This window comes from Papaver somniferum, chromosome 3, assembly GCF_003573695.1.
Source record: "Papaver somniferum cultivar HN1 chromosome 3, ASM357369v1, whole genome shotgun sequence".
Taxonomy (NCBI): domain Eukaryota; kingdom Viridiplantae; phylum Streptophyta; class Magnoliopsida; order Ranunculales; family Papaveraceae; genus Papaver; species Papaver somniferum.
In genome coordinates, this window is record NC_039360.1 from 9,239,468 (window position 1) to 9,311,556 (window position 72,089).

Below are 72,089 nucleotides of genomic sequence, written 5' to 3' on the forward strand. Positions count from 1 at the left end.
TCGTGAAGGCTCTTCCACCAATACTCATAGCCGTTCCGTATCCCAACTATCGGGGAATTATCTTCGCGCCCTGAAAGAGTGCTATCTGCGGAGTTAGGGGGAGACGTCGATGACTTTCTACGTCCCCAATCCCGCGGAGAAGGAATGGTATACTCCTGAGAATTTCAATAACTCCTTCGGTGATTACGTCAATAGTAGGAACCGCAAGCCGTGGAGTGTCAGCCTTCGGAATCTCGCTGCTCCTCGGGGCGAGATTCGTCTGTTAAATGAGGTCAGCGATGCCAAGCTGAAATATGTTCCTGGCACGGAGGGGTCTAGTCATCGGAAACTCTTCCCAGCGCGCGATAGGATCAAGCGCGATCATGACTATGAGTGGCACGCCACTGTTATCGAAATAGTTGGTCCGTGGGCTTACGGTTGGATTCCTGGTCCCCGCGGTTGGCGGCCTACCGAGAGTAGTAAGCCACGCGAGTCTCCTCCATCTCGTTATGGATAATTCTGTCCCTGGCGTTTGAACTTTGCGGGTATGAATTTTCCTTATGCCCTTGACGTCGTAGAGGGAGACGATGAGGAAGGTTCTGGTGTTATACTTCCACCGAAGAATACCTCAACTGCTCAGGTACGCGGATTCTAGCTGCGCTTCTCCTTTTTTAGAAATTCATCTGACGGGAAAAATAATTCTTTTTGTGGTGTTGTTTTTCAGGTGTTGAAGAAGAAAAAGATTAAGCCGAAGCAGTCTTCTACTATTGTGATGGGCGAGGCTGAGGCCTAAGAAGAAGTTACTAGTCCAGTGAACGAAGAGTTTGCTGAGGATGAGGAGATTACAGATGGGGAGGAACGTACGGGTACTTCCCCTATCAATGTCGAAGAAAAGGTCTTCGTTGGTCATGTTGGTGATGAAGGAAGGAACAAAGCCGTGGTGGCTGATGGCGTTGTTATTGGGGACATTTCTGTCCCTGCTGGTGATGTCGCGGATACCCTTCCCGCCTCTCAAGAATTTTCTTTTGATCGGATGTACTCCACGGGGGAGTTCTTTGACGATGCCCTCGATTTTCCCGAGGACTTCTCTTTACTTTCCCCCAATGATAATTGGGATGTTCTTGGTGGTGATGGTAATGGAGACGCCGCTGTTGAAGATGGTGGCGCGGAGGAGCAAGCTGCGCATGTATGTGCGGAGGAGCATGTCGACACTTGTGCTGAGGGGGCCGTGTCAGAGAAGGGGAAATCGGTCATTGATGCGCCTGCTGATAATCTTCCACAGTCGCCGACGTCTGAGGGCGAGGACGCCATCATGGATTGGTTCAAGGAAAAGAATCTTCTATTTGTCCGTCATCCCGCCCCTGTTGTTGCTGGGGAAAAGGAATCTACTGCGTATACCCGTCGCATGATGGAGATGTCTTCTAAGGCGCGGGTGTCTGAAGCCTGGGGAAAAAATTTGAGTGTTCCCGAAGCTACCCTTGTGCCGGAGCCTCCTACTTCCGTTGCAGATATGATGGCCATCGCCGACGGGTATCAATATGGCTTTCCGCAACAGCGTGTCTTGGAGGTAAATTTTCGTACATACTTTTTCGTGACAATCGAATGCTTCGGTGAAATAATGTTTGTCGTCTTGATGTGTAGATGATGAGGAGTGAGCACTGTAACCACGTGATGTATCAATTCTTCAAAGCGAAATCTCTGAAGTTTGAGGCTAAGCTTCGTCACAGAGAAAAGGAATTATCTGCGGCTGAGGTCGAAATAGAAGAACTGAGAAAAAGCCTCAAGGAGAAAGAGAAGCTGGGTGAAGCAGAGGCCGGTCTTCGTTCCGAGCTTGTTGATGTTCGCGCTGAGTTAGAGCAAACTCGCAGCCAAGTTTCAACTTTCACAGGTTTGGTTCTTTTTCCCTCGCAGTATGTCGTCATTCCTCTATTTCTTGGTTGTTCTGTCTGAGTCTCCCCACCCTATCTCCAGTGGGTGGCGTCCCCGAGCTGATATGGCTTCGAAACGAAAGAGCTCGGCAAAAATCTCGTATTAGAGATCTGGTTGAGAAAATTAAGAATGAAGCCAAGAAATGGGATGCTCGGGCTGAGGTATGGCGCGCGAGGCATGTTCAGATGGTCGACATGCAAAATCTGTACAACCATGATCGTGTTTTATTTAATGGCACACTTTTGTGGACACGTGATAATCTGCGGGAAGCCCGTGAGCGTACTTCCTTGCTGGAGTCTAGGATTCAGCTGCTGGAAGAAGAATTACAGAAGGCTCGATCCATTCCTCTTTCAGGGGTTAAGGATAATATGCTCTGTCTTGTCAGAGAAAGAGATGATGCCCGTTCCGAAGCCCATGCTCTAAGCAAGGCCCTTGCCGCATCCCGCGTTGAAGTAGCTCGTCAGGCTGAGTCTGAGAGGAATCTCGAAGTGTGTATGTACAGACTTAGCAAAGGGGTCTCAGAGATAAATAAAGAGGTCGACCATCTTCGTCACACGGACTCGATGAAGCAGGTAGAATTAGATGCCTGTCAATTTACTCTCACCAACCTTCAACTAGACTATAAGAAATTATCCGCGGAATATGACCATCTTGATGAAGCGCGAGATGCGGTTGTTAATGAGTATGAAGAGGCTTCGGCTTGTGTCGAAGGTATAATCCTATTTCATCGAGTGTGACCGTGTTTTTTTTTTGCGCTAACTCCGTGGTGTTGTCTTTTTCAGAGCTTGAGGGACACCTTCGCGTCACAAATGAAAAACTTGAAAAGGCTCAATCTTCCTTAGCGCAGCAGGAAGAACAGACCAAGCATTTCAAGAATTTAGCGGCAACCCGCGAGGAGGCCGTTGGTGCTGCTTCTAGAGAAATGAATCAGCTATCTTCGTTATTATCCCAAGCCCAACAGCGGACAACAGTTATTAAGCACAAGGCTCGTTGTCAATTGGCTGAGGAGACGAACAAGATGCTGGAGAGGATAGAACTTGGTCTAAAGAACGAGCATGGTCTCGTGAAGAACTATCCTCGTCGTCCGGTTCCCTCTGCCTTGCCTGACTCCTCGGGACCCTCTTCTGGTGGGAGCGTCCCTTCAAGTCTTCGGAATAATCCTGCCGATGGGGCAGCAATCTAGGCAGAGACCGCAGTATTTTGTAGGGGCCGCGGCATCATTATCCTTCCCCTTTTGTAATCATGTAACAAGAATATTTTTTGTTGATATCCTGTAAAAGGAATATTTTTTGATGTGTATTCTTGAATTGACCTTTCACTTTTTGTAAGCATCCTTTTATGAAATGGATCCTTTTCTTGATATACCTGCAATGTTGGTTTGTTTTATTTTAAGCATTTGTGAAAAAACAAAACAAAAGTTTTTAAGTGTTTGAGTGCGATACTGAAGGAAGGTACCTCCGTGATCGCCTTGAGACCTGTCACCCCGCTGGCGAATCCTGGGCCAGAGGATTCCCAGACGGTGGGGGCCGGGGCAACGTTCTAGGATATGGGATTAAAATATTTACACACCCATTCCGTCGACCCGTTGCCTTAAGATTGGTTGGGTATCTCTTTCTGCTGGGTGTCTTCCCCCTGGTCTTACACTTATGGACACTGATGGGGGAGCCCTGAGAGATTGCAGATTAACTACTTTCCCCAATATTGTCGATAGATTCCGCTGACTTGATAATTTGAAAGCTTGTTTGATTGATAAGTTGAGGCCTGCAATTCCTCTTCCAGAGATAGAAACATGTGGAGCGGTCAGGCTCCCTTCTTCTTCTGGTACACTCCAAGCAGATTCAAGTCTGCGTTGCTCCTATGGGAAGTATGGTTTGAGCCACTTAGCATTCCAAGGATGCCTGAGGACCTCGCCTTTTAGATTACGAAGGTAGTAGGAACCGTTACCCGCAACGTCGTGTATTACAAAAGGTCCTCCCCACGTGGGTGCCAATTTTCCCCATTTATTTTCTTGCTGATACCGTGGGATTGTTCTCAACACATACTGCCCCTCTACAAAATTCCACAGCTTTACCTTTTTGTTGTACTCCCTTGCTAGTCTTCGTTGATAATTTTCCATCTTTTGTAAAGCGACTTCCCTTCTTCCTTCCAAGTCGTCCAACCTTTCTAACATCATATCTGTTGTGAGGTTTTTCTCCCAAGCTTCGGTCTTCGTGGTTGGCATGAGGATTTCCGTAGGTATGACTGCTTCAGCTCCATAAGTTAGAAGAAACGGGGATTCCCCGGTGGCGGATCTTCGTGTTGTCCTGTATGCCCATAACACATTGTGCAGTTGTTCGCACCATCTTCCTTTATGCTCGTCTAATTGTTTTTTGAGTATAAGGGCGAGGGTCTTGTTGGTAGCTTCCGCTTGTACGTTGCTTTGAGGGTATATGGGGGTGGACTTGTTCTTTCTTATTTTGAAAGTATCGAAGAGCATGTCTATATTTTTTCCCTGTAATTGATTGCCATTATCAGATACGATTTCAGCGGGTATACCAAATCTGCAAATGATGTTCTGGAATATGAAAGTGAACACATCCACGTCTCTGATCCTAGCCAAGGCCTTAGCCTCCACCCATTTACTGAAGTAGTCCGTGGATACTATCAAAAATCGTCTTTTCCCTGATCCTTCGATAAAAGGCCCGACGATGTCTACGCCCCATTTTGCAAATGGCCACGGGCTATCGACGGAGTTTAACATTGTCGCCGGCGCGTGGATCTTTTTTGCGAAGCGATGACATTCTTCACATCGTCGGGACATCCTCGCGGCATCCTGTATCATTGTCGGCCAGTAATATCCTTGCGTTTTTGCTTTGTCAGCTAGTGATCTCATGCCGCTATGATTCCCCGCGTCACCATAATGGATATCATTTAAAATTCGATGCCCCTCTTTCCGGGACAAGCAACGTAGTAATGGTCCAAGGAAGGATTTCTTATACAGGACCCCATCCCGAAGATCATATCTTCCCACTTTGGAGAGTATCTTCCTAGCTTGTTTCTGATCCGCAGGTAAGCTTCATTTTTCGAGAAAGGCATGGATTGTCACTCTCCAGTCATCTTCGTTGCTGAAGTCTTCGTCTTGATTTGCTCTTGACAGGATATCCTCTTCGTCAAAGTCATTATGGATGTCTTCTCCTACCTGGTCTTCGATATTTTCTTCCACTGTATCTTGATTGGTATCAAAGGAGAATTGAGATGCAATCGAAGGCTCGTATACCCTTGCTATTTTAATAGATTCGACATTTTTATCCCTCAGCATGGAAGATATATATGCTAGGGCATCCGCGTGCCTGAGGTCCCTTCTGCATAAGTGCTGGAACTTAATGTTCGGGATCTGTGATGCCAATGTTTGGACCAAGGCCATGTAAGCTGAGAGGGTGTCATCGTACACATTATACTCGAGCCCTATTTGTCGTATGACAAGCTGCGAATCACTTGTCAGCCTTACATCAGTTACCCCCATTTCTATTATTATACGGAGGGCGTGTACGACAGCTTCGTATTCAAAAATGTTGTTGGTATGCTCTTTGAATTCCAATCTAAGTGCCTGTATAATCCTTTCTCCAGTTGGGGTGATAATGACAATGCCTATTCCTGCTCCTTCCTTATTTTTGGATCCGTCGACGAAGACTTCCCATTGTCTTTGACTCGCAGGTTCGAGGATATCCATTGGATCCTTGTTTTCTTCCTCGGCTTCTGGTATTCCCTTAATCTCTTCGTCGTTGTCAAGGGGGAGGTCTGCTAAGAAATCCGTCAGAACTTGGGACTTCCGAGAATGTTGAATTTCATGAATGATGTTGAATTGATCCAGATGGGTGTTCCATTTGGCTATTCGGCCCACTTTTCCCGTGCTTTTGAGGACTGCTTCCAATGGTGCTTTGCATGGGACCCTGACGAGGTGAGTTAGGAAGTAGGTTCTCAGTTTTTGGGTAGCCCATACCAGTGCGAGGATGAGTTGTTCAATCTTAGTATAATTTCTTTCCGCAGAATTGAGGGTCTAGATGACGTAATAGATAGGTTGTTCTATCTTCGTATTGGTTTTGACTAATACCGCGCTGACTGCGTCCTCTGTTGCTGCTATGTATAGTGCCAACACCTCGTCAGGGTCTGGCTTCTGCAGGATCGGGATTGAGGCTAGGTGTTCTTTGATTTTTTGGAATGCTTCCTCGCATTCAGCGGTCCATTCGAACCTGCTCCCTTTTTTGAGAATATTGAAGAAATGTTTGCATTTGTCTGAAGACCGTGCAATAAATCTGCCCAATGCTGTTATAGATCCATTGAGCTTCTGCACTTCCTTTAAATTCTTTGGGGACGACATCTCTACTATGGCTTGAATCTTTGCTGGGTCTACCTCGATGCCCCTTTTTGTTACCAGATACCCGAGGAACTTCCCCGAGGTGACACCGAAAGTACATTTCTCCGGGTTCACTTTCATGTGATGCTGTCTCATTGCTTCGAAGATATTCCTCAGGTCCTGGTGGTGATCTTTACGCAGCTTGCTTTTGACGAGCATGTCGTCAACGTAGACTTCTAGGGTTCCTCCAATCCATGGCTTGAAGATAGCATCGACCATCCTTTGGTATGTTGCCCCTGCGTTCCGAAGTCCGAAAGATATTCTAGTATAGCAATAAAGGCCATGTGGGGTGTAGAACGCTGTGTGTGGATGGTCTTCTTCTGCCAGGGCTACTTGGTTGTAACCAGAATATCCGTCCATGAACGACAGCTATTCGTACCCTTCAACTGCTTCAACCAGTTGATCTATGCTCGGCAGGGGATAGCTGTCCTTTGGACATGCCTTGTTTAGATTAGTAAAGTCGATGCATATTCTAACCCCTCCATTTTTCTTAGGAACAATGACCATGTTGGAGATCCAGGTAGGATACTTGACTTCCTTGATAAATCCTGCGTCTAGTAGCTTCCGAAGTTCTGTTTCTACTGCCTCATGATACTCTGGAGCTACTTTTCGTATTTTCTGCCTGAATGGGGGCGTGCCCGGTTTGATGCGTAGTTCATGTTGGATTACTTTTGGGTCAATCCCCGGCGTATCTCCTAGCTTCCAGGCGAACACATCCGCGTATTCCTTAAGTAATTTGGTTAAGGAATGCTCCCTTCCTTCGTCCATTATGGTCCCGATTTTGATCATCTTCGGGTTTTCTTCCGTTCCTATGTTGATTTCCTTTACGGGCTCCACTGGTGTGAACACAGGCTTCGGTTTCCGAGGACTGGAACGTTCTTTAATTGCTATTTAGCGTGTTTCTGTTCTTCGCTGGCTGTTGAAGTACTTGTTTCTGTGCTTAGGACATTATCATCTTTCGCCAAGCCCTTCCCTGTAGTTTCTTTGAGGAACAGGTCTATGGCCTTCTCTTTCGCGGTTTCTTGATTTTTTACTCTTCGGATTTTCCGCTGCTCTTCTTGCTCGTGGTTGATATGATCCTGAGTGGCCTGGCACTCTCGCGCAGTGATCCGATCTCCCTTGATTTCCATTACTCCCTCAGGTGTTGGAAATCTGAGATATTGGTGGTACGTTGCCGCAACTCCTTTGAGATTATGTATCCATTTTCGTCCAATAATAGCGTTGTAGGGGGAAGGGGTGTCCACCACAATGAATCGGGTTTCCACTTTCATGGGCCCTGCGTTAACCTGCAACACGATGTCTCCCGAGGGCTTCGTGGCTGCTCCATTGAATCCGTAGATGGTGTGATAAGAGGTCATTAACTGTTCATCATGGAGCTTCATCCGTTTGAATGCATCGTAAAATAGGACGTTTACGGAGCTTCCCCCGTCTATGAGGATCTTCTTGAGGTTACATCCAGCTACTGGTAGTGTTAGGACCAAGGGATCGTTATGGTCTTCCATATCTTCTTCGATATCCTCGGCGTCGAAGATGATAGGAGATTCCATCCATTCTTCGTGTTCGTCCACCACTATCCCATCGACCTTATATAATTCGCAGCGGTCTTCGAATTGCTTCCTTAACCTCTTTCCTATCTGCGCTGTAAGTGAGGGTCATGTGGCTTCAGAACATGAGATGGTGTTGATTGTTCGGTTTCCTTCCGGAAGTTGGACTGGTTTGGTTCGCTTAGATCTGTCCTCGGTAACATCCTTTCGTACGTAATGTTTGAGCTCTCCCGCATCAATTAATTTTTGGATCATTATTTTAAGGTTCTTGCACTTTTCGGTCTGGTGTCCGTTGAAACAGTGATATTCACAGTAATCTTTAGACTTCTCGGATCTCGGGGGCTGCTTTCCCTTAGACCATGGCCACTCCAAGTTTTCCCTCCCTTTGATCTCTCGCAGGATACGAGCATAGCTAGCGTTGAGTTTCGTGTAAACTTGATCTTCGAATTTTCGGTCACCTGTTCTTCGTTCATCCCTTCGTTCCTTCCTATCTTCGTGAGGTCTCTCCCCTGAGCAACTCCTTTTGGCCCCATTGGTTTGTTCCGCTGAATTAGTGCGGTGAGACCTCTGCGGATATGCCCTCGGGTTTTCCCGTTGAATTTCTTCAAGTCGAGCGTGCTTTTCAATAATTATTCGAAGATCTCCCTCTGTCTTAGGCACGCTCCCATGAATTTCAACAAATAGGGGACTCATTCGGTCTAAGCCCCATTTGTAGCAATTGATGCTTACCACTGGGTCCACGCTTCCTATGGCTTGGCAGATCTTGTGCCATATGTTAGTGTACTCCCTCGTGGTTTCCTTATAGACAATCGCTAGTGAAAAGATCTTATCCATTTCGGTTTTTACAGTCTTGTTGTACATATACGTTCTTAAGAATTTCTCTGCGAGTTGGTCGTATGAGTGGATAGAATTTGGTGGCAGATTATCGAACCATGATAACGCCGATCCCTTCAGGCTTGACGGGAAGTATATGCATAGTACGGCGTCGTTCTGACCCCATCTAGCTAAGACACGGTTCTAGTACCGAATATGTGCAGCAGGGTCGCTGGATCCATCATAGCATTCGAACGTTGGGACAGGGCATTTCAGTGGAATAGGGGTGTTGGCCAAGCGATGAGTTAAGGGCGTGGAGTTAGCTTCTCTCATGACTTCTTCTAACCTCCCCCCGCCTTGTTTATTTTTTAATTGCCTGATCTCTTCCATCATCTCATCTCGTAGTTCTTACATTGCGCGGTGGTGCCCTAAATTCTTCTGTTCATTACCGTCTGACTCTCCATCGTCATAATCCGGGTCAGATACGCTACTTCCCCTTGTCGCGTCTTCATTAGATGCTATGACGACTCTATAGTCTCGGTTTGGCTCTGGTGCTTTGGAGTTTGCTTCATCAAGTTGTTGGCTGGTCTTCGTGCTTAGAGCAAACCGCTCCTTTAAATCTTGATTTTCTCTGGCCAACAGGGCTACAACATCTGCGTAAACCTGCTGGCTCTTCTTCAGTTCCTCAAGCTCATCCATCAGTCGGTGTGATTGGTTGGACCCCTGATTGGGGGTCCCAGCGCGTGCTACTACAGCCATGGTGCCGCCCTCCTCCATGGTCTGCACTAAAGGTGGACGGGGTTCAGCTTCGGTCGCTGGCATTTCCAAATTGGGGTGGGTGCCCCTCTGCGGTGCTAGAGCCGCCGGTATGGTTTGATTTTGATCATTTGTTGGTGGCATTCCAAAAGTTAGAAGGTGCACGGGTTGGAATGTTCTGGATTCATCCACCCTTTCTCTTGGTTGGTTAAGTTGATTCATGGCGCAAGTATTGCTAGCCTCTGCAGCCTTCGGGATTACCGCAGCCGCACCGTACTTTGTCGCTGCTGCTCTGAGAGCCGCCGCTGCAACTGAATTAGCGTTCATAGGTGAAGTGATTTCCGCAGTATCTTGCCTTTGACTGGTCATTTTAGCTTTATCTCCCTTCTGCTTGCTTCGGGTGATGACCGAGGTTGTCCTGGGTGTTTCTTTTGACAAAGCTTTGGATTTTCCTGCTTCCTGCGTCTTTTCCATCACGTGTCCTTTTGTTGACAACGAAATCTCGCCGAAACTCGCCTTTTTTACTCACAATACGTCCTTTCTGCATAAGGCATTTCAGACGAAAAAAGGGAATATCCGCGTGAAGCGGGTTAGTTGACGAAATACATTCTTCCTGGAGAGGATTAATACACGCAAGTTATAATATACGGGTTAAAGTTTTACTAAAGGAGATCCTTAGTATAAAAACTACGAAAAAACCCCCCAGAAAGACGGGTTCGCATGAGATTTAAAGAAAATCGTAAATCCGCGGATTAGAACAATAAATCTTATCGAACATAAAAGGTGTGTTTTTAACATAATACAGTTAACAAATGATCTATACGGTCCGGGCTGATAAATCAGAGCAATCATATGCCAATTTAAAATGAAATCACAGGATAAGATAAATCTTTTACCGGGACGAAGTCCCTGTTTCTAGCGCCAAATTGTGAACACACAAATCACGAAGGGATCCGAATGCTCACAATCAATCATCATCATCTAAGGAGATTTGTGATGATGATATCCAAGTGTTGATTCATTGGCTCAAAACCTTCGGGTTTATCATAGCCTCATCTAACAACTCCATGCGAGGCGTTTGCGCACGGGATATAAGTACAAGCAAAGAAAAAAAAACGTATAAGTAAAGATCCATGGGGCTAAATAAATATAAAGTGCTGAAATGTAAATAAGACCATGGTTTACGTGGTTCAGCACTAAGGCCTACGTCCACGGGGTTTGTTGTTTTACTATATTCTTCACGGTTACACGAATAGTCGAATGACTTTTGGGTTTACATGTTTCTCTCTTCTAAATGATTAAATTACACTTGCAACTCTCTCTCTCTCTCCTTCCCTTCCTGATTCTTCCGATCCCCTCTCCTCTTGGTGGAGACGGGATATTTATAAGGTTAGAGTGTGGGACCCATCTCTGATGACCGTTGGAACCTTATCTTCTTGTGTCCTTGTGTCTATCACGCAGAGGTCTGCGTTTGCCCCTTGATCCCGCAGAGGCATCCACGCTCGTTCCACAGGTTGATCGACACGTACACTGCTCAGAGTGTTTAATGCGGGTAGTTGAGGAGTCTGCTCGTGTCAGACAAGTGTCTTCTGCCCCTGTCACGTCCGTGTCAGCTAACTTTCTCTCCACTGTTGATCCTAGCTTCTCTTTTGGGGATGCGATAAAATAACTCCTCGGGGTTTATTTGGTGTTTCGTAGCGCATCATGTTTTGATGTTTTGGCCTGCATGCTTTCCACGTATCTTTTTATATACACGTGTCTGATAGTGAGATATATGTGTACACAAACGCATACTGATCAACTTGGTTTAACTACTTGTGCAAGTGCTTGCATATCATACAAGTTACCATATATGTCATGTTCAGTCCAATTTTTGCAGAGATAGTCCCCGAAAATCCTCTACAAGACTACAAGCATTTATCCTTTGCATCAGCTCTTTGAGTCTGTTGTACTGGCTTCTTTTGAAGTTGCCCGTTTAATCATCAGAATTTTATCCAAGCTTGCTTTTGGTTATAACTGACAAACGGAATTCAATCGATGTTGTTACATATCAGACACTTATATGTTGGGATTGTAAAATCAGTATGGCAAAGGAAGAAGGTGAAATGGAATTGCATTCAAACATTGGCCTGTTCGCCTCATCGAATTCTCCAGCTACTAACAAGTAAGTCTCCTCGTTTGATCCCCTTTGCCTATTTATTCTAGCATAATCACACACATACATAAATTGAGGAAATTATCTTACCGGATGAGTCACGAAAATTAAACTTATTACTGAAAATAGCCATGTGAGTACCATGGTTTACAAAGCACGTTAAACTTCAATTGTAGTCATTCTCAAGTAAAGAATGTATTTGTTTAGCAATCTAATTAACTTTACTTAATTACCTGTGCAAGTGCTGATATATTATGCCATCTACCATATATGTTATATTCAGCCAATATTCGCTTAGATAGTTCCTGAGAAGTCTTGAACAAAGCAATTTTATCAATCTTTTGAACCTGTATTAGCTTCTTTTTCTCCTGCAATAATCGGACTTCTATCCAGCATGACACGGAAGGACTTGCAGTACAAGAAAAAAGTGATTACTAGGGGATTTTTTTGTTTCCCCTGAAGGCAGACATGGAACAGTTCTTGTTCTCCAACTCTAGACATTCGTATCTTTTTACTAAGAACCATATCTTTTGCTCCTACTTCACTAGGAATTAACTATTAAGTCTTGCACGATTGGTAACATTGGCGACTCATTTTTCTCATCAAGTACGAAGGTTCAAAAAGCTTAATATTCTCGACCTGCTGTAGAGTAAATCTGCATATAGCTTGGCACATCTTTCTTAAAAGCATTATTGTCATATTTTCCCAGAATTCACAATGAACCATAGTGTATAGGTTTCATATTCTTGTTTGGGCTTAGAAACTTCCTTCCCTAATGGCTAACCAAATAAGACCACCAAAATTGGACATCGACTTCCTGATGCTCTTTCTTCATCAACTTGCAGTGCTATAGCCTTATCTACTCCATCTTGGACTTAAGACATCATCAACAGTTATACTAATGATGCAGTGGCCTCTGCACTTATTCCACAGCTCTTGGTTAACCCTTCTGCAGTTCCTAATTTCACTTACTTTGAGGGCATTCTGAGGTTCAAAGGAAGGATATATGTAGGTACTACCTCCAACCTGAGGCAACATATTTTGAGTTCCATTCATTCATCTGCCATTGGTGGACATTCAGGTATTCATGGAAGTTATGTTAGAGCAAAAACCTACTTCTACTACAAAGGCTTGAAACAAGATAACTTGCTCTTAGTCAGCTAATGTGATACTTGCCAAAACTTGAGAATCATCACCCTGCTGGTCTTCTACAGCCCCTTCGAGTACCCGCTCAGGCTTGGCAGCACATTAGCATGGATTTCATTGAAGGCCTTCCTAAATCACAAAATAAAGATGTGATACTAGTGGTAGTGGATAAATTCACTAAGTATAGTCACTTTATTGGTCTTTCTCATCCATATACAGCTATCACAGTGGATCAAGAGTTCTTAAATACTATCTTTAATCTACGTGGACTCCCAGCTTCAATTGTTTCTGACAGAGACAAGGTTTTCACCAGCAAGTTTTGGCAAGATCTCTTCAGAACTTTGAGCACACATCTTTCCATGAGCACTTCTTATCATCCTCAGTCAGATGGACAATCTGAAAGAGTTAATGCTTGCTTGGAGGGTTACTTGAGATGCATGATAGGTCATAAGACAAAACATTGGTTTAACTGGCTCGTACATGCTGAATGGTGGTACAACACCAGCTTGAATATGTCTCCTTTCCAAGACCTATGTGGGTATGTGCCACCCTACTTGGCCTTCCCTATTACATCCACTACATCTGTAGCATCAGTTGAACAATATTTTAGAAAGGAGGTATGTTGTTCTGGACATTCTCAAAGAAAATTTGCATAAGGCACAAGAAAGAATGAAATGGTTTGCTGACAAGAAAAGAACAAATAGGTCATTTTTTGTTGGTGATCTAGTTTACTTAAAGTTACAGCCCTATAAACAGACTTCTATGGCCTTGCGCAAGAATTTCAAGTTATCTGCCAGGAATTATGGATCATTTGCAGTGATTCAAAGGGTGGGTCAAGTTGCTTACAAACTGCAACTTCCCCTAGCTCCAAGATTCACCATGTCTTCCATTTGTCCCAGTTAAAGAAGAATATAGGAGCTACTGCCACTACTATTCCATCATTGCCATTGGTTGATTCAGAGGGTGAGATCATACTCAAACCTATTTCCACCTTAGACTCCCGCCAAGTTTTTCGTCAAGGTAAGGCCGTTCAACAACTTTTGATTCAATGGTCTCACACCACTCCAGCAGATGCTCCCTGGGAGGATTTATCCCACGTGAGAGCATATTTTCCAAATTATCATCCTTGAGGACAAGCATATGGTGAAGGAGGGATTATTGTCATTGTCATTGTCCTGTGGTGTCCTGCAACCACCCTTGGGGTGTGTTCAGCTTTCAGTAAAATTAATTTGTCGCTCCATTTGTAGTTAATTCTGCTTTAAGTTTTAAGTGTCTGTTAAGTTTGTACGGGTGTAGTACAAACACGTGTGTGTCAGTGATGTATTAGGGTGTCTCCATCTTATCTTATATCACTTCCCCCAATATCACAGATCATAACAGTACAAAGCTGTTGCCTTTGCCTATATATGTTTATGTGGATGCTGATTCCCACTCCATCCTGTGATTTATAGAATGTTATGAAGCAAAAATCGTTTAATGTTACTAACCTTATAGTTTTTTGGCGCCCCAGTTAGAAGACAAACAGGGAGATATCCTTGACTTAAACCTAAAAATGAAGTCAGCATTATCATCCAGCCCTGATCTCCATACTTGGCCGCGTAGTAAAAACACGGAATCAGTAAGAAACAAGAAAGAGACACAATGAGCAGCCATCGACGTGATTTCAACTTCAAAGAATCAATAAGCGGAATATATCTTCCAATAAGATTCGACACATTCTGTGTTGCAATTATCAGAAGCACATACCTGAAATCATTCCCAAGAAGTACAAGAGGTTCATGAAAAATATTGAACATATAATGCGATGATCACAATTTTTAAGTTATAATTAACAACTTACCAAGTCCCCAAACTATGTTTTCTGGTGTCCTCGGATAAAAACCCAGGAAAAATTGAAAATGTCAATACAAATGTGAGAAATATTGCAATTGCGTAGTCCATGTTTTGAGCAAGCAACTGTTTGTTGTTTAGGCGAGCCATATACTCTGGATTTTCATCTGAAGCCTGCATTATTTTCCATAACCTACTTATAAGAAAATATGAAGCTAACATGAAAAAGAAAAAACAGATGGAGCACTTTTCCATCTATTAAGTACGTAGTTGTATTCCGCCAGCAGCAAGATCAGCGGAAACAGTTTTAGATCCTTCTGAGGCTGCTTTCGAACGCTAGTACTCTACAATAAGCAACTTGGGGAAGACATGTGCATAAAGATTTAGACATAAGTATCTCAATAACTTGGAGATCACGAAATACATCCCTACTTATAAGAATCTTTACGTACTAGCACCCTTACGAAGACCATTCCTTGAATTTTCGTTTGCTTTTGTAATTAACCTCAAACCGGTAGTTAGAACACCAGATGCAGCCATACCAGCCAAGAAAGACTGCAGGGGATTGAGGGAAACAAAAACGTTAGATGAATATGAAGAATGTGTATATATGTACGTCCAAGGAAGAAGGCACATTAAGGATAAGTCTCCTATCATTCCACCTTGAACAAAAGCATCACCAACTCGGAATGCACCACTAACCATACATATACCAACTTACGTTCCAATCCATCCTTTCCCAGATGTTGAACACTAAAATCCTGTGTTTATCTTTGCTTCGTTGTAGGATAAAATTAGCAATACTCCAACTGCTAAAGGTTGATAGACTATGGTAAGAACCCTTGCCGGATGGTACTTCTACGCGATGAAGGAAATGGAAAACAGAAAATTGATCATTCATTTCAAAACTAAGTAAAATGGGGAATATGTTACTAACTGCCTTAGACTAGTAGCCGAGAAGATCACAAAATTGGTTAAAAAGACCAAAATCAAGAATTCCTGGGTGAAAAAGACTTGTACATTTTGATACTGTTCCAATGGACAAAAATTAAAAAGATACTGTTCCAATGGACAAAAATATAAAAATAGCCAGGATGTAACCAGTTTCATCCTACCCATTTTCAAATGTTTTTTCTTATTTTTAATTTATATCAGGATACATCCGGTTTCATCCTTGCTATTTTTTAAGTTTAAGCCGCGATGAATCCAGTATCATCCTTGCTATTTTTTTTTGTCCATTTCAACCATTCTAATTTTTACTTGTTCATTTGAACCATGTTTTAAATTTTTTTTGGACAAATGACCCATTTTCCGTAGCCAGATTGGCAAAAATTTAACAGTAAACAAGAAACTGCGACAACAAGAACTGTACCGGGAACAAGATAGCATAGTAATCTATGATTGATACCATACTATTCCAGGAGAAAAGGCATCTAATTCCTAGAAGCCAACATACTACTGTCGCTGTAAACTTTCCCTGATCATAAAACAAGGACAACACATTATTAGAAGTTCCCTAATGACTAAACTAAGCTGTGCATGAACACGAAAAAAGAGTTAGAATGAAGATTATCAGACCTCTCCTTTTTCACATTGATTTGCCATAGAATTCTTTCCTTGATCATAATTAATTAAAACTTTAAAAGGATTAATTAAATGGGAGGATAATACCAACTACTTAAAAGAATTGCTCAACGGCTTCCTTCAGTTGTGCGGTTAGTAACCACTAATTATGCAGATTAGTAATAATCTACCATTGCATTTACAGAAAATTAAATTGTGACGGCTAGCTGAACCGAAAAAGAAAATAGTAAAAGTAAAAATTGTATTGTGAAAATAGTAAAAGAAAAAAGTGACGGCTGTGGGATTTGAACCCACGCCCTTTCGGACCAGAGCCTAAATCTGGCGCCTTAGACCACTCGGCCAAACCGTCTCTTTGTGACAGTGGTTAGTTTTTTTTTCTGAATTTATTTATGTCTTCACAGCCATTTCATAGCCGACCACCGAAATAGTCTTTCCGATTTCATACACCAGTATGGATAGTGTAACGAATCCGATGAGTTCCGTCTAACACCTCATGTTTCATTTATTTGGACACTCATGGACACCACCGACCTCGAAATTGGAGCCCACCATCTATCCTATATAAAAATCTTCACATAATTAACCTGCTCCAAGTTGATGCACTAATCATCTTTGGCATAAGCCTCAATAATTAATAAGTATATGTGGCAGTAAAATATTACTCCAGCAAGATTGTCCAAAAGATTACTTCTGCAAGACTATCTTTCATCCTGGGAGCTCCATGTCCCAAATTTTGGGGTGTTTGCATCCTTTCACGCATGAGAATAAAATAATAATCTATGATTAATTGTGATGGTTAATTTAATAAATAATTTAGATTAATATAATCAGGTGCACATGTTAATCACTTATAGTATTTTTTTTAATACAATAGTATTTTATACATGACAATGCCTTGATGATCAGGAACACGATGTCGTAGGTGGAATATCGCCATTCCCAACGTAAAAAAAAAGAAAAAAAACTTATATAATAACACAGTACATGCCAAAATATTTTTAACTGAGGTGTTCTCATCTTGTATCCTAGTATACAAAATAGGGAAGAGTAAACATTTAGTTTAATGCATTAATTTTATGATGTTTTATTGGAATGGGTGTAATTAGTTTAAAATAAACTTAGATTGCGTTTGGCACCCGTGAAACTGAGGATGGAGTGGAGTTAGGGGAAGTAGTTGGAGGGGTTGTTTATATTACGAGTGTTTGGAATAGATTTTACAGGGAGGATTCAATTTCACGGAAACTTCTTTTCCTTCGTTCAGTGGAAACAAAGTCTCCACCATACCCACGTTAGTTTCAGTTCCACACATATATAAACAAAATCTCCCTTTTTTTTCTTTTTTCTTTCCATTTTTCTCTCACCTACCTCGATAGCACCGCCATAGAAACCAAGCTCGACTATGAAAACTAAACACCCTAGCTTAATCTGAAAACCAAAAATGGATTTTTTTTAATAATTAAAATTGCAGAGGAGATCAACAGGGAAAAGATGGTTGTGCTGGTGATTCAGGTTTGTTGACGGATGATGCTCGATTCAAATCTGAAGTTAGGGTTTGAAATTTTTGTTGTTGTGAGAATTTTGGAGAAAAACTAAGTGAAGAAATTCAAGCTGTTTCAAAGATGGGTTTGTTAAGAATTAAAATTGCAGAGAAGATCAATAGGGAAGAGATGGTTGTGCTAGAGATTTAGGTTTGTCGCTGGATGGTGGTTGATTGAAATCTGCAGTTAGAGTTTGAAATTGTTGTTGTTGTGAGGATTTCAGAGAAGGATTGAACGAAGAAATTCAATCTTTGTTGTTGTTACAAAGATGAGTTTGTTAAGAACTAAAATTACAGAGAAGATCATTAAGGAAGAGATTGATGTGCTGGTGATTCAGGTTAAGAATGAGAACCTATGTTCTAGATGTCAAACACCAAAATTTGAACCGGAGGTAGTTGGAACCACATGGAAATAAAATTCTAGGTACTTGGAACTACTCAGGCAATTGAATTTCGTTGATGCGAAACGCACCCTTAGATCTTTGTTTTCCGTTACTACCCTTGAGTGCTTATAGAAAGGTGAATTTAAAATCTTATTACAATGGGATCCAGGGTCTCTTAGTAAACAAAAACTCTAACAAGTCATTAATGTTTTAGTTAATGTCTAATCCAACGACCAATTTTTAATTTCAGTTGCATTTCCCTTCGACGATCTAAATATCAAAAGAAAATTTCTATAACATAATCTGGTTATACATTCTGTTAAGTAATTAATTATTTAAGAAAAAACATGACTACTCCGAAACAAGTTATGTTAAGTAATTATGAAAGAAAAAACATGACTAATTCGAAACAAGCTAACAACCTTCTGACGATTAACAGTGATGGAAGGAACTCAGTGATCGTGATATATATATATGTGTATGTATATATATATATATATACGTAAAAAGGAACATACATTGTAGATCTGCTGTGGTTAGTGAATTCTGTTGATTATATTTTTCGAAGCTAAAAAGGTCGCTAGCTCTTTTGACGTTGTATTTGATAAAATATTTTTTTAATATATCACACTGCGATGTAATTAAGAATTTAAGAACATCATCAAATACGGTAGACTAGAAATATCAAATAGCCGGAATAAGTGGTGGGCTCTACCAAAAATATTAACCGAAATATATTGTATACAATCGAGACACAATTTCATGGATAAAAGTGAAAATAGAATCATCTTAAATAACAAACAATTATATTACCGAGAATTACTACTTTCAATGAGCAATTACAAAAATATATACATTAAACAGTTATACCATGATACAAGATAAGATGACCCCTTTTAACTGATTGAGATGCTGTGATTTGATTATTAAGGGAATTCCTGCGAAGGAAATCAATTATCAAATTTTTATTTTTAAAAGAAATAAGTGGAAGTACTTCTTTAGATTATATTATTCGGAAGTTATGAACATGCTAAACTCAAGTAAATCGAATAGATGTAAAATAAAAGTGCAAAAGTAAAATATTACAATATTATAATAATTTTAATATAAAAAAAGTATATAATTGTTGATTGCATAAGTAATTGATGTAATTGGAAAGTTAGTGTTTTGATTATGCATCCACCATTTTTTCATTAAGAGAAAATCCTTCATAAAAATGATAATTTATACTAAACGTTGTTATCATAACCAATTCTAGTAGTCATTGATCTTTTTTGATTGAATCTTGATCATCGTCACACCGAAATATTGGTTGTCTTTGAAGATATACTTAAATATATCATAGGACTCCAATTGAACCGCCCGAAGGCTACAGAAAATCGCACTTATGGAGAATATGTAAGGAATCTAGAGTACTGGTGCACACAATTCTTGTAGAATTCTAACAAACACGGAATAAACGGGATCTTAGAATATTATGATGAATAATAAATAAACCAATCATAAGCAACAATAGTAAACGAGAAATATAAATCAACTCACAGGACACAAGATTGATAGTGTTTCAACAATACATACAATGTGTATATATTGTCTGCGTCCACTTTGAGCCGCACCAACTCAAAGTCACTACGAATAAATGGTTACAACATAGAACTCATGTGAATCCCAGCAAACCCTTAGTTACACCACAACAATTACCCGAGACGACCACCTTGTCTCTTGTTCCTCACCACGAAACCCTAGCTTTTACCCCAAAAGCTATTACAATTGTAGTTCACTCACTGAATTTTTTTTGGTAAACCTTCAATAATTACAGAATATAAATACAACCACATGGCATGAGTAGCCATAAGATATCAACAGTAACATAAACACTTAAATTCTAAAACCTAAAATCACAAACAAAGTGATTTTTTTATTGAAAACATGATATACTAATTACAAAACCCAAATCACCTCGGATAATCTGATATCTTAGATCATATCTGAATAGCTAGGTTTAGTGACGAGGAAAATAGTTGAAGAAAATTTTTGGGTAATATTCTAGAAAAACGGTTAAGGAGAGAAAGTAAAGAAGAGAATGGTGGTACTAATTCATGCGTGTAAATCATCCAATTTGTTATCAAATTAAGCATGATTTGACATTTGGCATATATACCAGATGACCGTGCAACACTGGGAGAGCCAACTGAAGATTGGACCTTTTGCAAGTTTTAACTATGTTTATCGATTTCTTCAAATTTATTGGCCATTTAAAACTATTATAATCAATTATGGGTAAATTACAATTAGTTTATTGTTCAATTGAAAGATTTTGGTTCCAATTTGAAGAAATTTGGCTAGATTTGAATGAATTTGAAAATCAAGAAAGAAAAATGGTTGTTAAAAGCTTTTTACTACACTTTCAACACTTTTTGCAACTAAGCCAAACTCTTCTTTTTCTTATTATTATTTAAACTACGTCAAGTTTGAGGAAAGCTAAGTAGAAAGTTAAGTATTTTTAAGGGGGATTTTGCGTTTTCCCCTCAAAAAAGATACCTATTTTGCATTACCATCTTTTAAATCTCTAATTGGTAAAACCCCTTTAACCTGGATGTGCCCTGACTGGCCAGTTAAGATAACACGTGCAGTACGCGTGTTGTTTCACAGTAAAATAATAACAAAAAAACCAGACTTATCCAAAATCAGTCTTCTTCTTCTTCATCTTCGTCTGCATCTTCAATCAAGTTTCTCTGTATCTGTGATCTTCAGAGACACGAAACGAGACTTGGAGAAAATGACCCAAAACATTTTCATCATTCATAAATATCCAAGTTTTCATTGGTAATTACATTAAGTATTACCACATCAGGACGAACTTTTCTTCATTCAATTGATCAAATGATTTAAGAGACATCTCAATCTCACCTGATATAGGAAACTCATCAATCAAATAAACTCATCTTCACTAGAAAACCCATCTTCATCTCCTAAAATTTTTTTTTGCACTTTATCGAACAATTGTAGTGCAAAATAGGTATCTTTTTTGAGGGGGAAACTCAAAATCCCCCTATTTTTAATTATTTTTTCTCCAATTTGAAAAAAATATGGTTTAAGTTTGAAAATAATAAAAGAAAAATGAATTTAAAATAACCGCTGGAAGAGGCATACATTTTAGGCATTATTGTCATCATATAGAAAGATTCTCATCGGTCATCCAATAAGTGCTAACTTTGTGAATAATGCATGTAGCAGTGTTTTATATTTCAATTGGATGTAGCAGTGTTTTCATCCAATAAGGCCATCCATATAAAACACTGCACGCAGCAATACAACCTCCAAAATGAGGTTAAGACTTGTTTATGATCAATGATAACCTTTTAATATATAAGTAAATCTCTAAATGTATTAGTCCTAAACCGTTTCCTTTGTCACCCCCATAAAAAGTTTAAGGCATTCATCTTATTTATTTGCTTCTCTCGTTCCAAACTTCCCAACAAATTCCAAACGCAATAAGTGAACATATTTTGTTTCCTTTGTTTTTGCCTCTCATAAATTTCCAAGCTTCAAGTTGTTCTTCGATCACTTCACTTTGTACCCGTCCGACATTGGATCCATGGTAAAGTGGTTTCATAGTTTATGAGCGAAACTGAAATTAATGTATCGGCAGATGATTCATCGTTTCTAGAAAATTGTGAAAAAGTATACATAAATCAGTAGTTATTGTACATCCTCTCCTCAATAAATTATCTCTTGTAGGAATAGCATTTTGATTAGCTTCCATAAGAAAAATTGCACCTTATGAGAATAAATTTCACCCATATGCGTTTGAAAGGTGCCAAAGTTTCTGAGCTTTGATTTTATATTACTATCCAGTTATAACATGACGTGTTAAATCCATTTACTATGTTGCATTCGATCTCATCTTCTTCTGCATCTATTGGAAGAGAACCAAAAATCGTTGATTTTATATTACTAGCCAGCTTTTTTTTACTAGACAGTTATCCCTAGAGAATTCAATCCCTCAACTAGGACGATACATCCTGAAGAAGATATGAAATCTATAGGATGTACGTTCATGAAAAGAAGAAATCGATCTCGAAGAAAATGATCGCGAGAGAAGGATGAAGTATTTGGAGACCATCTAAAAAAGATAAATGAAAATAAAGAATGAAAAAAGTTTTCCGGAGTAATCACGACGGCAGAAAGGACGCCCTTACCTGGGAACATATGGAGACGGAATTCCCTCCAAGTGCTCCCTTCCAACTTTCACTACTCATTTTAATGGATCCTGATATGCGGTACAATACATCAAGGCATATGTAAGAACTCTGCTCTAGTGGAGGTGAAATAATATAGTAATAGGTGATTTCTCTCATGCGAGTCTTGAGGGCGAAGCTCTGACTTAGTTTGATTTAAAACTCCAAAGAGGTCTATAAGCGATTTCGATAAATTATCAAAAACCTTCTTGGAAACGTACATGCACAGTTTAAGTGTTGAACCAGATATTAAAAAGTTGTTCTCCCTGGAGAAAAAACATAAAGAATCTCTAAGATTATTGACAGGAAGATGGAGAAATCTATGCACTGAACCAACTATTAACAAGTTGTTCTCCCTTGCAAGAAAAACATAAAGAGTCTCTAAGATTAATATTGACAGGCGGATTCCAAAATGCTTTTGAAATGGAGAGGGTATCAAGTGCATCAAATTTTTCATTCGCAAACATGTATGGATAAAATTGTTACAATTAGTATGTATGAATCAACAATAAAGATCCTTATACCTGATTTGCTAACAAGTTTACTTGGACGATCTCAAAAATCAATATCCAAGAATCAACCTAGTATATACCATAACCATACACGAAGCGAACTCCAACAAGAACATGTCTTATAATATATATTTCAAAACACGAATTCACAAGAGTGAGTCTTGTAGGTTCTGTACAGTTTGAGTTTAAATATTGTCTAGCTTGTTTATCGTATTACTTGTTATATTTCTATTATAAATATAAGCAATACAATACGGAAAAGAAATAAAACAAGGCATCAAAATTATTGTTAACGAGGAAACTGCAATGTGTAGAAAATCCACAGGGACATAGTCCAGTTTTGAATACCGCCCTGTATTAAGTCGTTATAAACACTAACCTACTATCAAACTTCGTACTGGAATGCAGTTGAAACCGAATTGACCCTCTGAGAAATTCATCTTAATTTAGTCATGATCTTTGCTTCTCTTGGATCTCGTAGTACCATATACACTTGATTCCACAAGCTGACGTCCTTTACAGCCATAGAAGTTACTTCATCCAAAATGAAGACTTTTAACTAATCTATCTCTAACATATGTCCTATTGATTTCCTTCTAAAATATATAATATCAAGGTAATGTAAATTGGTTTTCTTATGAGGGATCTTCAAGGTAAAGAAGATATCAAGCAAACCTCAAAAATTAGGATAACTTTGATCGGTTTCTAGACCCCGAGATGATAGATAGAGAATAGCCACACAAGAAGAATAAAACACAAATAGATTACAATGGAAAATTCTGATTTTATTGCTTTAGAGTAATAACTTACAACGTTTACCTTTTAGGTTTATTTATGACTTAGGTGTTGCTTCTTCCTCTTCGTTTGTTTTTTGTTTGTATTCCTTTAGTCTTCTGCGTGTGTCATCTACAAGCACTCAAGACTATGTTAAAAGTAGTCATACACAGATTAGGAAACCCCCTTATTTTTTTAACCTTCTAAGAGTAGAACTTATACTTTTCCTTCTAAGAATAGAACTCTACTTCTATAATTACTTAGAGAGTAATCCAGTAGTGTTTTGGACCTAGGTTTAGAGTATACTAATTGGCCTATACCTAAAAACGGATCAGACCTCCCATGTTAGGAGGAATTTGGTCCCTCAAAAGCATTGAGTTAAAAAGCACAGAATTTTAGCTTGCAACCGCACTCTTGAGTACCATTTGCAAGTTTTAAACTTTTTTCCTTAAAACGCTCTCGTAACAATCATTGTTCTCTAACTTTAGTTAGTTGTGTCTTCTTGCTAAGATTCAGATATTATTTTATTACTTCACATAGATCTAAGTATTGCGCAACTTGTAATGATGGCAACTCATTTTGCTCGTCAAGTAGCTTGATTTCTGGTTCCACGCGTTGTTTTGGTGGTAACTTCTGTGGCTGTTGCAGGGTATGTTCAATCCCTTCTAACAATTGTTCCAGATCGTTCTTTTCGATTTTAGTGTTTGCACAAACCAATTCACTAGGTTTCTTTGACAACTTGTCGAATTGCGAGTAGGTTACATTCCTAACTAGCATTTACCAATTGTTTGGTTTGTTGTGCAGACATAAGTTGTAGTTTCTTCTTCTCTTTAGAATCCAAAATATGCCTTCAAACTCTTTCTCTTCATGAGAAAGTTGCATCTCTATCCCATAGGTAAGGACTACCAAATACAATATGATAAACATCCACACCTGATTTACGTATTTCTTATTGATGGTAAATCTGAAGGTGGATTGAGCATTCACTTGCATCTTTATTTCCTTCTTCAACCATCCTAACGGGTACGGCTTAGGGTGTGGTGTTGTCTTTAACTTCTGCTTCTTCACTAGTTGTTCGGATATTAAGTTTCATTATGATCCGCTATTACATAGAGTGAGAACTTGTGTTTTCTTAGCTTATGTATTCACCCAAAATGGCTATTCTTTAGTAGATTCTGAGATCGCCGATCTTGGCCTAGTGAATTTTCCTTATGTCGCAGTTAAAACCCCTTTTCGTGCCATCATCACAACTTTTTTGTCGGGATTTGGTGATCCTTCGATTACCTCATCTTCATCCCTTTTTTTATTTTTTGTTATAGATGGTTGTGGTAGTTTTCTTTCGGTCTTTCCACCATACCGGTCTCAGCTCTGGATGTAGTATCCAAAATCCTTCGTTTGAGTGTTGAAAAGCTTTGCAGTTCTTGCAGTATCGGACGTTAATGTTTGACACTACATGATAAGTTCCACCCTCTTTATGGAAAAATTTCATAATCTCACCTTCTTCGCTTCTTGATTGCTTTTCTCCAGTAGGTTGATTCTTCATCTCAATGTACATAGCTTTCTTACAAGCATCATCAATGTGGTTACTGAAAATAACACAAGTTTTATCCACATAGCAAAAGGTAATCCCCCTTTATACTTCTCAATGGTTTCTGGATATCTCATTTGTTCACATTCAGTGCCATAGCTTTCTTGCGAAATTCAGTAGTGTATTCTTGCATGTTTTTCCCTTTTACTTGCCGCAAGAACTGCCATCGTTCGCGTAATCGCTTCATATAATCAATATAATAGAACTGATTTTGGGTAGCCATTACAAACTACTTCCATGTTGTCATATGAGTATAAAAAGTTGAAATATATGCTTCCCACCATATAAGCGCATGACCATCGAGTCTAAGTCTAGCGAAACTTACCCTTTGATCCTCGTTGTTTCCCTTAGTGCTGAAATAAACCTCTATGGATTTGATTCATCCATCCAATTTTTTCGGGTTTAAATCCCCATTGTATGCATGGATCTCGATTCTTTCCTCGACTTTGAATGGTGTATTGTCATCAAAACTTGATTGTCTTTCCCTATTATGTATTGAATCAGAACCATCTGTTGATTTGGATTGTGTAGATTGTAATCCTTTTATCATCTCCGTTAAAGCAGCCAGATCATCCTTCTTTAATTTCATCTCTTCATGGTTTTCATAACTTCCTCTAATTTTTCCATAGAATTTCCTTATGGATATGAGGATGACGAAACTGAAACTCTCCTTCTTTTGTCAATATTAGGATCTAATGGTAATATCTTGTTACCCTTGGATCGAAACCCTTCCATTCATCGTTGGAAACATTGCTTAACTACCTTCTAGCTCTGATACCACTGGTCAGTTTCTAAACCTCGATATGATATATAGATAATAACCATACAAGAAGTATAAAACACAAATATTGCAATGAAAAAATTATGAATTTATTGCTTTAGAGTAAGAACTTACAACGTTTACCTTTTAGGTTTATTTCTGACATAGGTGTGGCTTCTTCCTCATCGTTTGTTTTCTATTTGTATTCCTTCCATTTTCTGCGTATATCCTCTAGAAACACTTAAGGTGCCTATTTATAGGTTTAGGACTATGTTAAAATTAGTCATACACAGATTAGGAAACGCCCTTATTTTTGTAACCTTCTAGGAATAGAACTTATACTTTTCTTTCTAAGAATAAAACTCTACTTCTAGAATTACTTGGAGAGTAATTCAGTGGTGTTTTGGACCTAGGTTTAGGATATTCTAATGGGCCTATACATAAAGACGGATCAAGCTTACTCTCTTCAAAAGGTTATACAGATGCCTAAATAACTCTACCTCACAAGATCAATCAAATCGATATGATACTTGTGGACTTACAAAGTCTGCGACGAAGATAACTTTGTAATTTCCATCAAATTTTTTTCCTGATCGATAATTATTGAATAACCATATAGAAGAAGAGACGAACTGGTGGCTCTCTAAAAGAGTCACAAACTATACCTGCAAGTGCACAGGGTCTAGTGTATAGAACAGGGCAAGCAGGGTCGAACCACAGAGACTTGGGTGTGTATTGAAGCTACAATTTAACTACTACTGATTCAAATTGAGAGTAACCAAAAGGGGGGGTTTGTGTCGATACGACAAAGATGTTGGCAGAGATTACAACAGTAAAATAAAGATGCAATAACAAAGATGTTAACATTGAGAATGGAGATACTAGGATTGTCAAATCCACCACTAACTCACACTATATATATTCAGCTAATTATACTACTCTTGTCCTTGTAACAGATAAGGGAGATGTATCAATTCTACCACTTACCTAAGGTGTTTCACCAATGGATGTCTCAATTGCAGCTAAAATATCAACCCAGAGCACTAATTGTCTATTTAAGTACAACTAGTCAAAGGATTCATCACAGTCTCTAAGGCATGAGCTGCAGCACTATCAACACAGTTTTATCCTAACTACACTGGATGCCTGACATACAATGTGAGAGTAAAGCATTGATGCACTGAAAGTGAAACTATCCTAACAATTTTAAACATTCAAGAGCAATAAAATTCACATGAATAACATAGCTGAGACTCAGGGTTTCATCTTCACCCTAGTAGAGTAAATTAGAACATAACTAACATTGGAATTCAAAAGAGGCTAACACATGACAGAGCAACATATGAAACATTTGAGAAACTGGCTAGTCCAGTTCTCTAAAGAAGTGAAGCTGGCTAACCCAGCATAACCCATTACAACACCCAAAGACCCCTATTTATACATACAATGGAAATCCCAAAAAATCCCCAATTAACAGCAAAATTAGGGTTTGTAAAAAAAATACAATTAAACCCAAAATTGGTTCACCTAACCTACTGATAACAACCCAATCAACCAACCCATGCTTCAATTAGACGTACAATCATGTTCCCCCAATTATCCCCAAATTATGAAATTAGGGTTTATAAGAAATAGAAATTAGGTTTACCTAATCACTGCAAACTCTTGATAGCTCTCACCCATGCTTCCTTACGGTCTTCTGATGCTTCCCACGCCTCCAATTGATCTATATCATCAACTAATTTCACCAATTCACTCCTAGGGTTCAGAGGTGAGAGAATAAGAGAAATTAGTTGTATGAGAGAGATTAGAACGTGATATAGGTGATGGGTCGAGTGTGTATGATGATTTGAGAAGAGATGGTGGTGGTTGTGGTGGTTGAGAAGGAGTTGGTGGCGGAGCAGGTGGTGGTCGTGGAGTTGCAGAGGAGAAGAAAGGGGGAGAAGAAGGAGAAGCCGATAGTTTTAGGGTTAGGGTGTGTTTGGGTTAGGGTATAGGTATTGGGTACTCGGGTGTTGAGCGGCTTCATCAAATTTTGATGTTCTGTGACTCTGAGCTGCGGGATGCGAAGATGGTTGGTAGATCTAACGGTGAGATGAGAGATGAATCGATGCAACCGTTGGATTTTGAAACACAACGAAGTCAACGGTGTTAGATGATGTTAGGTACTGTAGTGTAGATCGGGAGTATCTAGTTTTGATGCACAGGCCTACAAGCGATCGTTGGATTCAACTACAATCTAATCTGAAGGTTTGGAATTTATGCGCTGTGGTGTTTTGCAGAGACTTCAGATTTTGATGCTCTACGAAGGAGCGACCATTGGATGATGAGATGGATCCGATCTAACGGTTGAGAATGGAGGCGGGTATGGATATAGAAAATGGATTTGGGTAAGGGTTTTGGGCCTTGGGTATACCAAGCCCATATCTTCTTTAAGAACAATTCTTCCTTCTTGAGCCCATTCCTAGCTTTTTGGACGTGCGCTCCATTCTTTGCGGCTTCCTTGCGTAATTTCTTCCGGCTTTTCACTACTTTTCTGCTCCGCAAATCATCCAGACTTTATTTGGTACCTAAAAATGCAAAATTAATTAAGAAAAATATTTATTCTTGAAAACAAGGAAAATACAGAATATGGGATAAAATGTAGAATTAATGCACAAAAGATGAGTTAAAATGCCAACAAAAAGGAATAAATATATACAATATTTGGCACTCATCAAATACCCCCAAACCTGAATTTTACTTGTCCTCAAGTAAAACAAAACTAAGGAAATCCTACCTATACCACTGTCGCTGGTCTCTCGAATGCATTTAGCGTATGCACTAAGCCTTTTAAACCACTAAGTGTCCCTGGTGGACGAGTTGAAGTCTCGTGAAGGTTTGCTTAGAACGTACCTACAAAGTTCTAGGTCAAAATATAAGCTCAGATTCCATCAAATGTGACATGTGCAAGTCAGTTTAAGCTCACAGCAAAATGGAGATGTCAATCTAGCTATCAAAGGCACAATCCTAGCACTGATAACAAAAAAAAGACATGTGATAAGAGTGTAAAGTGTATCTACACATGTGTAAAGAAAGATCTGAAGTTATGACTACTAATCACCAAGAGATAGTTTCTCAGGCTAAGAACCAAGGTCGAAATCTAGCTAGCTGTCCGGACTTTACGAGAATTGTGAATGAGTTGGAGGTATTTCACAATTACTCGCGTTGTACATCAATGGCATACACCCTCCTTGCTTATTACAATGAAACAACAAAATGACTCTTTACATGACTCTTATTTACATTGACTACTCTCTTTTATTTTTGGAACAAGAGAGGATGGAATTGATAAATACTTGATTTATTTTATTTATTTATTTTATTTATTTTTTTATTTATTTTATTTTTTTTTGAATAAGGAAACACTTTTGATACATATACAAAAGGAAACAAAAGATTACATGACACTTTGCAAGAGGTAGCCCTTTTTGATGCACCCAGTTAAATTCGATGGTTGTCTTTCTTAATGTAACCTCCACCTTCTATCCCAACCAACCAAAGAACAAGCTAGTCAAGTTTCGTTCAGTATTCTAAAGTGATTGGCAATCGTAACTTCTTATCAAACACCTTGAAGATCGAGGCCATACATGTATTGGTAGATCGTGCGCGTGCAAATTTCTTATCACTATGTGAATTGTGCTAGAATCAGGGTGCCTAAATATCTAGACTAAGACTCCTAAAAATTACATATTTGCACAAGAGTCAACATTTCAAGGTAAATGAGCTCCATTTTTATGGTTTTTTAATTTTTTAATTTTTTATTTTGATTTTAAATTTTTTTGGAATTTTTCAATTTTTTCAAAAAGATATGGAGTTTTGTTTTCAATTATGGCATATTATCGTGGTATCTACTCTATACCCCCAAACCTAAACTAAACATTGTCCTCAATGTTTCAAAATATGGACAAAATTATAATACAACATATGAAGAGGATCATGTTGAGTAGAGAAAAAGGAAAGAGAATACCCGATTTCGGCGAAAGCAATATTAGAACTCCGTTATTCAAGGCAAGAATCCAACATATGTCAGCCGAGATCATATTGGATTAGCAAAATATATACAAAAGGAACAAAAAGGGTTTTAAGAAATTGTATCTACTGGATTATATACAAAAAATTCACCATACACTAACAATCTAAAGAGTTGAGGATCAACCCAAAAGACAAAGTGTAGCGGTTTCAACAACTTCACACATGAAAGAAAAGCACGTGAAGCTGTGTGAAACAAATGAGCTACCCCCAAACCTGGATTTTACAGAAGATATAATTTTGAAACAAAATCGCGCAGTTTGGGGGTTCATCATGCACAAGATCTAACTCAAAGTGAACTTTGCTATGGACGGGCAAACATGCAATTTCCAACTGTGGTTCCTCAAAGATATTATATTTAAATGCAAAATGGTCCAAGAGGACTTGGGAAGCACACAGTTCCAAACCTAGATTAGGCATTCTCAGAAAAATTGGTTTTACAATATTGGTACAAACCAAATCTAGGTTGGGTGGAAGGCCATCAGATTGTGACTCATGTAGGAGAATAGGTGCGTCATTATCAATCAAATCAAAATCTCCTAAATCATCTACACATGTCACATCATGCTCACAATCATCAATCAAATTAGCAAGTTCACACTCAGTCATCAACATCATCAACAATTTGTCCTCATGCATCGGCAATTCAATGGAAATATCACAATGTGACCTAGGTAGAGAATCAGACACATCACTTATATTCATGCATAATAACATTATGTCTACAGAAGATTCAACTATTCCTATGTCATGCTCATCTTCACAGAATAATTGTACGAATCCCATGTCAATATCAAAATCATATGAATTACAATGAGTATTAGAAAAAACAACATTCATGAAGGTCGAGGGCGAGAAGCCATATGTTATTGAACCAACAGGTTCCACAATATTTTCATGTTCTTCTAACATATCATCATAATCATATAATCATCATCATGGTAGCATGCATATTGGTCCTCATTAAAAGTGGTGGTGTCATTAGTCGATTCATGCTCTAAATTAGGTTCATATTCAACATCATTTACATGAATGGGACTAGACACTTCATTAGGGACAACATACATTTCCTCATGAATTTCCTCCTTTTGTAGGTGAAGCAAAATCTGATCTAAATATGCCTGAATTCGTGATGTAGATCTATCGAAGTTTTGCTCACTGAGTCTGAAAGCTTCTGTGGTGGAGTCTAAATTCATGGGAGTACAAAATTCTTCATGTTCAAATTGTGGTGATTGGTACATGTGTGCATGGTCATTAGGGTTTATAAAAGATTGATCGCAACCCTCAAAGGATTGATTATGGTCCCAATGACTACCATTCTCACAATTTATGGGCATTTCATACCTTGGATTTTCTCTAGATTGCCTAAAATATGCAAATATGACAATTCTCAACAGGGTGGTCTAAACTACCACATGCGGGACATGCATAGATTTCAGGTTGCCTAAGAAAATTAGATGTGACAGATTCCTCATGTGATTGCATTTCTAAAGCTGCGATTCGAGCTTCTAATTGATCACAGAGATGATTGTGTGAGTGAGGCACTAGCAAAATGTTCATTTTCACGTTGTGGCGAATGATGCATGTGTGAATAGTCATTAGGGTTCATGTATTGAGGCTCGGGACTTTGAAAATGTCCATAATAATTCCTATGACTATTGACATCATGGTCTATGGGAGGTTCATAACGTGAAGTATGTCCACACGCAAGTTCTCTAAGGGATTTGTTGTATTCCCCAACTGTAGAAAAAGATCTAGACATGATTGGGCTCAAAGCTAAGTAAAGAGTTTACAAAGCTCAAAATTTGGTTTTTAAAGGGTTTGGATTTTTGGGAAAAATTTGGTTTTGGTGGGATAAAAGAAAAAAAATTTGGTTGTTAATGTGGGAGCAAAATAAAATTTGGTTTTAAAATCTGGAGCAAGCAAGTAAATTTTTTTTTTTTTTTTGAACTTATCCTAGCATAAATTAGCACAACCCATAAAAAAAATAAAAACAACAATAATAATTACAAACCCATAAAAGAAAGAAAAAGAAGAAAAAGAAAAATTATTACAAGCCCAAATAAAAAATAAAGAAAAACAAACATTATTACAAGCCCACAAATTAAAAATGGAAGCCCACAGGTTGGGTTCTCTTAATGGGTTTAGGCTTACTTGCTTAAGCACAGCCCAGCTGCTCAGTTGGGTTGCAAAAGCCCAGTTGGGCCTTGGATCATCCTAAGCTTTGGCTTCAACACTCAAGGCCCAGTTGGGCTTTGGTCTTTCATCAGCTGCAGCAGCTTACAGCCCAGTCAGGCCTAGCAGCAGGAGCAGATCAGCAGCAGCAGCAACAGCACAACAGCAGGCTTTGCAGGTTCACAGGGCCACAGCAGAGCCACAGCAGAAGGCAGCAGCAGTTAGCAGGAAGGCTTCAGGCAGCAGTTCTTGGCAAGCAAGTCTCAGGAGGGGCAGTTCAGCAGCAACTCAGGGGCAGCCTCAGCAGCAAGAGGCTCTCAGGCACAGCAGCAGCTTCTCCAGCACTTGCCTTGGCAGCAGCAGCAGCAGACAGCAAGGAAGAAAAGCAGCAACACCTGTTGGCTCAAAAAGAGAAGTAAGTTTCTTGCTAGAAGCTAAGAAATTCAGCTGCACTACACAGCAGCTACTAAAACAGCAAGTTACACTAAAATGCAAGAATGCAATGCATGATGAGTATGCTAGAATGAAACAATATGCAAAAGAGTATGCAATGATGCAAATGAACTAACATGCAAAAACAGCCAAGAAAAATTCAACACAACACAACCAAGTCCCCGGCAGCGGCGCCAAAAACTTGGTGGCTCTCTAAAAGAGTCACAAACTATACCTGCAAGTGCACAGGGTCTAGTGTATAGAACAGGGCAAGCAGGGTCGAACCACAGAGACTTGGGTGTGTATTGAAGCTACAATTTAACTACTACTGATTCAAATTGAGAGTAACCAAAAGGGGGGGTTTGTGTCGATACGACAAAGATGTTGGCAGAGATTACAACAGTAAAATAAAGATGCAATAACAAAGAAGTTAACACTGAGAATGGAGATACTAGGATTGTCAAATCCACCACTAACTCACACTATATATATTCAGCTAATTATACTACTCTTGTCCTTGTAACAGATAAGGGAGATGTATCAATTCTACCACTTACCTAAGGTGTTTCACCAATGGATGTCTCAATTGCAGCTAAAATATCAACCCAAAGCACTAATTGTCTATTTAAGTACAACTAGTCAAAGGATTCATCACAGTCTCTAAGGCATGAGCTGCAGCACTATCAACACAGTTTTATCCTAACTACACTGGATGCCTGACATACAATGTGAGAGTAAAGCATTGATGCACTGAAAGTGAAACTATCCTAACAATTTTAAACATTCAAGAGCAATAAAATTCACATGAATAACATAGCTGAGACTCAGGGTTTCATCTTCACCCTAGTAGAGTAAATTAGAACATAACTAACATTGGAATTCAAAAGAGGCTAACACATGACAGAGCAACATATGAAACATTTGAGAAACTGGCTAGTCCAGTTCTCTAAAGAAGTGAAGCTGGCTAACCCAGCATAACCCATTACAACACCCAAAGACCCCTATTTATACATACAATGGAAATCCCAAAAAATCCCCAATTAACAGCAAAATTAGGGTTTGTAAAAAAATACAATTAAACCCAAAATTGGTTCACCTAACCTACTGATAACAACCCAATCAACCAACCCATGCTTCAATTAGACGTACAATCATGTTCCCCCAATTATCCCCAAATTATGAAATTAGGGTTTATAAGAAATAGAAATTAGGTTTACCTAATCACTGCAAACTCTTGATAGCTCTCACCCATGCTTCCTTACGGTCTTCTGATGCTTCCCACGCCTCCAATTGATCTATATCATCAACTAATTTCACCAACTCACTCCTAGGGTTCAGAGGTGAGAGAATAAGAGAAATTAGTTGTATGAGAGAGATTAGAACGTGATATAGGTGATGCGTCGAGTGTGTATGATGATTTGAGAAGAGATGGTGGTGGTTGTGGGTTGAGAAGGAGTTGGTGGCGGAGCAGGTGGTGGTCGTGGAGTTGCAGAGGAGAAGAAAGGGGGAGAAGAAGGAGAAGCCGATAGTTTTAGGGTTAGGGTGTGTTTGGGTTAGGGTATAGGTATTGGGTACTCAGGTGTTGAGCGGCTTCATCAAATTTTGATGTTCTGTGACTCTGAGCTGCGGGATGCGAAGATGGTTGGTAGATCTAACGGTGAGATGAGAGATGAATCGATGCAACCGTTGGATTTTGAAACACAACGAAGTCAACGGTGTTAGATGATGTTAGGTACTGTAGTGTAGATCGGGAGTATCTAGTTTTGATGCACAGGCCTACAAGCGATCGTTGGATTCAACTACAATCTAATCTAAAGGCTTGGAATTTATGCGCTATGGTGTTTTGCAGAGACTTCAGATTTTGATGCTCTACGAAGGAGCGACCATTGGATGATGAGATGGATCCGATCTAACGGTTGAGAATGGAGGGGGTATGGATATAGAAAATGGGTTTGGGTAAGGGTTTTGGGCCTTGGGTATACCAAGCCCATATCTTCTTTAAGAACAATTCTTCTTCTTGAGCCCATTCCTAGCTTTTTGGACGTGCGCTCCATTCTTTGCGGCTTCCTTGCGTAATTTCTTCCGGCTTTTCACTACTTTTCTGCTCCGCAAATCATCCAGACTTTATTTGGTACCTAAAAATGCAAAATTAATTAAGAAAAATATTTATTCTTGAAAACAAGAAAATACAGAATATGGGATAAAATGTAGAATTAATGCACAAAAGATGAGTTAAATGCCAACAAAAAGGGATAATATATACAATATTTGGCACTCATCAAATACCCCCAAACCTGAATTTTACTTGTCCTCAAGTAAAACAAAACTAAGGAAATCCTACTATACCACTGTCGCTGGTCTCTCGAATGCATTTAGCGTATGCACTAAGCCTTTTAAACCACTAAGTGTCCCTAGTGGACGAGTTGAAGTCTCGTGAAGGTTTGCTTAGAACGTACCTACAAAGTTCTAGGTCAAAATATAAGCTCAGATTCCATCAAATGTGACATGTGCAAGTCAGTTTAAGCTCACAGCAAAATGGAGATGTCAATCTAGCTATCAAAGGCACAATCCTAGCACTGATAACAAAAAAAGACATGTGATAAGAGTGTAAAGTGTATCTACACATGTGTAAAGAAGATCTGAAGTTATGACTACTAATCACCAAGAGATAGTTTCTCAGGCTAAGAACCAAGGTCGAAATCTAGCTAGCTGTCCGGACTTTACGAGAATTGTGAATGAGTTGGAGGTATTTCACAATTACTCGCGTTGTACATCAATGGCATACACCCTCCTTGCTTATTACAATGAAACAACAAAATGACTCTTTACATGACTCTTATTTACATTGACTACTCTCTTTTTTTTTTTGGAACAAGAGAGGATGGAATTGATAAATACTTGATTTTTTTATTTTTTATTTTTTTTTTTTGAATAAGGAAACACTTTTGATACAATACAAAAGGAAACAAAAGATTACATGACACTTTGCAAGAGGTAGCCCTTTTTGATGCACCCAGTTAAATTCGATGGTTGTCTTTCTTAATGTAACCTCCACCTTCTATCCCAACCAACCAAAGAACAAGCTAGTCAAGTTTCGTTCAGTATTCTAAAGTGATTGGCAATCGTAACTTCCTATCAAACACCTTGAAGATCGAGGCCATACATGTATTGGTAGATCGTGCGCGTGCAAATTTCTTATCACTATGTGAATTGTGCTAGAATCAGGGTGCCTAAATATCTAGACTAAGACTCCTAAAAATTACATATTTGCACAAGAGTCAACATTTCAAGGTAAATGAGCTCCATTTTTATGTTTTTTAATTTTTTAATTTTTTATTTTGATTTTAATTTTTTGGAATTTTTCAATTTTTTCAAAAAGAAGGAGTTTTGTTTTCAATTATGGCATATTATCGTGGTATCTACTCTATACCCCCAAACCTAAACTAAACATTGTCCTCAATGTTTCAAAATATGGACAAAATTATAATACAACATATGAAGAGGATCATGTTGAGTAGAGAAAAGGAAAGAATACCCGATTTCGGCGAAAGCAATATTAGAACTCCGTTATTCAAGGCAAGAATCCAACATATGTCAGCCGAGATCATATTGGATTAGCAAAATATATACAAAAGGAACAAAAGGGTTTTAAGAAATTTATCTACTGGATTATATACAAAAAATTCACCATACACTAACAATCTAAAGAGTTGAGGATCAACCCAAAAGACAAAGTGTAGCGGTTTCAACAACTTCACACAATGAAAGAAAAGCACGTGAAGCTGTGAAACAAATGAGCTACCCCCAAACCTGGATTTTACAGAAGATATAATTTTGAAACAAAATCGCGCAGTTTGGGGGTTCATCATGCACAAGATCTAACTCAAAGTGTACTTTGCTATGGACGGGCAAACATGCAATTTCCAACTGTGGTTCCTCAAAGATATTATATTAAATGCAAAATGGTCCAAGAGGACTTGGGAAGCACACAGTTCCAAACCTAGATTAGGCATTCTCAGAAAAATTGGTTTTACAATATTGGTACAAACCAAATCTAGGTTGGGTGGAAGGCCATCAGATTGTGACTCATGTAGGAGAATAGGTGCGTCATTATCAATCAAATCAAAATCTCCTAAATCATCTACACATGTCACATCATGCTCACAATCATCAATCAAATTAGCAAGTTCACACTCAGAATCATCAACATCATCAACATATTTGTCCTCACGCATCGGCAATTCAATGGAAATATCACAATGTGACCTAGGTAGAGAATCAGACACATCACTTATATGTTCATGCATAATAACATTAATGTCTACAGAAGATTCAACTATTCCTATGTCATGCTCATCTTCACAGAATAATTATACGAATCCCATGTCAATATCAAAATCATATGAATTACAATGAGTATTAGAAAAAACAACATTCATGAAGGTCGAGGGCGAGAAGCCATATGTTATTGAACCAACAGGTTCCACAATATTTTCATGTTCTTCTAACATATCATCATAATCATTATAATCATCATCATGGTAGCATGCATATTGGTCCTCATTAAAAGTGGTGGTGTCATTACTCGATTCATGTTGCTCTAAATTAGGTTCATATTCAACATCATTTACATGAATGGTACTAGACACTTCATTAGGGACAACATACATTTCCTCATGAATTTCCTCCTTTTGTAGGTGAAGCAAAATCTGATCTAAATATGCCTGAATTCGTGATGTAGATATATCGAAGTTTTGCTCATTGAGTCTGAAAGCTTCTGTGGTGGAGTCTAAATTCATGGGAGTACAAAATTCTTCATGTTCAAATTGTGGTGATTGGTACATGTGTACATGGTCATTAGGGTTTATAAAAGATTGATCGCAAACCTCAAAGGATTGATTATGGTCCCAATGACTACCATTCTCACAATTTATGGGCATTTCATACCTTGGATTTTCTCTAGATTGCCTAAAATCATGCAAACTATGACAATTCTCAACAGGGTGGTCTAAACTACCACATGAGGGACATGCATAGATTTCAGGTTGCCTAAGAAAATTAGATGTGACAGATTCCTCATGTGATTGCATTTCTAAAGCTGTGATTCGAGCTTCTAATTGATCGATCAGTGATGATTGTGTGAGTGAGGCACTAGCAAAATGTTCATTTTCACTTTGAAAATGTCCATAATAATTCCTATGACTATTGACATCATGGTCTATGGGAGGTTCATAACGTGAAGTATGTCCACTCGCAAGTTCTCTAAGGGATTTGTTGTATTCCCCAACTGTAGAAAAAGATCTAGACATGATTGGGCTCAAAGGATAAGTAAAGAGTTTACAAAGCTCAAAATTTGGTTTTTAAAGGGTTTGGATTTTTGGGAAAAATTTGGTTTTGGTGGGATAAAAGAAAATAAAAATTTGGTTGTTAATGTGGGAGCAAAATAAAATTTGGTTTTAAAATCTGGGAGCAAGTAAATTTTTTTTTTTTTTGAACTTATCCTAGCATAAATTAGCACAACCCATAAAAGAAAATAAAAACAACAATAATAATTACAAACCCATAAAAGAAAGAAAAAGAAGAAAAAGAAAAATTATTACAATCCCAAATAAAAAATAAAGAAAAACAAAAATTATTACAAGCCCACAAATTAAAAATGGAAGCCCACAGGTTGGGTTCTCTTAATGGGTTTAGGCTTACTTGCTTAAGCACAGCCCAGCTGCTCAGTTTGGTTGCAAAAGCCCAGTTGGGCCTTAGATCATCCTAAGCTTTGGCTTCAACACTCAAGACCCAGTTGGGCTTTGGTCTTTCATCAGCTGCAGCAGCTTACAGCCCAGTCAGGCCTAGCAGCAGGAGCAGATCAGCAGCAGCAGCAACAGCACAACAGCAGGCTTTGCAGGTTCACAGGGCCACAGCAGAGCCACAGCAGAAGGCAGCAGCAGTTAGCAGGAAGGCTTCAGGCAGCAGTTCTTGGCAAGCAAGTCTCAGGAGGGGCAGTTCAGCAGCAACTCAGGGGCAGCCTCAGCAGCAAGAGGCTCTCAGGCACAGCAGCAGCTTCTCCAGCACTTGCCTTGGCAGCAGCAGCAGCAGACAGCAAGGAAGAAAAGCAGCAACACCTGTTGGCTCAAAAAGATAAGTAAGTTTCTTGCTAGAAGCTAAGAAATTCAGCTGCACTACACAGCAGCTACTAAAACAGCAAGTTACACTAAAATGCAAGAATGCAATGCATGATGAGTATGCTAGAATGAAACAATATGCAAAAGAGTATGCAATGATGCAAATGAACTAACATGCAAAAACAGCCAAGAAAAATTCAACACAACACAACCAAGTCCCCGGCAGCGGCGCCAAAAACTTGGTGGCTCTCTAAAAGAGTCACAAACTATACCTGCAAGTGCACAGGGTTTAGTGTATAGAACAGGGCAAGCAGGGTCGAACCACAGAGACTTGGGTGTGTATTGAAGCTACAATTTAACTACTACTGATTCAAATTGAGAGTAACCAAAAGGGGGGGTTTGTGTCGATACGACAAAGATGTTGGCAGAGATTACAACAGTAAAATAAAGATGCAATAACAAAGATGTTAACATTGAGAATGGAGATACTAGGATTGTCAAATCCACCACTAACTCACACTATATATATTCAGCTAATTATACTACTCTTGTCCTTGTAACAGATAAGGGAGATGTATCAATTCTACCACTTACCTAAGGTGTTTCACCAATGGATGTCTCAATTGCAGCTAAAATATCAACCCAAAGCACTAATTGTCTATTTAAGTACAACTAGTCAAAGGATTCATCACAGTCTCTAAGGCATGAGCTGCAGCACTATCAACACAGTTTTATCCTAACTACACTGGATGCCTGACATACAATGTGAGAGTAAAGCATTGATGCACTGAAAGTGAAACTATCCTAACAATTTTAAACATTCAAGAGCAATAAAATTCACATGAATAACATAGCTGAGACTCAGGGTTTCATCTTCACCCTAGTAGAGTAAATTAGAACATAACTAACATTGGAATTCAAAAGAGGCTAACACATGACAGAGCAACATATGAAACATTTGAGAAACTGGCTAGTCCAGTTCTCTAAAGAAGTGAAGCTGGCTAACCCAGCATAACCCATTACAACACCCAAAGACCCCTATTTATACATACAATGGAAATCCCAAAAAATCCCCAATTAACAGCAAAATTAGGGTTTGTAAAAAAAATACAATTAAACCCAAAATTGGTTCACCTAACCTACTGATAACAACCCAATCAACCAACCCATGCTTCAATTAGACGTACAATCATGTTCCCCAAATTATCCCCAAATTATGAAATTAGGGTTTATAAGAAATAGAAATTAGGTTTACCTAATCACTGCAAACTCTTGATAGCTCTCACCCATGCTTCCTTACGGTCTTCTGATGCTTCCCACGCCTCCAATTGATCTATATCATCAACTAATTTCACCAACTCACTCCTAGGGTTCAGAGGTGAGAGAATAAGAGAAATTAGTTGTATGAGAGAGATTAGAACGTGATATAGGTGATGGGTCGAGTGTGTATGATGATTTGAGAAGAGATGGTGGTGGTTGTGGTGGTTGAGAAGGAGTTGGTGGCGGAGCAGGTGGTGGTCGTGGAGTTGCAGAGGAGAAGAAAGGGGGAGAAGAAGGAGAAGCCGATAGTTTTAGGGTTAGGGTGTGTTTGGGTTAGGGTATAGGTATTGGGTACTCGGGTGTTGAGCGGCTTCATCAAATTTTGATGTTCTGTGACTCTGAGCTGCGGGATGCGAAGATGGTTGGTAGATCTAACGGTGAGATGAGAGATGAATCGATGCAACCGTTGGATTTTGAAACACAACGAAGTCAACGGTGTTAGATGAGGTTAGGTACTGTAGTGTAGATCGGGAGTATCTAGTTTTGATGCACAGGCCTACAAGCGATCGTTGGATTCAACTACAATCTAATCTGAATGCTTGGAATTTATGCGCTGTGGTGTTTTGCAGAGACTTCAGATTTTGATGCTCTACGAAGGAGCGACCATTGGATGATGAGATGGATCCGATCTAACGGTTGAGAAAAGAGGCGGGTATGGATATAGAAAATGGGTTTGGGTAAGGGTTTTGGGCCTTGGGTATGCCAAGCCCATATCTTCTTTAAGAACAATTCTTCCTTCTTGAGCCCATTCCTAGCTTTTTGGACGTGCGCTCCATTCTTTGCGGCTTCCTTGCGTAATTTCTTCCGGCTTTTCACTACTTTTCTGCTCCGCAAATCATCCAGACTTTATTTGGTACCTAAAAATGCAAAATTAATTAAGAAAAATATTTATTCTTGAAAACAAGGAAAATACAGAATATGGGATAAAATGTAGAATTAATGCACAAAAGATGAGTTAAAATGCCAACAAAAAGGGATAAATATATACAATATTTGGCACTCATCACGAACCTTAGAATATACAAGATTTATGGTAGTTAGGATAAGATTTCGGATGTTAAGAACTATCAGGTAAAAAATAGATTGATCAGGCTTCATGATTCCCTTAGTGAAGAGTTTAAGAATCATACCTTAATACTATTTCACGAAGAAACCTAGGTCATTATAGGATGACTCTAACCGCAACTAGGACATGGAGGTGCCAGGATTGAGATTCTCGTTTTGCAGAGAGTCTTCTATTTACAATGATGAACAAACAAGGCTAGGTAGCTTAGAATCAAAGTTAATTTCGTGAAGTAGTTTCCATTTTTACAAATTATTTTGATACCAAGAAAGCTTAACTATTCCATATAGATTGATCTTGAAATCATGAGAAAAGTTTTCCTTGAAAAGAAGAATTAATGTGCAACCGCTTGATGAGTGCCAAATATTGTATATATTTGCACCTTTTTATTGGCATTTAACTCATCATTTGTGCACTAACGCTCCATTTTATCCCATATTCTTTGTCTTCGTTGTTTCTAAGAATAAATACTTTTCTCAATTAATTTTGCATTTTTAGGTACTAAATAAAGCCTGGTTAACTCATGGAGCGAAAAGAGCAAAGAAACGGCAAAGACTCCCGCAGAAAGGCAGCGAAGAATGATGTTTGCAAGAGCCGGATCAACTAGAAGTTGGCTTGAAGAGGAAAAATTGTCCTTAAATAAGATATGGGCTTGCCATACCCAAGGCCCAAAACCCTTACCCAAATCCATTTCCAATATCCATACCCATTTCCATGACAGCCGTCAGATTGGATCCATCACATCATCCAACGTTCGCCTCATCACCGAGCATCAAATCTTGAAGCTCCTATCAAACATCATAGTACCCAACTCCAATCTAAGCCGTCAGAATTGTTGTATCACGCATCCAATGGTCGCTGCAAGTTTGTTCCATCTTACCCGTTCGATTCAATCCAGATGTGATCATCCAACGTATCATCTTCGTTGGACATCGAATTTTCTACAACCGCTCCACTACAACATCTAACACCTGTACCCGCAAAATAAACACCCCCTTCTCCCCAAACTGTCGACTGCATCTCCCCCAAAAACTCCGTCTTCCCCGACCTGCTATGATCCGTTTCCTTCTCCATCATACCTTCTCTGCCACCATCGAAACCACCACCACGTTCTTTCCTGCCACCACCACACCCTCCTAGATCACCCACCTCTCTCACTAGCCTAGATATCTTACCAAATTCACATCTCTCCTCACTGAACCCTATATGTGAGTTTGACAAGATAGCTCGAGCTAGAGACGCACATGGAGCAAGACAGGGAGCAGGAGAAGAAGAAAAAGCATGGGTCGAAGTGATAGAGAAGTTATCTAGCATGGGTGGTACGAATTGGTTAGGTAATTTTCGAAACCCTAGTTTTGGAAATTAGGGATTTTTTTAGAACTCATTGTAACTATAAATTGAGTGTGTGGGTGTGAGTAGGATTCATGCCCGGGCTAGCCGGAGCACCAAGCTCTTAGTGTTCTGTAATTTTACTATTTCATCTGTTTCATCCAGTAGTATAATTTGATCATGTTTTAGTTCACTAATCTAATGTTGAAATGAAACCATAGCTTTGTACTATGTTATTTATGCTGTTTGTGTGATTCTTGAATGCTTAAATTGTTCTAGAAAAATTTCAATCTTGGTTTGTCACATTTTGCTCTCACAGTACATGCCATGTATGCATTGTAGTTAGGATAAAACTATGTGATTATACCACAACTCATGCCTTGGAGACTGTTATGAATCCTCTGACTAGTGGTGCTTTAGTTAGACAGTTAGTGCTTAGGATTGATATCTTAGTTGTGATTGATTCATCCACTGGTGAAACACCTTAGGTAAAAGGGAAGACTAAAATCTTCACCCTTACCTGCTATAAGGACAAGAATGATGCTATCAGCTGAGTTCATAGTGTAGGTTAATGGTGGATTAAAAGGACCTTAACGCTTTCATGTTTTGTTCACACTCTAGCTTTACTTTCTGTCACTAGTTCAGTTACACCAAAATAGCTCAGTTGTGTTTCAACACAACACAAAAATCATTATCTGTCACTTTGTCACATAAAATCAGTTAGTAAATACCATTAGAATCAACTTTAGCACCCACCTTGTCCCTGAGGATCGACCTGTGCTTGCCCTGTGTTGCATATCGACATTGTGCACTTGCAATTAGACATAGTCGTAGGCTTCTTTCAAGTCCTACCAAGTTTTTGGCGCCGATGTCGGGGACTCGGTGGAGGCGCATATGTTGTTCACTCTTTGCTCACTGTTTGCTCTTGATATTGATCTTTACTGTCTTGTTCTTGTTGTACATTCCCTTGTCTTGTTGTTTCTTGCATCTTATTTGCATTATATCATCTTGCAGTCTTCACTGCATCATTTTCTTGCATCTATTCATCCCATGCTTCTATTACATTCTGGTAGCATATTCTTTGTTGTTTACAAAAAATCATTTCATTTTATTTAACATAACCTGTAAATACATTTGCATCATTCCTGCATAACCTGCTGTTTCTTTCACCTTCATCTCACTTGCTCCATCTCACTCCTGTCACTGCTTGCATCTTCTTTATCCTTGCTCTATTGTTCACTGCATAACTGTCACTACTTGCATCTTCTTTTGCTGTTGCATTTTGCTCTACTTGCATCCTGTTACATCTTGCATCCCTTTCATTACATACTCTTCATCTGTCATTTGCACTGTCAACTTGTTCTTGCACTATTTTTCACTCCATCTTAGCAGTGCATCTCCATTCTTAATTCTTAAGCTGATCTTGGTCCTTTTCTTCTGCTGTTGGGCCAAAGACCATGACATGTTGCTGCTGTGGGCTGTGAGCTAGCTTACTGCCACTGAAGAGGTGATCCTGCTGTTGTTGGATTTGAAAGATTGAACAAGGCCCAACTGGGCTGCGCAACAAAAGAAAAGGGGATAAAAGCCCAACTGGGCTTCCCTCCAAAAACAAGTAAGCCTGAACCCATTAGCAAAGCCCAACTAGGCCTTCTTTATTGTCTGTTGGGTTTATATTTTTTTCTGGGCTTGTAATATTATTTTAAACCCAACAGTGGGCTTGTGTTTTAGGACTTTTGGGCTTGTAATTTTAATTGGACTGTGGGCTTATGACTTTGAACATTAACTGGGCCTTGTACTCAAAACAGCAACTTTGGAACTTTGAGAACAATGGGCTTAAAATCTTTGAAAATCTATCAAGTTTTCCAATTTCAAAAACTCCTGTTGGGCTCCTCACTTTCCAAATAACCTGTTGGGCCTCCTGAAGACTACTGGGCTATGCTTTTGGGACCTGTTAAAATACCAACTGGGCATGTTCAAACTTCATCCAAATTCACAGCTGTATGCTGTTTTTCAAACTGCCTAGTGGGTTGTGCATTCTCCCACCAATGTGGGCTTGCTCCCAGTTTTACAAACCAAATTTTCTCCCAATAACCAAATTTTTTTTCCCGCATTCAAACCAAATTTTCTTTTCAAAACCCAACAAATCCCAAAAATTTCAAAACCCATCAAAACCAAATTTTTCTGAAAACAATGGGCGAGTATGTGAATAAACCCCGTAGTCTCCATGAATACATGCACTCTAACAGAATAAGTCAGTTATCATGTATCGTCTTACCCCAGAATGATGGCCCATTTGAACTAAACACAAGCATGATACAAATACTTCCTATATTTCGAGCGTTCGATTCTGAGAATCCCTATGATCATGTAAGATATTTTGAACAAATTGTCCGGGCTATACAACCTGACTATATGTTTGAAGACTCTTTGAAATTGCGTTTGTTTACATTTTCTTTAAAGGAAAGGGCTAAAACATGGTTTTACAGTCTGAGACCGCAGTCAATCACCACTTGGGACCAACTCACAAATCAATTTGTCAAAAAGTTTTTTCCCCATCATAGGACCATCTCTATTCGTCAAAGTATTAATTGTTTTGTCCAGTTAGATGGAGAGACACTTTTTCATTATTTTGAACGGTTTAATGATTTGTTGTTTGAGTGTCCTCACCATGACCTTGAGAAGTGGAGACTGGTCGCCATTCTTTATGTGGGACTAGACTTTAAGTCTCGAGGCTTGGTTGAATCTATGTGTAATGATGAGTTCATTGATAAAACTGTGGACGATGCATGGTCATTTCTAGCTGAAGTTTCAGAGAAAACCCATCAGTGGGAAACCGATAGGGAAACTAGGACCATGACACATGATATGTGTAATCACCATGAGTCAGATGTTGATTTTTCCAATGAGCTTAATTCTGGATATAATGTTTGATACCCTATTGCTGAAAATGTCAATCCATATGCACCTATTTTAGAAGCAGATGTATGGACGAAAAACACTAACGGTTTTGACAAAGTAGGATTTTCATGTATTTGTGATGATGATGATGATGTTATGTTAGAAGAACATGTCTATGCTGAAAATGTTATGGAACCTTTGGGTTCAAATACATTAGGATTTTCTACCCCGACCTTCATGAAAGATGTTTCTTCTAGTATTCCATATACATGTGATGAGGCTACTGATTTAGATATTGTGCAGTTATCCTGTGAAGAGCATGACTTAGGTAATGTTGAATCTTATGTTGACACTAATGATCCTATGCATGAAAATATAGTTGATGTGTCTGATTCCATACTTAATCCACAATATATTGCTTCTTTTGATGCTGATTTGGATATTTCGGATAACCATGATTTTGAATTTGGACTTGTGCAATTGTTTTGTGATGATAAGCATGCTACACAACTTGATTATGACTTAGAAAATGATGATGTGACTGATAATATTGGTACTCTTGATCTCATGCATGTGAGAAACTTAGATGTCACCTTCCTACTTAAGTCACAATCTGATAGCCTTCCACCCAACCTAGATTTGGTTTGTAACAATATTGTAAAACCAACTTTTCTGAGAATACCTAATCTAGGCCTGGAACTGTGTGCCTCCCAAGTCCTCTTGGACTATTTTGCATCTAAATACAATACCTTTAAGGAGCCACAGTTGGAATATACATGTTTTCCCGTCCCTAGCAAAGTCCATTTCGAGTTAGACCTTGTGCATGATGAACCCCCAAAACTGCGAGATTTTGTATCCAATAGTATATCTAGTGTAAAATTCAGGTTTAGGGGTAGCTCATTTGGTTTTTCACTCTCACTCGCATTTCAGTCCAACTATAGTTGTTTGAAACTGTCTATGTTTCAACACTTTGTCTTTTGGGTTGATCCTCAACTCTTTAGACTGTACGTATATAGTGAATTGTTTGTATATAATCTGGTAGGTAATGTTTAGTGGAATCATATGTTTCTTGTATATATTGTGCCAACCCAATGTGAATTCAGTTGAGTTACTGTTGGGTTTTGCCTTGAATAATGGAGTTCAAAACTTGCTTTCGCCAATATCTGGTAATCTCTTTCCTTTTTCTATACTTAGCATCGTTCTCATGGTATGTGTTATAATCATGTTTATCTTTTGAAACATTGAGGACAATGTTTAGTTTAGGTTTGGGGGTGAAAAGTAGATACTTTGATAACATGCTATAATTGAAAACAGAACTATTTCTTTTTGAAAAAAAAATGAAAAAATGAAAATAAAATAAAAAATTGAAAAAAACATAAAAATGGAGCTCATTTACCTTGAAATGTTGACTCTTGTGCATGTATGTAAACATAAGGATTCTTAGTCTAGATATTTAGGCACCCTGATTCTAGCACAATTCACATAGTGATAAGAAACTTGCACGCGCACGATCTACCAATACATGTATAGCCTCATCCTTGAGGTGTTCTATCGGAAGTCACGATTGCCAATCACTTTAGAATACTGAACGAAACTTGACTAGCTTGTTCTTTGGTTGGTTGGGATAGAAGGTGGAGGTTACATTAAGAAAGACAACCATCGAATTTAACTGGGTGCATCAAAAAGGGCTACCTCTTGCAAAGTGTCATGTAATTTTTTGTTTTTTTGCTTATGTATCAAAAGAGTTACCATGTTGTAAATATTTTTTTCAAAAAAAAAAAAAAACAACGATGTATATATTCAGAAAAATATCAGAAAAAAAATCAAGTATTTATCAATTCCATCCTCTCTTGTTCCAAAAATAAAATAGAGTAGTCAATGTAAATAAGAGTCATGTAAAGAGTCATCTTTTTTGTTTTTGTGTTATAAGCAAGGAAGGGTGTATTCCATTGATGTACAACGCGAGTAATTGTGAAATACCTCCAACTCATTCACAATTCTCGTAAAGTCCGGACAACTAGCTAGATTTCGACCTCGGTTCTTAGCTTGCGAAACTATCTCTTGGTGATTAGTAGTCATAACATCCGATATTTCTTTACACATGTGTAGATACACTTTACACTCTTATCACATGTCTTTATTTGTTATCAGTGCTAGGATTGTTCCTTTGATAGCTAGATTGACATCTCCATTTTGCTGTGAGCTTCTACTGTCTTGCACATGTCACATTTCATGGAATCTGAGCTTATATTTTGTCCTAGAACTTTGTAGGTACGTTCTAAGCGAACCTTCACGAGACTTCAACTCGTCCTCTAGGGACACTTAGTGGTTTAAAAGGCTTATTGCATTCGCTAAATGCAATCGAGAGACCAGCGACAGTGGTATAGGTAGGATTTCCTTAGTTTTGTTTTACTTGAGGACAAGTAAAATTCAGGTTTGGGGGTATTTGATGAGTGCCAAATATTGTATATACTTGCACCTTTTTATTGGCATTTAACTCATCATTTGTGCACTAACGCTCCATTTATCCCATATTCTGGGTTTTCGTTGTTTTCAAGAATAAATACTTTTCTCAATTAATTTTGCATTTTTAGGTACTAAATAAAGCCTGGTTAATTCACGGAGCTAAAAGAGCAAAGAAACGACAAAGACTCCCGCAGAAAGGCAGCGAAGAATGATGTTTGCAAGAGCCGGATGAACTAGAAGTGGGCTTGAAGAGGAAGAATTGTCCTTAAAGAAGATATGGGCTTGGCATACCCAAAGCCCAAAACCCTTACCCAAATCCATTTCCAATATCTATACCCATTTCCATGAGAGCCATCAGATTGGATCCATCACATCATCCAACGTTCGCCTCATCACCGAGCATCAAATCTTGAAGCTCCTGTCAAACATCATAGTACCCAACTCCAATCTAAGCCGTCAGAATTGTTGTATCACGCATCCAATGGTCGCTGCAAGTTTGTTCCATCTTAGCCATTCGATTCAATCCAGATGTGATCATCCAACGTATCATCTTCGTTGGACATCGAATTTGCTACAACCGCTCCACTAGAACACCTAACACATGTACCCGCAAAACAAACACCCCCTTCTCCCCAAACTGTCGACTGCATCTCCCCCAAAAACTCCATCTTCCCCGACCTGCTATTGTCGGTTTCCTTCTCCACCATACCTTCTCTGCCACCATCAAAACCACCACCACGTTCTTTCCTGCCACCACCACACCCTCCTAGATCACCCACCTCTCTCACTAGCCTATATCTCTTACCAAATTCACATCTCTCCTCACTGAACCCTAGATGTGAGTTTGACAAGAGAGCTCGAGCTAGAGACGCACATGGAGTAAGACAGGGAGCAGGAGAAGAAGAAAAAGAATGGGTCGAAGTGATAGAGCAGTTGTCCAACATGGGTGGTACGAATTGGTTAGATAATTTTCGAAGCCCTAGTTTTGGAAATTAGGGATTTTTTTTAGAACTCATTGTAACTATAAATTGAGTGTGTGGGTGTGAGTAGGATTCATGCCCGGGCTAGCCGGAGCACCAAGCACTTAGTGTTCTGTAATTTTACTATTTCATCTGTTTCATCCAGTAGTATAATTTGATCATGTTTTAGTTCACTAAGGTAAGGTTGAAATGAAACCATAGCTTTGTACTACGTTATTTATGCTGTTTGTGTGATTCTTGAATGCTTAAATTGTTCTAGAAAAATTTCAATCTTGGTTTGTCACATTTTTCTCTCACAGTGCATGCCATGTATGCATTGTAGTTAGGATAAAACTATGTGATTATACCACAACTCATTCCTTAGAGGCTGTTATGAATCCTCTGACTAGTTGTGCTTTAGTTAGACAGTTAGTGCTTAGGATTGATATCTTAGTTGTGATTGATTCATCCACTGGTGAAATACCTTAGGTAAAAGGGAAGACTAGAATCTTCACCCTTACCTGCTATAAGGACAAGAATGATGCTATCAGCTGAGTTCATAGTGTAGGTTAATGGTGGATTAAAAGGACCTTAGCACTTTCCTGTTTTGTTCACACTCTAGCTTTACTTTCTGTCACTAGTTCAGTTACACCAAAATAGCTCAGTTGTGTTTCAACACAACACAAAAATCATTATCTGTCACTTTGTCACATAGAATCAGTTAGTAAAGACCATTAGAAGCAACTTTAGCACCCACCTTGTCCCTGAGGATCGACCTTTGCTTGCCCTGTGTTGCATACCGACACTGTGCACTTGCAGTTAGACATAGTCGTAGGCTTATTTCAAGTCATACCACCGCTTAACCCAAGAATAATAATGGTGAATTATTCTTGAGTTTTCCAGAATTAGTGGAGTTCCATAGCTCTCAAGACAGTTCGTGAACTGTACGCAACAGTTTATGAAAAATTTGTCGTCTCGGAGTTCAGGAACCTTTCGTATTTATAAGTTCACGAACTTTCCGAAACAATTCGTACTCAAGTTGCAAAAAGTGTTTCTTAATATCAACTAGTTCACGTAATGGCCAAATAAGTTCGTGTACTTGAGGATTCAAAACTGTCCAGGAACATCTCAAGATCAACTAGTTCGTGAACTGACCAAATCAGTTCATGTACGCGAGTTAATTAGCAAATAATTGATCAAGTCTTATTATTTATAAATTTCAAGTTCTTGTACTGAGAAAATCAGTTTGTGAACATAAAAATTAATTTGACTCTTACTTCACCAAGTTCTGCTAACTGGCTAGAATAACACACTATCTTGGATTCTCGGTTGCAATTGAGGATTACTTTGAGATAAAGCAAAAGAAAAGTAGCAAGAAATTAGGAGAGAACTTATATTTTAGGTTTAGGTTAAATTTTTATAGAAATAATGAGACGAAATGGTATCCATCTGCGTAAAGATAATTAAGTACGCATCATTCGTCGAAAGTATTGTTCATCCGTAATAGGTGACGATGACCTGTTACAATTAAGTATTGAGTGTAATGAAGTGTAATGAGTTTTTAACATAATATCCAATCAGAGAATGAAATTCCTATACCCAGAATATTTACCTAATCAAATTTTGCCAAGTGTCCTCACCAAAACTCCTACTTAGAAAAAACCTATTTCGGTCCAATAGGAAGCGATGTTTCCATCAACGTTCAATGTGGGAGTTTATATTTTTTGTAGGCCTTTAATTATCGGGTCGTGAATTATAACCCTAAAGATGTCACAATTCATCCACAAAAAACCCATCAAAACAAAAGTAACACGAAAACCCCAAATAACAAAAGTAACACAAAAACCCAAAGGTATTTTTTCCACAACTAACTACCACTACTAGCAACCAGCACCACATCCACCAACAAATACTAGCACTACCATCACAATAAAAAACACCACCACTAACCAGAAACAGTAACACCAAATTTCGGTTTCATCATAAACTTATTGTTTCATCATTAAAATTTTTGGTTTCATGATAAAAAATAGGTAAAAATATGATGAAACCAAATTTGGTCTCATCATAGAATTTGATGAAATCAATTTTATTTGGAATTTTTATATCAATTTTTAAAATTTTGGGGTTATTGTATCAATTTTGTTTAATATGGAGTTTTAATGGATCTCAACATTTGAATGGAGTTTTTGTACTCCAAATTTGATTACCTTAATGTTTTACTACTAGTTATGTTTACGTATTTAGTTCTGATGAATGTACTACTAGTTCTGTTTACGTATTTAGTTTTGATGAATGTACTACTAGTTCTGTTTACGTATTTAGTTTTGATGAATGTATGAGATGTGGAGTCTGAAAAATAGCTACTACACATACTTGGTTACTTCTACCATTGCACACACATCAGTGGGAGAGTCGTGTTGAATTCACTTTATTTTAATCCCCAAGATAGGGCCACTAGTAGTATCCTCACTTAAGTGGTTGCTGTTAATAGGTGGGACTAAATGAATTTCAGGAGGGAACCGTTAAGAGGAAGGATTCACATGGCCTTTTAAAACCTCGCATTTTTAGGGACCACTCAAAAGGATTTAGGGGTTAATAATAAAACAAAAAAGGTCACCCAAAGGGAAAATGTAGCCAGCCCTTATCTCGCGTAATTCGTAATGGCGAAATTACCCTTATATATTCGGAGGATATGATAATATTGTTACCCTCCGAATGAAATCGGAAGCCAAAATATTTCCCATACTTCCGATTGTAGTAGGTGCAGTATTTCTTGGTTCGTGTTTTGGATTCAGCGTTAATCGGGAGTTAAATATATTACAAAACCTACCGATTATAAGTTGCCGCAAATTCAAATTTTGAAATCTACCATAATCGGTAGATATGCTAAATCCAATACCTACCGATTATTGGTTTCTCCACATTCAACTTTCGTCAAATTAGCCGTTGGAGTTTTTGGGAAAAACAAAAAGAGCCGTTGGACCCTAAACCTATATGAAGAAACTCATATCTATCACCCCAATTGCACCAAACTCTTTCCTCTCTTTAGTTTTAATTTTCATAACAAAAAACATGGATGTTGCTTTTGCCGAAGAAGAAGATTGTGCTATTTATAGAGCGTGGGTTGTGGTAACTGCTCATGATCGTGTTCACAAGCTCCACAAATCGGAATCCGAAGAGCATATATGGAACCGTATCTTAATGGTATTTGAGGCCTTAGATGGTAATCGAATTCGAAGATCATTCAATGACATTAAGATGAGAAAGAATGCGCTCGATAAGGAGATTGACAAACTTGAAGATGAGGAACGGTTTGTTAGGAACGCTTTTCCTTGGTGGACGTATGAAAAACGAGTAAGTATCTCTGTAACTCCAACTCACATTAAAAAAAGTTAGTACTAAATTGTTACTCATTCGTAATTTCAGAGAAATATTGCGGATCTCCGGTATGTGGACCTCTACGGGAAACGATTTGAACATGAAGGATGCTACAAAATCAAGAGGGACAATTTCTATGGTCACTGGAAGTTATGATCTGTTTTAATATTTTTATGGTCAATTAGGAGTATGGATTTAGGTGCTTTTGACGAAATTGTAAGATTAAGGCCGTTTGAACTTTATGTAATGGATGTAATCTGAGTATTATTAATATAAAAACTAGCCGATTATACGAAATTGGTAGAATATTTTGTTAAACAACCTACCGATTGTAATATTCGGTTATGTTATGAGTCAACTTTCTTTCCGATTATGGTTTTGTTTGGTTCCAGGAAACAATTTTTTTTGAACTTGTGATATTCGGAGGATAGGTTTTTTGTAAAGTTCCGAATGTACGATGGCCCAAAAATCAGAATTTGGAAAAACTTATACTTTTCAAATTTTGTCTTTGAAATAATCGGAAGTTAAATTAGTTACCAAAACTTCCGAATATGGGCTGTCTAACCTTCAATATTGGCCCTTGGAACCACCTGGAGCCATGGCGTGGTTTTTTTTGAACTTGTGATATTCGGAGGATAGGTTTTTTTGTAAAGTTCCGAATGTACGATGGCCCAAAAATCAGAATTTGGAAAAACTTATACTTTTCAAATTTTGTCTTTGAAATAATCGGAAGTTAAATTAGTTACCAAAACTTCCGAATATACCACACAAATCATTGTCATTTGAACTTGTCTAACTTAGTTACCCAAAAAAATTTCCGAATGTACAACAAAAATCATTGTCATTTATCTTCTCTTCTTTACTTTACGACCGTGACTACCTCCCAGTCCTGCACGACCACGGGTTTGAGCACCTTCGGTTGGAGCAGCTTCAGCGCTCGATGAAGCTCGAGTTCTTTTACCCGTCTTTGATACTGCCACCTTGGGCCGATGCCTCTTCGTGACTTTCTCCCCAAACTGGTCAGCATAATCTTCGTTATCCATATTATCAACTAGATCTCTAGCCTCTTTGATCTTCTCAGCTGGCATGGGATCTCCGCTCTTCAGGCATGCAGTTAACATTTTGGAAACACGCTTGAACCTATTCACCTGTTTTTTTATACGTAATGACATAACATCAAACGGTAATTACCTAAGATTTATAGGAATAATATAAAATGAACAAAAATATAAGAACACGCACCAGTCTATCATAACCAGCTGGTTTGTCTTTGATGATACAATTATAACTTGATCCCGCCGCAGTAGTATTGGATTTGATTTCACGGATAACCAAAGGATGTGATACCTTGTTATACCAACTCATATAGTCTGGAGAATTTTCATCACCTCGAGTGGTTCGTCTACCAGTGTCGATAATGAAGTCATTCCTCTTATCCCAGTTATCAAGAACAGTAGGTGGGCCTGTGTGAACAATCATGAGATTATCACCACTAGAAGAGCACAACTCCAACTCCAATTTGTAGTAATCCCCCATTTTCTCCACAGGTTGATGTTGTATATACCCGTGTTGTCGCATCACCCTAGAGGGGTTATACATCACATATCCTGTGGGGTGCCACAACGGTCCAAAATAAAGGGACAAGTCCGACCAAACATTTATATTCCCACTGGATCGATCTTCCTTATATGGATCAAAGCATACGTCCGAGGCCTTCAATTGGTCCAAAATCTCCCTCATGCGAATCAATTGATGCTCTTTTGTCCTACAACGGTTGTCTTCAAATATATACTTTGTTCCTCCAGGAGTACCTTTGCACCACCCCGGGTTCTCTCCGGCCAACTTCAGGATAGGGAAGTGGTCATAGATCCATGCCTATATACATAATAAACCAAGTTTTAGTAAATAGATTGTGTATATTCGGTAGTAATTTCCAAACTTTATTTCCGATTATATATAATCGGAAACAAAACTGAGTACCTATCCACCGAATACCCAACATTCGGAAATAGAGATGGATCATTTCCTACCGAATATGAGTCATTTGGAGTTCAGTAACCTATAGTTTTTCTGGCCTGTATATTCGGTAGTAATTTCCAAACTTTATTTACGATTATATATAATCGTAAATACAACTAAGTACCTAGCCACTGAATAACAAACATTCGGAAAATAACATGGATCAATTCCTACCGAATATGCATCCTTTGGAGTTCAGTAACCTCTAGTTTTTCTGGCCTGTATATTCGGTAGTAATATCAAAAACATATTTCCGATTATATATAATCGTAAATAAAACTAAGTACCTATTGATGAGTGCTAAAAAGTGCATATTTCTATATATTTTTGTTGGCATTTAACTCATCTTTTGTGCATTAATTCTACATTTTATCCCATATTCTGTATTTTCATTGTTTTCAAGAATAAATATTTTTATTAATTAATTTTGCATTTTTAGGTTGTAAATAAAGTTTGGATGAATTGCGGAACGAAAAGAGCAGAAAAGTAGTGAAAAGCCAGGAGGAATTACACAAGGAAGCCGCGAAGAATGTTGTGCACAAGACCAAAAGGCTAGAAGTGGGCTTGAAGAAGAAGAATTGTCCTTAAAGAAGATATGGGCTTGGCATACCCAAGGCCCAAAACCCTTATTCAAACACATTTCCACTATCCAAGCCCGTCTCGGATTTCAGCCCTCAGATCGAAGCATTTCAGCATCCTACGGTGGCTCCATCATCGCACATCAAACTACGAAGACCCCGCTTTACATCGCAACGCCCATCTCCATCTTGGGTCGTCCGTTTTGCTACATCCCTTCATCCGACGGTCGCTCCACGCTTACCTCCGTATCGCCGTTGGATCCACCTACCATCTTCCCATCCATCGCTCCTTGTCGCAGATCATCAAACCTCACTGAACCCGCCTAACACCCAAGTATCGAACACCCTATACCCCTAGCCAAACGCCCCCTAACCCTAACTCTATAGACTTCTTCTTTCTTCTCCATCTCTTCTTCCTTCCCCCGTCTGCAGAACCCGTACCACCACCTTCTCCATCATCACCACTACCCACTCCACTGCCACCGCCACCAACTCCTCTACCACCACCACACCTCCACCATCATCACCCCTACCTTCCTACAGCTATTACCCATCTTTATAGCCCCCTAATTCGTCAATTTCTCCCCTGCCGAAACCCTAGGTGAGTGGTTGACGAATTAGTGAAGCTAGAAAAGCAATTGAAGGCATGGGAATGGAGCTGGTGAACGAGGAGAGGAATGGGTTGAAGAGGGAAGCGTCAAATCGCAGGTTTGGTAAGAAAAATCCCTAACCCCAATTTTTCTGTCCATTTAGGGTTTGTTTGAGAAAACCCTAATTACTGCTAGGGAGAGCATGAGGAAGAACAGTGGCAACATGGGTATGATTAAATTAGTCGAATTAGGTGAGAAACCCTAATTTTGTCACTGTTCAATTTGGGGATTTGGGGGAATTTTTCTGTAAACCCTAATTTGGGTGTCTGGGTATAAAAAGGGGACTGTGGGTGTGATGTAAAGGCTTATGCCTGGATTAGCCAGTATGTCACCCAAGAGCACTGGAATAGCCAGTGTCTCAAGGGTTAGTGTTTAATTTTCAACTACCTTTATGTTTATTCCATTACTCTTGTTTAGTTTCAGTTCAGTTGCTCTTATTTAGTTTCAATTCAGTTCATGTTTTTGTTTTATGTCTTCTGTGTTTGTTTATGTTCAGTTCAATGCTCTGTTTAGTAAATGTTTCGTTTTTGTTGTTGTTATGTGAGCTCACATGTGTATGTGTATAGCTAGGCTGAGATGATGCCTTAAGTCACTGTTAGTGGTGGAATGTTAGGTTATAATTCATGTAAATTGAGCTGATTGAGAAATGGAGGAATTTAATGCTCAACTGTGCTTGTGATTGATTGTGCTGTCAAAAGACAGTCAATGCTAGGAGTAAACAGTTGAGCAAGCTTCTTCTCCTTCCATTCCATTTATGTATACCCTGGAACATAGGCAGGCTTGAACCTTCACCTATCTCCATTAGGGACAGGGATTTAACATAGAATTACACTATCTGGCTAGGTCACAAGGTGGATTCATAACCTAGTTGTGTTGTTTCTCTGTTTTGTATCTGTAGTCTTGCTCCCCTGCCATTGCCCTTGGCTTAGGCCTTGGTTTGCAACTGTCTTGATTTATCACTACCACATTGCCACTACTATGCCATTGTTAATATGCACATGTAGATCACTGTTGTTTTATCATTGTTGCCACATTGTATATAATGACACTATCTCCATTTCCATTGTCCACTTTCCCATTGATATATTGCCCTGTTTTGCCTTGTTCTGCCCTGTTTTGCTTCCCTGCCCAGCCTGCATTACCCTACTGCTGCTGTTGTGCCTCTCTTCCTTTGCCTGTGCTGTCCACATCACCAGTCCTCTCATGTCACTGCCCTGTAAATACCCTCTCATGTTGGCCTTGTACATACATTGTTTCACTTTGTTACTTCCTCACTGTCACTTTCTGTTTGCTCACTGTCTTTCTTTACCATTCTTGTTCACTGCTCTCTTGTTAATACCCACTTTGCTCTCAGCTCTGTCACTTCTCTTCTTCTTTAAGCCCACTGTAAACTCTTAAGGGAAAAGCTAAGGCCCAGTTCACTGTTACCAAGCCCAGTTCACATCAAAAGACATTGAGCCCAATTCACAGTCACTGTTAGCCCAAGGCCCAGTGCAATTCAAAAGACCAAAATCCCATAAGTTCACAGTCAATCCAAAAGCACACTGAGCCCAAAACCATTTCATTGTTACAAAAACCCACTAAGCCCAAAGCACAATTAGAAGCCCAATAGCAATTTAGAGCCCAAATAGCTAGAATCTCCAAACACCCCCAGTCTCTGTGGATCGACCCGTACTTGCACGAGATACAACTGACGACCGTGCACTTGCGGTATTACTGTAGGCCCGTGTTTCATTTCGCTTCAATTTTATACGCATCTTCGGGCCCACCACCTATCCACCGAATAACAAACATTCGGAAAATAAGATGGATCAATTCATACCGAATATGCGTCCTTTGGAGTTATGAATATGCGTCCTTTGGAGTTATGAATATGCATCATATGTATTGTCTACCGAATAACTATAGAGTGAGTTATAGAGTTAAAGAAAAAACCTGCAATAGAGCCACGTTCCCGGCAACTTGGCAGGTTCCTAGCCTCGACGCCTTTCTCAACTCTTCCATCAAGAATGCTAGGCATGCCGTGCCCCAAGAATAGTCACCGACTTCATGGAGAGGATCCACAAGTTGTATAAGGTTGGCGTCGATCCGGTTGCCAGAAGTATTGGGGAATATGACACATCCCAATACACAGAGGAGATATGCAGTGGCAGCGTGGTTCACTTGCTCATCAGTTAACGTTCCATTCTTTTCCTTCTCCAAGGTGCCTCGGAACATATTCATCAAAGCTGTAATGTTGATCTGTCTTGTTCTATAACTGGCATGCCTCCTAAACTCTGCTGTTGTTGTCTCTTCATCCCAACCTAAGCACTTGTTAGTTAGAGAATAAAGTTGTGCCCAACTTAACTGCTTTGTGTAGTTAAACTTCACAGCTGTGCCTTGGTCGGGAAGGTTAAGAATCTGCACAACATCATCCGGGGTGATCGTCATCTCCCCAAACGGCATATGGAAAGTACCGGTCTCAGGATACATTCTCTCCACGAACGCCGATATGGCCACACGATCATGTTCCAACAATGAATTCTCGGCGGCATTAGCTAAACCCGAGTTGGAAACAATTGTCTTGAACCTTTCACATTCACCGGATAAAGGCCACGCAAGCATTTTTGTTGGTGCGGCGGTAGGTTTGAGTAGACGGACCGCATCTTGATGATCCTATTAAAGTACATAAAAAAATCCTTAATACAAGTATTAAGATATAACACATAGACAATACATTAATAAAACATAGTAATTTTATTACCTCGGTTTCATATATTTCTCTGGCCCATGAGTCTTTGTATCCAAATAGCAATTTTCCTCCATCCGCTGGTAGTCCAAGGATTGTGCCTGCTGGAATACCCTTCTTCTTCAAGTGCTGAGGGACAAGATGTGATGCTTTCTTAGCAATATCCTTCCTTACAACATCTTTTCCTTTTTTGGCTTTTTGGGTACCACTTGTTTGTCCTTCTTCTTCTACTCTTGCCACTGGATCAACTGGTTCAACACTTGGTCCTGCACTTTGTTGAGTGGCTTGTTCAACACTTGGTCGCACCCCTTGTTCACTGCCTTGTTGTTCAACAGTTGGTTGCACTCCTTGTTGACTGCTTTGTTCTTGTTCGCTTTGTTGAGCACCTGAATTATCTTTGGCACTCCTTTCCCTCCTAGCACTAGCTGTCACTTTCTTCCTCCCTTCTCGACTTTGTCTAAACAACAAAGAAAGGAACAATATTTACAAACTATACAATCGGAAGACAAAGTATGGAAATATAACCCGAATGTACACATTCGGACGTAAGAAGACACATATTGTTCCCGAATACACAACAATCAGAAGCTAACTAAACATATTTGCAACTGAATATACATCAATTGGAGTTCAGAAGCTGTAAATTTTTCATCCTACACAATCGGAAGACAAAGTGCACATCTATAACCCGAATGTACAAATTCGGAAGTAAGAAGACACATATTTTTTTCGAATGAAAAATAATCGGAATATAACTAAACATGTTTACAACCGAATATTCATCAACTGGAGTTCAGAAACTCTAAATTTTATCCTACACAATCGGAGGTATAAAACATTATATTGTCTTCCGAATGAATACTGGCCCCAAAATGGGATTTTTCCTATATCAGAAATTTTGAGATTTTTTCAATATATACATTTGGTAGTGAGTGTTCTTACGAATACTTTGTGTCTACTTAAATATATTCGGTAGCCAAAAAATTCATTAAACTACCGATTATTAGCAGTTTGTATCCAGGAAGATATGGCCACCAATATTCGGCAGATAATCATCAAATATTTCTCCCGAATACTGTCGATGTTCTTGAAAAATGAAGAACACAACTACATTCGGAAGTAAATGAGCATGCATATCGTCCGAATCTGGATAAATAACCGAAAACCCTAGAAATTGTTTTTCTCGATTCGACGAATTAAAGCGAAATAAACCCCAAAAATGATAGATTCTTACCTAATTTGGGCCATTTGAAGTTGACGAAGTGTTTGAGTCTCGGAATCTCCACCACCGACTACATTGCCGGGTACTTGTTCTTCGCGTTCTTCGAGTTCTTCTTCATTTGCAGCAAGAATTTCTTTATTTCTTGCTAAAATTCCAATGTTTGGATCGATACCCCGAGCAACATTTTTGGTTCTAGGTCTGTGGGTTTCATTTCTCTTATCCATTGTTTTATAATCGAATCGACGATGTTTTGATTTTATGATTCGCGGCGATGTTTCGGTTGAACGAGGAAATTTTTTTTTTCTTCCACAATCGGAAGATAATATGAAACTGGAAGAAGAAGAGTTGAAATGAGTAGAATTTTTTTTGATTTGGTTTTTATACAGTTTTACCAGAAGGGTATTTATGTAACTTCAATATCATATAGGGTACCCCTTAACTAGAGTCTTTGGCTGGATATAAATTGATGGCCCCTAAATCCTTTGGGATGACCCCTAAAAACGCCAGGTTTTAAAACTTGTAAGAAAATGTCTGAAAATAAATATACTGCAACTACTATCCACCCAAGAATTCAAAACCTCAAAATAATTTTAATTCAAAGACTTTTTCGAAAGACGGAAACAACATTCTACTGGAATATAGACCAGTGATTGTCACTAATTTTACGTAGATTATTTGCAACTATGATTATTTGATAATTTTGATTCACAGCTAGACTACTCGACTGACAGTGCGCAACTGAGACGAACAATATCAATAAGATAGTGACTATGGAGAGAAATTTTATAATTTACGGAGGACAAATGGCTGGTCCCTCATTCGGCTTGACAAGAAGAATTTTTATAATTTTGTGGGCTAAAAATTATCTTAGAAATGGGCTAGATTGATAGTAGGTGGGCTAAAAAGACATAATTATCCTCGACAGTTGACATAATTCGACTTACAAATGGGATTTAGATCAATCTACTTGTCATTCAAAATCCGTTGCATGATTCATTTTGGCAATGGCTGCTAAAATGAAACGTGCTCGATTGTCACTAATTTTCAATCCGGTCGAACGGCGAGGTAGATTATTTGCAACTATAATTATTTGATACTTATGATTCACAACTAGACTACTAGACGGACAATGCACGACAGAGACGAACAGTTGTTTGTATCGTGTATAAAATACACTGAAGGCCAATTAATTAAGCCCGTATAGCCCGTGAAAGAAGATTCCAGAAGTTTGCAGAAGTCTTGTTGCCCAAGTTGCTTGCATATCAAGTTTACATCAGAATTAGGGTTACATAAAAAATATAAATACATGTATCCTAAACCCTAAGAGGATATCGAAACCTAGGTTAGCTAACCAAAATTATTGTAAACCTAGTATCAATACAATATCTCTCCCTATGGTATTCATCCGTGGATATAGGCACAACTCGTCGAACCACGTTAAATTCTTGTCTTCTTATTTATTTTTTATCATCTTCTAGCCCTAATTTACTTAATCATCATCATCTCATCGTTTTTAGTGCCTAAAAGTAATTTTGGGTACAAACATTGGTGTCGACTAAGGGGATTCGAGTGAAATAATACTGTCCTTTCCATTGAGAAAAGTGTAGAACAAAACAACAAAAATCATGCACGGGTCTCGTACTTAAATCAGTAAAAAAAATCTAAGGTTGAAGAAAGTGTTGCCACTGTTGAAAAAAGTGTTGCCAGGCTGAAGAAACTGTTACAAGGTTGATGAAACCGTTGCGAGGTTGAAGAAACTGTTGCGAAACAGTTGAAGAAAGTATTACGAACCTGTTAAAGAAACTGTTGCGAAAGCAACAACAGAAACTGTGGCGAAAATCAACAGTGACGCCTTCATATGCAGAAATCGTCGCTAAAGAGACAAATCCTATCAACATCTAGTTCAACATCTTATGTCCAGTTAGATGTTTCCACATCAGCACTGCGCGCACAATCAGCGATGCCACATCATCAAGTAGACCCTCCACATCAGCAACGAGTCAGCAGAAAAACCACGTCAGCGTTATGTCCCAGTCAGCAGTGCCACACCAATTTTTGATCCATTCAGCACTGCCACGTATGCAACATCATGCGCGCTTCTTTCAAATCTTATTTCGTCAATAAATTCTTCCTTTTAAGTCTGAATTGAGTGATTTTTGACTCGTTAGAATCGTCTTTCGATTCCCTACAACATGGGAACAAAAATTTCTGCATTCGAGAAACTTTGATGTGCACATGGAGCAACAACATGATCGAGTTCGAAGTTTGTGGATAGCGACATGATCGAGTTCGAGATGAGGATTGATCAGACCCTTCAATATTTTGCCTTGCATCACATCGCAAGCACCCCAAAAACTCACCTTGCACGTGAGCACTTAAGTCTTGCTTTTATCGCAAGCATTAAATCCCGTCTTGCGTACGAGTATGAAAGACTTGCACCTTGGAAAGCATAAAGTCTCGTCTTGACCACGATCCCAATGCCCGATATTGGTCCAAAGACTCGTACTGATCACAAGAAATACAGCCAGCCTGCCCGAGCAGCGAGCGCTACATCCTTGTTACGTTGCGAGCAAAAAGCCTTGCCCTAACCGCAAGCACACTACATACCACTCAAGTCTCGACTAGCCCTCGAGCATCAAAAGTCCACCACGTGGCAAAGAGTCTCGCCTATCACGTGAGCAAATTTTTTTGCAGGTAATTATAATTGGGGGCGTCTTTATAATTTCTCTACTCACGCTTGGGGGCGACTTACGTCATCAACGGTCGACGCAGAAGGAAAAATAAACTTCTTAACCCCTAACAAGTTGGAGGTCAAAAGGGGGCGATGCTTGTACCGTGTATAAAATACACGAAAGGCCAATTAATTAAGCCCATATAGCCCGTGAAAGAAGTTTTCAGAAGTCTTGTTGCCCAAGTTGCTTGCATATCAAGTTTACATCAGAATTAGGGTTACATAAAAAATATAAATACATGTATCCTAAACCCTAATAGGATATGGAATCCTAGGTTATCTAACCACAATTATTGTAAAACTCATATCAATACAACATCTCTCCCTATGGGATTCATCCATGGATGTAGGCACAACTCGCCGAAGCACGTTAAGTTCTTGTATTCTTATTTATTTTTTATCATCATCATCGTCTTATCGTGTTTAGTGCCTAAAAGTAATTTTGGTTACAAACAACAGTATCTGTGGCGGACCGGAAAATTACGCTTTTGGCGCGTTGCCCCGCTGGAGGTAACTCCCCCGGTGCGCCATGATGAAGCTACGATCCGAGACTTAACGCTAAGAAAATGTATGTGCATTTTCCCTTACAAGCCTGCTCGTGGAGCGTGATGCGGCTAACTTAGCTTCCACATCGTTCCAACTTACCACATAACAAGGGTATAAAGCCTTGAATGATATGGTCGATGCACCCTTCATGCATCACTGGCTTCCGAGTCTTTTCCAGGAATAAGGCATGCTTGGACTTAGGTATAAGACGCTCCAATCCTATTTCCATTTCCCTACTTCGCTTACCAACTTAGCTTACTCTCTTTTGGCCATGCCCAATTCTGCAATTGGAACATATGCCAACCACGTGTAGCTTGATAGGAAGTATGAGCATCCCTTGCTGGCATGCAACTAAGCCTTATCAAGATTGGCCATAATCATATCTTGCATCGATCTATCGAACTTAGATGATATGAGGGACCAAAGTGCTGGACCGGCAATGCTGCAACTCATTGCGGCTGCCTACGTACCCTTCCCTACTCTAAAGGTATCAAGCACAGACCGTAGTTCATCCTCGAAGGGACAAGCAACTTAAGCCAACTTGTTTTCCAGGTCGTAGTCAAGCAATAATGATAATGACCTAGTACGTATAGGCCGTTCAGTCAAAATGCATCTAAGGAATGCATATTTAGTCTGCGACATGGAATAACGATGCCTAAGCATCCTATGGCCCATTGGTGAGGCTACACAACTATAAATGAGGCCTAAGCATCATTTATACTCTTTTGGCTAAGCTATAATGCTTACTTGGTACATGGTCCGCGTATGCACCTTCAACCAACTACCTCTCCTTATATATGTTAACTTTACATTTTTACAACTTTGATTAGTGGAGCAAAAATCATTCATCAACTCCCACTTTTATGAATAACCGACTAAGATGGGTGTACATTCATCAACTCCCACTTTTATGAATAACCGACTAAGATGGGTGTACATTCATGGTCGTTGCCATATATTTTATGAATAACCGACTAAGATGGGTGTACATTCAGTTCTGGGTCACAGGCCAGTTCCAATGTCCGTCCATGATGGCTGAACATTTCCTAAGCCAGGTCCCGTGAAGGTCCGTGATGGTTGTATTTCCTGTTTTGTCCTGTAGGCCATTCCAATGTCCAGCCGTGACGGATGTACATTGCCAAGGCTATCGTACTTGGTGCATGGTCCGTATATGCACCTTCAACCAACTACCCCTCCCTATATATGTTAACTTACCATTTCTAAAACTTTAGGAAAGGGGAGCAAATAACATTAACCAAGTCACAAGGCCGTGATTTCTGTTCATTCCCAATGCCAACTCCGATGTCCAGCCATGATGGTTGTGCACTGCCAACCTGATGTTCAGCCGTGATGGTTTTCCAATGCCAACCCGATGTCCAGCCGTGATGGTTGTCCACTGCCAACCCGATATTCAGCCGTAATGGCTGAACATTGTCATCGCATCGTCCAAGGGCCAATGTTCCTTTTCCTACACAACGGAAGCTTTGGATGAAGCTTCATCTCGGGACATGGCACATCTTTTAGCACGCGCTATGCTAAAAACATGGGGTGTTACAATATTCACCCTTTTAAAGAATTTTGTCCCCGAAATTCAAAACAAAAACTATTGTGGACAAACTCTTCAGTTTTTGGATTCATGAGCAAAAGTCTAATACCAAATGCTCAGAAATCACGGTTTTCTTCAATTCGTCGTGAACATCAATTTAGACCTTCTGAGAAAAACGTCTCATTCGCCTTCCCAGAGATCCAAAAGTGCCCACAACGTTTCCGAGAATATCGAGTTGGCCAGTTGCTAAACGATATCTCAACCAGGTTTCCTAAGGGGTGTCCCATATCACCACTCAGGAATCCCTAAAGTAATAGTCGACTAGTTTCCAACGTCAGAGACGTCCAATTGCCGAAAATAATAGTCGGCGATTGCCAACACCAAAAATGGCTAATTTCCAAACAGATAATAGTCGGCCCATTGCCAACATCAGAAACGACGATTTTTCGATTCTAACAACCCATATGGCCAGTTGCCGACCCACTATCGGCCAGTTGTTGATAATAAAAATTGTCCAGTTGCCAACATCCGCGTAAAAGTTGGCCTACTCTATAACTTTATTTCCTTTAGAAGGAAAACAATACTCGTTTGAAAAGTCCACTCCGCACAGTCACTAGAGTTTTCTCGTAACTTTCTCTGATACCAACTGTGGCGGACCAGAAAATCACGCCTTTGGCACGTTGCCCCGCAGGCCGTAACTTCCCCGGTGTGCCATGATGAAGCTACGATTCGGTCCTTAACGCTAGGAAAATGCACGTCCATTTTCCCTTACAAGTCTGCTCGTGGAGCATGATGCGGCTAACTTAGCTTCCACACTGTTCCAACTTACCACAGAACAAGGGTATAAATCCTTGAAGTCTACGGTCGATGCACCCTACATGCATCACTGGATTCTGATTCTTGTCCAGGCATAAGGCATGCTCTGACTTAGGCATAGGCCGCTCCAATCCTATTGTCATTTCCCTACTTCGGATACCAACTTAGCTTACTCTCTTTTGGCCATGCCCAATTCTGCAATTGGAACATATGTCAACTACGTGTAGCTTGATAGGAAGTATGAGCATCCCTTGATAGAATGCAACTAAGCCTCATCAAGCTTGGAAACAATCATCTGTTGCATCGAGCTACCGAGCTTAGATAATATGAGGGGTCAAAGTGCTGGACCGGCAATGCTGCAACTCATTTCGGCTGCCGACGTACCCTTCCCTAATCTAAAGAGATCAAACACAGACCGTAGTTCATCCTCGAAGGGACAATAAACTTAAGCCAACTTGTTTTCCATGTCGTAGCCAAGCAATAATGGCAATGGCCTAGTACGTATAGGCTGTTCCGTCAAAATGCATCTAAGGAATGCATATTTAGTATGCGACATGGCATAACGATGCCTAAGCATCATATGGACCATTGGTAAGGCTACGCAAATATAAATGAGGCCTAAGCATTATTTATACTCTTTTGGCTAAGCTATAAAGCTTACTTGGTACATGGTCCGCATATGCACCTTCAACCAACTACCCCTCCCTATATATGTTAACTTGACATTTTCACAACTTTGATTAGTGGAGCAAAAATCATCATCAAATCCCACTTTTACTATTCATGACCGTTTCCATATATTTTCTGAATAACCGGCTAAGATGGTTGTACATTCAGTTCTGGGTCACAGGCCAGTTCCAATGTCCGGCCATGATGGCTGAACATTTCCTGAGCTAGGTCCCGTGATGGTTGTACTTTCGGCTTTGTCCCGTAGGCCATTCCAATGTCCAGCCGTGATGGATGTACATTGCCAAGGCTATCTTACTTGGTGCCTGGTCCGTATATGCACCTTCAACCAACTACCCTCCCTATATATGTTAACTTACTATTTCTACAACTTAGGAAAGGAGAGCAAATAACATTCACCAAGTCACAAGGCCGTGATAGACGTTCATTCCCAACGTCAACTCCGATGTCCAACCAGGATGGTTGTGCACTGCCAACCCGATGTTCAGCCGTGATGGTTGTCCACTGCCAACCCGATGTCCAGCCGTGATAGATGTCCACTTCCAACCCGATATTCAACGATGGCTGAACATTTTCATCGCATTGGCCAAGGTCCAATGTTCCTTTTCCTACGCAACTGAAGCTTTGGATGAAGCTTCAACTCGGGCCATGACACATCATTTAGCATGCGCCATGCTAAAAATACGGGGTGCTACAGTATCAATAAGATAGTGACTATGAAGAGAAATTTTATAATTTATGGAAGACAAATGGTTGATCCCTAATTTGGCTTAAGAAGAAGCAGTTTTATAACTTTGTGGGCTAAAAATTATCTTACAAATGGGCTAGATTGATAGTAGGTGGGCTAAAAAAACATAATTATCCTCGACAGTTGACATAATTAAACTTACAAATGGGATAAAAATTAACAGAAGGTATACTGCTCGTATTCTTACAAATAAACATATGATCCATCGTATTATTCCGTCCATCGTATTCTTTCGATTTCATGGGATATACCTATGAGATCGTCCTAAGTCCATCAATTTATAATATGCAAGAATGCTAGAGCTATACATCGGGTTTTCGATCGGACTGCATCATAGATGCTAAATATCAGATTTGATGGCTCCTAAGTGGATTTACCTATCAAGCGTACAAACTCAGCTTACAGACTGCTAGAAATATATACCTCAGGTTCTCAATCGGACATCATTAGATATGCTAAATATCAGATTTGATAGCTCCTAAGTGGATTTACCTATCCATCGTAAAAACTCAGCTTAGCAGAATGCTAGAGATATACCTCAGATTCCCAATCAGACTGAAATAGAGATGCAAAATTCGAGATGTGATGGCTCCTAAGTGGATTTACCTATCCAACGAAAAAACTTAGTAGAATGAATGGGGGAGTGTTCTTTCGAGAATGACATTTTATGGGAGAAACTAAGGTCGCTCTTGTTGTTCTTTCGGGAATGACATTTTATGGGGGGAGAGTTATTAATTGAACTTGTGGTTAATTGACAAACCTTTTTGGGGAGTGTGGCTGTGGAATATTATAGGGGTTATCTTGTATCTTTATAAACTCCTTGTTGAATGAATTTAGCCTCGTCTATATGATTGCATCTAAACAAGTTGATATGTTGTTGTCTTTTGGTCATGAAGTATCTCTATGAAAATTTCATGAGGATCCCACTAGTTTTCGTACCTTTGCCAATTTATATTGACAAAAATGGGTAGAATTAATGTGTAGTTCACACTACAAATACATATGGTTTACGGATCATTATGTAAGGGGGAGTGGTTTTCATTGTGAGATGAAGTATGGACTAAGGGAGAGTGATACATATCACCATAGTATTATTGTCAAAGTTGTGATACAATTGAACTTTGATGTTGTGTAATAATACTATGACATTGTATAACAATGATTGAGAGCAATTATTTTCTCATTGTTATAGCTATGGATCTTGAACAACTATGATGCTGCATTGAATACATTTGGAATCATTAGTATACTTGGAAGTGACAAATATTTCGAGTAAAGTTGAAGAACCAAGGAGATCAAGCATTTGGATGAGAAGCTACAAAGTTTATTTATTTTATAATCCATATGTATTGATAATTTTGTCACTAAAATTGACAAAAGGGGAGATTGTTAGAGCATTGCTCGGTCGAACTCGCAAGCGTTGCTATCTCAAGCTTGTTTGTCAATGTTAATGATCAAAACTATAAGTCTTGATTTCCATTCTACCTATAGATGTCTCGGACTAGGCTAAATTTTGTAGTTGAGCATTAGACTTCACGACGATCATCAATTGAAGACGAAGAACTACTAAGGAGAGATTGTGGAACTTCATCAACAAAAGATATGTGGAGACTGAAACTCATATATCACTTGGAAATTTTATTTCTACTCTATCTCCTATATTGAGACATAAGTCGTAGTGCTATATAGTTTTCTATTATACACATTTGAGATTTCGAGCTGTGTTTAACTCGCTTACATATTTCTCGAAATATGTGTTGGTAAGCTTTCACTTCAACCAAGTTCATCTTATATTCTTGATGAAAGTCAAAATATGATCATGTGAAAATTGCCGAGTAACATCTTACATGGTTTGTGTGATACAATTATTTGATGTAGACTTGGAATGTTTCGTGATGATTATTTCAATAACTTGAAAATTGCTTTGATGTTAATAGTGTGTGAAAACAGCTATCGTCATCCTCTAAGAAAGTTTCAATGACTGAAATAGAGTTTAAAATACTTGACCAACAGTGGATTATAAACATGTTGTGCACTCTTGCGTATATGTGATCCATGTCCGGGAACCATAGTATGCATACATGTATGCGTACCTGTTGGTTTGAGAAGTACGAGAACCTAAGTACACGTACCCGTACGCATACAGGCGTAAAGTTAATGTATGGGATTGGAGGTATGCGTACCCGTTCGCATACTAGCAAAAACCAATCTTGGTACTGCTACTCAGGTATGCGTACCCGTTTGCGTACTTGAGTGGTTAAAGTTCTAAAATATGTTGGGACATGAAAAAATACATTTATATATTAAGGAACGCATTCTTTGCAAACCGTATCTATAATGTTCATGAATTGATTCAAGTGAATCAAACCGATGTTGCTTCAGTTGTATTCTTGTATACTTCTATGAGAATATAGCAATTGAACAACTCTTTAACTAGTTTCATTTGATTTATTTGAACTAGTTATGGTTAAGATGAATAAGGTTGATATTCGAGTGTTCATATAGCTAACCTCGGTTAACTACTGTTGAGACAACATGGTGTACACGTTTAGTATGGTTACTTAAACATAAATGAGGGTACATTTCATTTGTGTATAACAAGCTAAGTTCGATCTAACGGTTGAAAGATATTAGCTTGAATCTAATAAGGTTTTCATCTAACGGTGAATATTGAATGATTTATTACCAAGGTAACTTAGATTGCAAACCCTGATTTCAAAACTATATAAAGGAGAACTCTAGAAACTAGGAAACCTAATCCCCACACCTCCTGTGTGATACTAGTTGTATAAGCTAGAGTCGATTCTTCTTTAAAATTAGGTTTTTTTCACGAAACCCTGTAGGTTAATGGTAGGCTAAGAAATATGCCTACAATTATATTAAATTGCAAGTGCACAATGTCGATATGCAACACAGGGAAAGCACAGGTCGATCGACAGGGACTTGGTGGGTGTAGAGTTGAAGCTAGAGGAAAACTAAACTAATTTATATCACAATATAATAAAAGGGTGTTTGTTGTGTATCTATACGACAAGATATGTTCATTTAACACAAATTAGAAAACAAAAATGCAAATAAAGGAGAACTAGGGCAGTTGAATCCACCACCTAACCTATGCTAATCAGTTTCAGTTTCAAGTTATGTTAATGACCCTTTACGATGGACACCGATGAAGGTTCAAGCCTGTCGTTTAATCCAGGGAGTTCTCAAGTGGATGGCCTATCAACTAATATCACTAACTCACCCCTAGTATTAGCTATCTTCTTACAGTACAACTAATCACAGGCTAATTCGATCAACTAGCTAACTAATCCTTCCTAAATCAATTAAACACAACAAGAATGATAACAATAACATCAATCAAACTAGCAGTAGATTAAGGGATTCATATCAACCCTAGTTATGAAATTAAAACATGGTGAAGAAATACTGAAATTCAATCTATATTACTGCTTGGTGCTCCGGCTAATCCGGACCTGATTTCAACATACATCTGCCTCCCCCATTTATACAAGTTTTCCCCCAAAATTCTACACAATCCCCATAGATAACAAGTACTATCAGAAATTAGGGATTTGATGTTTCTAAAACTCACCACTGATGCATAGCCACTGCACTATCTTCACCAATTGACTGATTTTGTCGGTGTTGCAAAGAAGTCAGATTCATGCCTAACTTGACAACCCCAGTTACTTGTGTTCACTCGACAATTTCCTGCTGCCTTTGTTGGTGTTGCAGAGAGATGAAATTCAGACCATTCCTTTACCATTCTTGATGCTCCCCAAGACAAATTCTCCATCCTGTTGTTCCTCACATAATAACTACTTCTATCTAGGGCAAGCTTGAAAAGGGGGCAAAGATACAAATAGATATTCAATTATCAAATTTGGTCGAGAAAGATGGAGGTAGAGTATGGGTTTGACAGTAGGAGAAAGATTGGACGTGCTGGTGATTTTGGTAGTATGGAGGTGGTTTTACAGATAAAGGTTGAAGATAGAGCCTCTTGTTTCTCACGAGAAGAGGCTAGGGTTAGGTTCTGAATTTAGGTGCTAGAACAGATGGATGGTGATGTGAGAGAGGGAGGTGGTATCGGGTGGAAATAGGAGAAGGGGAGAGTTATAACAGTGATAAGCAGGAACATCCACTTTGATCTTAGAGATGGATAAGTATTCAGTGTTTGGCATTGTCATCAATGTTGATGATTTGAACTAGAGATGTCGTTTGGTTTAAGGCCTTGGATCTCTACTCTTCCAGGATCATTGATAAGTCTAGCTGCGCCAAAGACTTGGGGAAATCTGAACTTTTATGCCACTATGCACCAATTATTTTCCCCTTTCAGTCTCTCCAGGCTCCAAGTTTTATAAACTACCTGAAATCCCAAAAATAGCTTAGTACAAGCCAATTTATTTGAACACAGTAAAATATAGAATTTGGTATAAGAAGAGAATTTAAAGCACGGTAGATACGAAAAATGCCAATAAAAATACATGGAATTATGCAATATTTAGCACCTATCAGTTAACGACTTGAAGACTTCATTGGGATTGTGAATCCAGACCCAACTATTTTCTCTATAGTTACGTGTTCTGATCTTACTTCTTCTATCATGATTGAGTATTATCTTTGCTAAGATTTGATTGAGATTTATCTCCGATAGGTAAGATTAAAATGTAGTCACAAACATCTTTGTATCATCGTTTGTGATTCCACAATATCTTGTTTCGCTTCCATACAATTAAGATAATTGTGAGGTGATTGATAATACTAGGCTTTTCTTCGGGAATATAAGTCCGGTTTATCAATTGGTTCATGTGCACCTTGATTTATCAAAAGACGTAAGAAAACTTGTAGGTATTTCTGTGGGGGACAGATTTATCTATTCCAATAGATTTTTCTGTGTGAGACAGATTTGTTTATCAAGTCTTCGACTTTGGGTCGTAGCAAATCTTGGTTGTGGGTGAGATCAGCTAAGGGAATCAAGTGCGTAGTATCCTGATGGGATCAGAGACGTGAGGAGCGCAACTGTACCTTGAATCAGTGTGAGGTTTATTAGGGTTCAACTAAAGTCCAGTCCGAAGTTCATTGGTAGTAGGCTAGTGTCTGTAGTGGCTTGATACAATGTGGTGTTCAAAACTTGACAAGGTCCCGGGGTTTTTCTGCATTTGCGGTTTTTCTCGTTAACAAAATTCGGGTGTCTGTGTTATTTCTTTTCCGCAATATAGTTTGTTATATAATAGAAATATCACAGGTTCTGCGTTGAGATCAATCAATTAGATAATCCAACATTTGATTGTTGATATAAATTGATTTACACTTGAACATTGGTCACCGTTCAAGTTATTTCTCTTATATTCAATCGAGATCGCAAATTCCTATTTTCTGATTGCAAATTGAATTGACAGATAGAGATATAAAACTCTTTGATTACTTTTCTCTAGATTGAGTCTGACAGTCTAGTTGATTCTCTTGAAAGTATATTGGAGTTTGTATATTCAGATTGCCGAACGAAATATTGGATGTGGTTGTTAGACCCCTTCAGCGTATATGGAATGAAGCACTCGATATTTGGGTCTTTGATAGATAAGGCAGCATATAATCATCCTCATGGTTAACGAAAAAATGCAAGCCTTGTTTGTTTTCATAATCATCCTCATGGTTCTTTTTGACATGTTTAACGAACATAA

At 39.0% G+C, this 72,089-nt stretch overlaps 1 non-coding gene and 1 pseudogene across 1 annotated transcript; both read right to left on the reverse strand.

Annotated features, from left to right (window-relative positions):
• Nucleotides 1–14,054: 14,054 nt before the first annotated feature.
• LOC113358986 lies at nt 14,055–42,415 on the reverse strand (annotated as a pseudogene).
• Nucleotides 16,399–16,478, reverse strand: TRNAL-UAG. Its single transcript has one exon. It is a non-coding gene; the product is annotated as a tRNA-Leu (tRNA).
• Nucleotides 42,416–72,089: the final 29,674 nt, after the last annotated feature.